Here is a 60,266-nt window from a genome sequence, read left to right on the forward strand (position 1 = left end):
AGGAAGGATTCAGGAAGGCTCTTCAATTTCTTAGGGTGGAGGAAAGGGAAGGTACAAACTTTGAAATTACTTTCAGGTCAATAAGGGTGAAAATACCTTTCCCTTGAGATTTCCAGTTATGTACAGCAAATTCCAGGTTTGGACGAGACTGTTGGGAACCACTAAAGTATTGTTACCTTTTTAAGAAACCATAGTAAAATGTTCCATCCTGCCATGGTTCATCCAGAACCAGAAAAGCACTTTAAATATATAAATCCTAGTAAAGGTCTTGTTTCTGGAGACTTGCTGATCTCCTCTGTTGGGATCTCAGCAATATTATAGTTTTTCCTTGGTCAGCCACTGCCTTAGCTCCATGCTCCTTGGCAACAGTCTGCTATCTCATCAAAGAAATTAGATATAGATATCTAACATGTTTGGCTGCTGCCACATATTTCCTTCCTCAAAAAATTAGTATAAATCTTCCAGTTTCACATATACCACTGATGCATAAATATACAAGTTGAAGGAACTTCATGGTAAGTGTGAGTTACCACCTCCTAGAACATGAGTACTTAACACAGACACTGCCAGATTTTCTATTCCATTCTGTAGATAACACCATGTATTTTCAAGAAAAAACCCCAACCCTACATTCATAATGTACTTCCTCCCTACACTAATATCAAGCTTAGAAAGACTCAGCTAAGCCCAGAGAAAGAAATTCAAGATCCACTCTCTCCCTTTCTAAGTATGGCTTCCCTTCCCAACACAGAGTGGTCTTTCATGCCTACTTTAGGACGCTTCTGCTTGTCTTTCCCTAAAACAACAAACAAAATACTACTTTATAAACTCTTTTTTCACTTTGTCAATTGATCTCTCAGTCAGCTTCACTCGATCACCCAAGACTTCTGCCAAACAGTGCTGTTTGTTTGACTCCATTTGAGCACAGACTTACTCCTTCATGTACCTCTGTGCACATCAGTATTTAATAGTACTCCATTTACCTTCTTCAAGAACTTAAATAGCAAGAGCTATTTCCAGCCAAGTCGGATGTCCACTTGACATATAGATTCTTATCTTGGATACATCAGCAGCATATGTTTACCAAAGATCACATAAGTAACTAAGCAGTCAGAGATACTTTCCCAGAATATGCACCCAGCAGTTTATAGCTTAGGGACTTTCAAAAGAAGAGGAAATGTCTTTGTACGTGATAGATGTGGATGGAGTAGCATTACCTTATGTCATGTCTTTCTAAACTTAGGCACGATTTGTTCTTGTCTTTATTATCCTGAATAACAGCAATTCAAGCAGACTACTGGCTCACTAAGTTTTTTAACATAGCACCGATACAAAGGCCAAGAAAGAAAAATAAGAAGTATATTCATAAAATCCACATTCACGATGGATTTTACAGCCTGTAGTGAATAATTTCTTGCTATTTAATGGAGCTTTCAGTCTATTGCAGGCTGCCCAAAATAACCTACTAAGCTTATGTCCAATCCAATAGACCTCGCTTCTGCAGCCAGTCAAAGCTGATACTGTACAAGAATGGTTTGCTCTTGGAGAGCAGAATTATTAACACACCACCAGGACTACAAACCCAGAAGTCCCCTGCTGCATTCTCAGTGTTCACCTTTCCATTATGCCCCTAATTATCTCCAAAGGAGTTTATTCCTTGTAAGCTTCTTGTTCAGACCGATAAACATTTCATTCTGAATCCTCTGCAGATGTCGGATTTACTTCTTGTGCTCTTAGCTGAGGAACTAAGCAACTGTCTCAATTTTTACAAGGCATATCTCTCATTCTCTCCAGCTTCCCTCTCAGTTCAGGATCCTTCTTTTTCTTAACAAGAGGCCTCCTCTTGAGATGCATACTCTCATCAGATCACCCAGGAGTCTTCTGTTCACTTGATCCTACAACATGGAGCTGCTAAATCCAGTCGTTATAACTGGTCAAGTCCTTCTCCTCCCCTAGGCTCAAGACAATCCCTTCAAACATATGAATTGCAGTCTCCGCAAAAATGGAGCTCTTTCCTGCTTAAAGCACAGTTTAGACTAAAGATCATAGAATGTATCACTTACTGAAAGGAGCTCTAGTTCTATATCCTGGTTTTCAGTGAAATGTGATGGACCCATGCTTTTTAGTTTAACAATGAGAAATTTTGATTCTACTCTTATTTATGAGTGGGGTGTCTAAACTCAATTGCTGGCAAATGCCAAAGCTATGTCCACTTTAAAACAGTGTAGTTTTTCATGCAATTTTTCATCATAATAATTACAACCTCAAAACCAGTATAAAATGTAAGAATTCCAGATATTTTCAATAATTTTATATTAATTGCTCCTCATCAGCTCACTTCATTATGATAGAGATCTGAGTAGATAAGAGTCTATAACACCTTTGGAAGCAAATAGAAGCGTATAGTATATTAATCAAGGCTAACCTTCATGTCATAACCACATGCTCCTTCACGTTCAAATAAAATGCTAATCCAGTAAATTATTTCTTAAGCCTTGATTGAAGGCAGTTAATATAAAAATAATATTCCAAAGTAATAAAATCCCAAATAAACATACACTGCAAAGGACATTTTCTCACATAAGAGACTTTCTCAAAGAGCAATGTTTTACACTGCTCCTTAGGCTACACTGAGGGCTATTTCAATGTACGTATTCCAAAAAGACAAACATAGTCACATGATTCACTTTTTCTCCTAAGAAACCCGTCCTGCTTCTACATTATGAATAACTGGAAATAAGACCGTGCTCTGCAAAAAAACCCAAAACCTCAGAATTTAACAGAAAGATTCTTTGAAAGTCCTCAGAGTGCAAGCTTCCTCTGGAAGAAGCTACTCTGATGTTGAGAATAAAATGGCTTCTCTACCCAAACACAGGCACGTTTCATTAGATTTTAAAGACACACAGTAAGCCACATGCTGACTTACCCTCTCTTTCCACAACTGTTCTGGATTGTGGAAAATTCATAGACTTTAAAGAATGGAGAAAGGATATTATGATGATATCCTAACCTGACCTTCCAGAGCTGGCAATGGTATAATTTCTGGATCACGTCTCTGAATTCCAGTTCAGCTAAACTGTAGGCTCTCTCAGCAATGGGCTTTGAGACTTGTTTCAGAAACCTCAAGAGATAAAGAGCCAAATAGCACTTCTAGGTAAAATAGTTCTGTAATTTAGTTTAAAATGTATCTAAATACTTTTGTTGAATTCAACATAATGTCACAAACAGGAAGACTTAGAGTATGGGTCTCATGAATGTTACAAAAGAAGGTTTGTGTCACATAAAATGGAACTAATAGCTCTGTACGTGCTCATCTGTGGCAAGACAGGTGGATTATCAGTGCAAGTGCACACATAAATATTTTATTCCTCTCTTGCAGGCAAATACTGAAGGAGACCGTCAGTTTTCTGGTGAGGTTATAAAAGCCTGAACCACATATCCTGTTTGTAAGAAAGCAGGTGAAAAAAAAGGCTGGAGACCTTTAAGACTGACAGCAACTCTAGAGATAGATTCATGCTGCCAGGTCCAAGACAAAAGAGCATCCAAGATCTGCCAACATAACTTGATTTCCTGTTGGATAAAGGGGCGGGGAGTATTCCTAGAAACAACAAAACCAGGTAAGAGTTAACTTTTCGGTATTATAAACTTGCAAACAAAGGAGTAGTAAAAACACACTATGGTAGATTATCAGTCTTCCAAGAAGGTTGCTCAGGGTTCTGAAGTCAAATTATTAATAGTAATCATGATGACTTGAGTCATCATCAACAACTTAAACCTTCATTAATTAAGGTTTGTTAATGAAGACTAAGTATTGGCATTAGTTTTGTGTTTAAAATATTTACTGTACTGAGGGCTTCTTTTTCTACAGTGCGCTGCTTCCCTTCTGAAGTATGAAGTTGATATCTTACAAAGCAATTAGTTGTGCACTAATTAATTGCAGTTTAAGGAATCCATTCTGGAGGATTAATCCTGTCTTAAAAACTCACACAGGTGGAAGCATCTTTAATGCTAATTTAACATTCATCAATTTCTTAATGGGTTTATTTTTCTAAGGGTCATTAGTACAGAATATTATTTATTTCACCATTGAAAATTGGAAAGGGGAGGGAAAGCTAATTTTATCTCATCTTTGACAAATTTGCAGACAGAAGCAACAGGAAACAAACCATTTTGTTCTCCAGATCATCATCTTAAATCTGGTAGAGCCCAAACTGATTAATTTGGTTCTATGAACGATGAGTTGATACCGTAGATGTCACGTCCAGCTAGACAGGTATCTATATTCCCCACCTCATGTGCCTTTTCTGTAGGAAAAACTGATAGAAGTATGATATCTTCCTGTTATGCTTTGTGATGGATTCTCTAAACAAAATACATTAGAACAAGAAGGAATGAAACTTAGTACTTCTGCTACCTATTCTCATGCTGTTAGGAGGACAAACACCTATTTCTGTCCCTGAAATCTTAAATCTGGCCCCTTTCCCAAAGGTAGGTGCATGATTATGACCACTTTGAGTTGCAATAACATTGAATTGCAGGAAAGATTAGAATGTTTTGGCGGCTTTTGTTTGTTTGGTTTTTTTTTTTTGTTTGTTTCCTTCTTCATTCTGTTCTGCTGTTCATTACAGAATAATGAACCCTGCAAAGAGAAACCTAAGAACGAGTGACCAAAAGTCTATTTATTCCCGTGTCCTGTCTCTGTTGGTGGAGAAAGTTGACAATAGATTTAAAAAGGAGAAAAAGCGTAATTAACTATGCCTTTAGAAAGTCTCGTTTGCCTGTATTTTGCTGTGTGAATATAGTACCTTTAGTTTATAGCAGTGTAAAATATACTAAGAGGAGGTGAGTAACCCCATCCCTGAAGTCAGAAAAGCAAAAACATCATCCAAATGGAGTAAATTACCTAAGGTAGATGTTCTACTCAGATGCAATTCCAAGTTTGACCGTGCTTCCAAACAGAAATGAAAGAACAGCAAAATAGGAATGTATAATTAATATTAGAGATATTCTGGTATTAGGTATTCAAAATACTGTCATCTTTATAATGATTAAATGTAGTACTTCCCCCACTCACACATTCCAGCTTCGTAAAACAAGAATTGTTGTCCTTCTCATGAAACCTTTGGCTATATGATGAACTCTTTTCTTTCAGAGTAGCACATTACTTTAAGAACAGCTTCAATGTGATTTCTAATGAACTACTATCACTCTTAGGTTTTTCCATCGCAGATAGACTGTCGTAGAAAACCCTGATGGAATTCGAGCTTATTTTATTAGAATCATAGTGCAATATTCCCAGGGGCCTAATTTTTCCTTAGGACCGTTTTTCAAAGATATAACAAATTTTTTTAAAATATTCAATTTATGGCAGTTGTGTGAGAATGCCCCTGAACCCAGTGCTACAGGTTCTTTGGAATAAATATGTCACATGTAAAAAATAATAGTCTGGTTTTGTTCCATTTGACAGTAGATGACTTGAATGAGAATTAAAAATAGAGAAAAGAAGAAAAGACACTATTTCAGAACAGACTATAATTAGCCTAGTAGACTTCTCATTCCATTTCTTTGTCACTCTCCATCCACGGTTACCTTATCTTTTTTTGTCATTAGCACAACTGTCACAGGTTGTATCTGCTCTTATATGTATAGGGACAGCAGTGTAGTTATTTGAGGAGGCAAATTGTTCTTCACTCAGGTATTCAGCTTTCCTTCTACAGCTGCTGTTGACAAAGTAGTAAATATTTAAATAATGCAGTTGCAAATAGCTATCATATTGACAACGACTATAAGGGTCGTACAAGAACACCTGGGAAAGAGCTGGGAGTTGTATATCTGTAAAGATAAGATGTAAAATCAAAATCTCTCATATTTCTTACTTGGAAAGTAAGATTAACTTGAAACTGATGTTAGAAAAACATAAAGCACTCAGAGCAGCACCAGCATGTCTCTGATCAAGGCCTTTACTATCGTTTTATGGGGTAAACAAAAACTGCTGTTGTTTCTGAAATATAGTGTTGTCTGACAAACAAATAGCTCACATTGCAATGACAAAAAGAATTTAAAAATAAGATACTGAAGTCACACATATGTTTGTATACATTCTACTGAAATACAAGCAGATGTTTAAGTCAGAGTTGTGAAAAATAAATTTAAAAATAAACTAAGTTGTCAACTAGAAATAAATTTAAATGTTGTTTTCCTAATCTCCCCACACCCATGCAGTTTTCTAAGTCATGTTTAAGAAAGAACTATAGATTGTGAGGTTTAAAACATTGGTACATTTTATCAGAAATCCATGTTTCATATATTTTTAAAGGCCTAGAGAAGTGGGATTGCTCAAATACTGTAGAAGTTAAACTTCAAACTGAAAAGGGAAACAACTTTTTTTCCCAATCTCTACTGTTTTCCAGATGATAATTCCTATTTAAATCAGAAGCTGAAGCATGAAATAATACTTGTCATCAAAAACTTGGTTTCCTCCTCCACTTCACTTAAGGGACGAAAACATTCAAATTGAAACTGAGTTCTCCTTCTGCTCTGGAAACAACAAGGAAAAATAGGATTACTAACTCAGAAAGATAAATGACAGCATTCAGTATCAAGAAAAATGTACATACTTAGGTTGGAACTGTATTTTAGGTATCTACTCACTCTTTTTAGTCTAATGAATCACAGGGTTGTAGTCTCTATCAGAGTTGCATGTGCTTCCCTTCTCTTAGGCCACAATACTGCTTTTGCTCCCTAGAATTAAAAAAGAGTTTGTAGGAAAAGAAATACAAAACAAACACAAGAAAAATGGAAAACAATTACTACAGAAAAGATAAAAGGACAGGAGAAGAAGGAAGAATTACTCTTATTATTTAGGCACTACACTGAGACTTAAAAGCTCTTGCCTTTGACATAGACTTCTTGTAGTTTTGGACAGGTTGCATAGGATGCAAATGTTGAGTGACCAATTGTAGAGTAGCCAGGTTCCAAACACTGGTGGTTCTGGATGTGGCTTGATAACATCTTCTCGAGGTAGGATCTCCCTTTCGTTTAATTCCTTCTCTGGAAAATTGGAATAACATATAGCTGCTTCATGGGGGTGTTGTCTCTCTTCATGAATGTCATTACAAAAAAGTGCCTTTCAACATGGAAAGTAGTATTGCAGTGATGGAGGAGCCTCAAACACCTTTGGGAGAACTCAAGCAGGAGAAAAGAAAGGGATGGAAATTGGATGTTCAGTATGAAAGGAAGGATGAACAGCCACTGGAAGTACCATGTGCAAAAACCAGTTACAAGTCTGTCAGAAAGTTATAGCTTATTTATTTGCTCTGTTTTGTTCCCTTTAAAAGAGAGTTCTGATGAGAAAGGAAACCTGCATCATAGAATCCCATGTGATTTGTGATTTTTTTACTACCAAGGATTATCTTATCTTGTTTCATCATCATCATCAAAACATCTGTGCCTTGGAATATAACAAAACTAAAAGAGCTTTTGCAACACCAGCATAATTAGGGAACAAAACCCATAAGGGGCAGTTCCTAAAATGAGCTGGAGCAGGTCAGCCAAGAACAAAGCTCTGTCTTCTCAGTGGGAACAAATGTATTGCCTGCCACCACCCCTGGCCAGCGACATCAGGAAGTGTATTCCTGTACTCTTTTACCTCGGCTTTCCTTTAAGAAGCAAATGAAATGTCAGCCTCCTGAAGGAATCCAGCTACATCAAAACCAAATAAGTATATTAAGGATCTGCTCAAATCTCACTCTGACACCATCATCCAGTCTCTCCCCTTGACTGCCTTGCTCCAGTTAGACTTTTTTGTACGGTATTAGTGGAGTGAATTAGTTTTTGGGACCAGGCTTTATTTCAAACACTCCAAATCTAGAAGAACATGAAACATGCCTTTGGGAAAAGTGAAAAATCTAGCTTCAAGCTCCTTTCACCCATGAATTTGGCTCAGCATTTCCTGTCAAGGAAGGGTTTTGCAGGCCATTTGCAGCAATGCTGATCATTTTGGCCGTTAGACTGTCACAGATAGGCTATTTTCTTCAGCATGGTTTGTGATGGAAAATTTATATGAGCTAGGTTAATTGAAGAATTAATTAAACGACAAAATATCTTTGGTGCAGAGGGGTTCCTTCCTGTGTTTCTAACAGGACTCCAAGGAGGGGCAAGTTCAGTGCAAAAGAAGGCATTGTGCAATTAAGTTGACCCACCTTTTATCAAGGGATTCTTTAGGAGCTGTTTGGGTTTTTCACTGCAGCAGTTCTGGGGGGTTCACTGGTTCCCATGCTTTGCCACTACATCCTCTGCTTTCTCAGGAAGGAGGGCGAAGATATGAGTACAAGTAAGTGGTTTTAATAGGAGATGCAAGAAAACACGTAACCAACCTTTGAAATCTGTTGCAGGGGTTAAAACCTGATGGTCTTAGCTATTATTCAGAGACATTTCCAGTGAGGCAAGATGACTTGACTGAATTAATCTTCAGAACTACATACATGAGCTCTAGAATGTAGCCAAAAATATCCTGCAAATAGTAAGTTAAAGACAGTTACAAAAATAATTTCAAAGGTATTCACTAAAATGACTTTTTTCTTTAGCAGTTTCTGATTTTTACTACATCTTACAGGCAACCCAATAGCCCAGCCTTTGCCTGAATTCCTATTTAACAGCAGTTCTGCTAAGAGTTTATTAATGTTGCTTTCTTATTATTTAGCATCTGGTTTTGATATTAATTATTTAGCTTATATAGCAATGGCTGTCACAGAGTAAACAACAAAATAGCCGTTTCAATTACAGAAAGCAAAAATCAACCAACCACAAAGAATACAGTAAAACTGTTAGACAACACAAACTATACAATTATTTTCTTTCAGTTACAGAAATGGACTGCCATTTTTCTGTCTGGGCAGTTTTGGCCTTTCTGAGCTTGTCTCTGGTTGTTTCGTTGATACTGAACATTTCACACTATATGAAAAAGAAGAAAGGTAAGTAATGTCTCTCTGTAAGAAATGGACTATGAGAGTTTAAAGTGTCTGTAGAGAAAGCCATCATTGCTGGGGGATTGCAAGACAACAAATTCATTCTTTTGAATCTTAAAGCTATCTTTTGGCAAGAATGATTCTAAGTAGAGAGGATGCAACTTTTAAAAATTTTGAGGAGAGTCAGGTATGATTACAGAGTGATTGCTAGCTGCCCAATCTGCTGCTAAAAATAGCTACCCAAAGCCATTCTCTGAAGACAAACCAACAGAACATGTACAAGGTGATGGATTTAGTTCTGGCTAAATCTTTATTTTTAAAGTATGTTTTTAACGCCTGTAATGTCCTTTTTTTAAGTGTACTTTTCATGTAACTGGTTATTATTTGTACTTTAATTTAAAAATTATTTTAAGTAGCTGCACTGATACAAAATACCTTTGAGAAAATTTTCCCCTCCTAAAATTTAAGAATGTTTATTTGAATTTCAGATTTCATACACATTTTATGCTTAATCAGTTTATTTTAGAAAAAATTTCTAACTGCTTTTCATCATGGGATCCTAATGTAGCTCTCAAACCAATGTGTGACCCACAATAAGTAACTGATTTGTTTAATTTATGTTAAAGGGTGACTACAGTCATACTGTGGTTTTGGTTAAAATTAACTATGACTTCTTTCACAGAATCGATTATGGCAGTGCAACCTCTCTCATGCATACAATTCTATAGTTATTAAGTTGTACAATCCTCGCCACTCACATTCAGGGAAAAACGCCTTTTACACAGGGAAAACTGCACCTGTGCTATATGCGCCTGGGTGGGCAGGCAAACACTGGTGGATTCAACCATGTTAAACACGCATACATACATAATCTACATAAACAGAGGGCCTATGTATGCTATGCTATTAAGCTGAACTCACCACGTAGAAGAGAATTAGATTATTACAGGATATTAAAAGAGCTGCTGGAGTGCTGCAGGATGGGTGGGTACCTTTTTGGTTTATTTTGTCTTTTAGTGCTACTAGGCAGATATTTTTATGATGAAAAAATCACAGTCATTTACAAAACTAACCTTGAGCAAGGTTTCAGTCAAGTTGGCATTGCTCATGGAATCAGAGCTTACTGCAGTAAATTCTGGAGTCCTGGAGCAGAGGATAGAAAGTCAGGCACTCCTGAGCTATTAATCAAGCTCTAGCAATAAATCTCTTTGCAGCCATTGCCTTTCTGCTTAAATTTCTTCATCTGTGTGAATCACGGGATATCTCTCTTTCAAAGAGACAAGAAACAGAACTAGTAAAATAAATAAACCCTTCACCTTGTAATATAAACACATGATGCACCTCCCTAGGCAGAGAAAAAGATGAGGTAGAAGCAGGAGGAAATAAGGAATTAATCGTATGTGTTACAATACATTTTTTGCGTCTTGTAAACTAATGTAGGTTTTGCAGCCACAGCCCAGCGTCAAAACACAAACATTTCCTGTATTAGTCTAAAGTATTTGAGAAAAGCAGGGGGACAACTGAAAGTCCTGAGAGCCAAGAGCTTTCAGTTTTACTCTCTACAGTGAAATCAAAAGCGTGTCAGTTGAGACAATTATCTCAAGTGTTCTAAGACAGCATGTTTCATTTTCTCTTATTTTTTTTTTTAACAAATTTTCCAGCTAAAATGTATAAAGACTATGAAGACAACAGTCCAAGGTAAGTTGAATAAAAAAGTTTCTTTCTGGCAAAGATGAAATAAGCAATAAATAATGACAGATATCTTTGGAGGGATGGTGTAGAGGAAACATCCAATATCTCAAGCAGCCTGCCTGGGAACATCAGAGAACAGGATGGTTGTGAAAAAAAGAGTTTTCCAAAGAAAAGAGGAAAAAAAAATAATGTGGGAGAGATGTACTCATCATTTTATCAATGAAATAATTGCGTGTTAATATGATAATTTTATATACTGAAGGAGGTGCAAGATGTCGAGCTAAACTCTATTTATTATGTCTCAAAGTCAATGAATCTATAATACTTCTAAAGAACACTCAGGAAACAATAATATATTATAACTCTATATATTATATTATTGTTTTCTGCTATTTAATACCTGTGGAGCAATAATTTACATGTATTTATGTTTCATACTCTTTGTTTACACATGGTGTTCAAAAGCAATAAAATAGAGTCTGTTTACAGCTGCTGGATATCTCATGATCTGTTACAAGTCTGTTTCTCTTGTTCCATATTAAAAAAAACCCAAACTTTAGAAAAGAGAGATGGGAAGTCTCATCTCAACCCAAATATAAAAGGCCCTTGAAGAAAAATACAAAGGCCTCCACCTGTTTCCCAAAACCAATCCTCAATTACAAATTTACTTGAAGTTGGGAAGTCTCTTTGTCTATTACTGCCTGTTTAGTTGAAAAATACCACTGAAAAAGTGATGTTAGATTGCACTACTTAATTCCCTTGATGAGGCACAGTATAGGGATGCAACAGGAACAAGGTTACACAGGGCTCACCACTAACAATTCCCATTTTACAAATGTGTTTAAAAACATTTTCAGGCAACACCAGGTAATGAAACAGAGAATACCATTAAAAATCCAAAGCTGAACTTTGCATTAGTCTAGTTGTGTCGAGATAAGTATTTTAGTTAAATCAAGAGTGGACCTTATAAGAACTTTGCTCCCAAAGACCCATTTAGTGCTATAGTTTGCACTGGAAAGTGGTCTCAGAGGACATGAACTGGATTCCTTTCAATGATCATTAATATTTCTAGAACTATGTCTATCAGTAGCTTAGTAGTCTTGAGATTAGCCTTATACTTAAGTAAGTTACAGAAAAGAAGAGTTCAATTCTTGGCTAGGTTAAAAATCTCTCTTCAGAATACAGATATTTCTGGCCCCCCTCCCATAATTTTGGTCTTGTTTCTTAGATCATATACAATCTGCTGTTGCTATATGTGTGTAAAATGTTTAGAGTAGAATAGTGGGGTCCTAAATAAAGCATGTTCTGTGATTTAAAGATATTTTTCCATTCTCTTTCTAGCTATGATGACTATTACACAGAAGATGACCCAGTTTATGGGAATCTCAATCAAGATATTTTAGGTAAGGTTGTAAGCAATCTCAGGATATTTTAGGTAGGAACATGTATCTGTTCAGAGGCTATAATAAATCACAGAATCACAGAATCATCTAGGTTGGAAAGGACCTTGAAGATCATCCAGTCCAACCATTAACCTAGCACTGACCGTTCCCAACTACACCATATCCCTCAGCGCTATGTCGACCCGACTCTTAAACACCTCCAGAGATGGGGACTCCACCACCTTCCTGGGCAGCCCATTCCAACGCCCAACAACCCGTTCTGTAAAGAAATGCTTCCTAATGTTCAGTCTAAACCTTCCCTGGAGCAACTTGAGGCCATTCCCTCTTGTCCTATCACTTGTTACTTGGTTAAAGAGCCTCATCCCCAGCTCTCTGCAACCTCCTTTCAGGTAGTTGTAGAGGGCGATGAGGTCTCCCTCAGCCTCCTCTTCTCCAGACCAAACACCCCCAGTTCCCTCAGCCGCTCCTCGTATGACATGTGCTCCAGACCCTTCACCAGCTTCGTTGCCCTTCTCTGGACACGCTCGAGTCATTCAATGTCCTTTTTGTAGTGAGGGGCCCAAAACTGAACACAGTCATCGAGGTGCGGCCTCACCAGTGCCGAGTACAGGGGTAAGATCCCTTCCCTGTCCCTGCTGGCCACGCTATTGCTGATGCAAGCCAGGATGCCATTGGCCTTCTTGGCCACCTGGGCACATTGCTGGCTCCTGTTCAGCCGGCTGTCAATCAACACCCCCAGGTCCCTCTCTGACTGGCAGCTCTCCAGCCACTCCTCCCCAAGCCTGTAGCGCTGCTGGGCGTTGTTGTGGCTGAAGTGCAGCACCCGGCATTTGGCCTTATTGAACCTCCTACAGTTGGCCTTAGCCCATCGCTCCAGCCTGTCCAGGTCTCTCTGCAGAGCCTCCCTACCCTCGAGCAGATCAACACTCCCACCCAACTTGGTGTCATCTGCAAACTTACTGAGGGTGCACTCGATCCCCTTGTCTAGATCATCAATAAAGATGTTAAACAGGAGTGGCCCCAAAACTGAGCCCTGGGGGACACCACTTGTGACCGGCCGCCAACTGGATTTAACTCCGTTCACCACAACTCTTTGGGCCCGGCCATCCAGCCAGTTTTTTACCCAGCAAAGCGTATATATGGTTATAAAGCAAAATGCATGGTTAAAGCAAAATGTATGGTTATAAGCTGACCTACCAACATTTTCTGTGTTTCTCAACTAGCAAACTTGAGAATCTACCCCTTTTTAGTTGCCGTATTAATACCTGCTTGGGATAGAACTGCAAGCCGTCATACTGCACATTATGCATAATACATACTCTCATTTGTAAGACCAGATCTCATACTGAATTTATGGTTAATGGTTGGACTAGATGATCTTCAAGGTCTTTTCCAACCTAGATGATTCTGTAATTCTGTGAATTTGATTTTTTACATCCAAATGATCCTGTTCAGCCAAATATCTCAAAACCAAGAGCTTTTCTACATGTAAAGCTGTACCGGTTGAAATAACAGCTTCATCCCCACATGTTAAAGCACTCTAAGACATGTATTACTCACTGCCCAAAGTCAGTGCTCCTACAGAAGTTGGCAGAAACAAACACATACCAGTTCTCTGCTGTAGCTGTCCACAGAGCATCAGTGACGTTGACAAATACGCTGAAACAGGCCCAGCAGGTGAATGGTGGGCAGACATAGCTTTTCTCTGTTTTACTGGGCTGAACTTAATAATCCTTGGCAGAGATATACCACATCATATGGCATCATACAACTGCAGCTAGAGCTAGATATGCTGAGGGTATGTCTCTCAAAGCTCTTCTGGTGTTAAAGCAGTATTTAAGTAACATGAACACAACTTTTTTGCTAGTCTTATTTAGGGTTAAACAAAACTAAAGTATTTGAACTGTGGGGAAAAAAACACAAACCCAACCTTTTCATACAGGGCTTGCATAAATTTAACTAAGTCAACACTCAAACGCATTGACACTACAAAAGTCTGAAAACTGTAATCTGTTTTACTGATGGCTAAAATGAGATACGGCATGAGAAAATAACCTGCACCAAATTTACAGAAAACTGAAAGTAGAGTCAGGAATGGAATTTAATCACCAGCTGATGCAACTCACAGCCTCTCTCTCAGCCAAAGAAAAGATTGCCTATGCTAAAAAATACATCGGTATGTGGTTACCCCTAACTGCAATATGTCTGCCTAGCAGTCTAAAATGATGCCCACTTAGTGAATAATGAGAAACTTCCCATCCATATGAACAGAAAATGATTTTCATTTTCACCACGTGTGTCTGAATTTCTAAGCTATTCAGCCCTCTATAAATAGAGGGAGAGATCTGTGTAATTTCAAAACAAAACAAACTTCTACCAATGTAAACTGGGGGGAGTTTGTTCTGTAACAGGGAGGATCTGTTGATCTGATCTTTTAAGACTTGATAGCATGTCTTAATAACTAAAACTTTTCTACTTTGAAAAATTATAGAGGAATGTTGTTACGAGCAGATGAAGTCCCAGCCTCAAAGGCCAGTTAACCAACTACAGGTATTTTTAATTTTACTTCTGGATTTCTGAATTAGGGTAGCGTGGTCTGTCTCAGAGTTCTTGTGTTTATCCCATAACAATAGATAACAATAATCTTCACACTGCTCATCACAAAAATTACCATGTGTTAGTGTCTCAGTTCATCAGGGAATTTAAGCATAGACTTGACCCTTCATTCAATCTGGGTCATTAACGAGGGAGCGGGATAATTATAGACAGCTCATTTTCATCCATATGGCATGATAAAACTCAGTCACAGGCATGCAGATCAGGCTGAATTAAGCCTGCATCTACTGCCATGACTTATGTAAAGAATTAATTTTATTTATTTTGGACATCAACCAAGTGAAAACACAAGCTGTATCACATGATAATCATGAGTTTGACTGGCTCTCTCCTGCCTAGCACAAAATCTATATGCCTTAACAGATGAAAGAAGACTGTCTATTGATTTGTATTTTGTTGAGATACCTGGCTGCCTGAAAGCATGCAAGCTTCAACTGAAATTTGTCTGTAATTGAAGCATTCGTAGCATCAATTTCCTGAGTTGTTTTCCAGGTATTTCATAAGGACTGATTTCCAGCATCTCTCTCAGAATACGTCCAGGGGGTAGAAATATTATTTTTTTTAATCTAGACATTTGCCTGCGTTAACTTCACAGAAAGAGAATAACCTTTGAAAATTCCAATGTCAAAAGTGGTTGACAATTTGTCTTGAAAGACACAAAGAGAAGCAGGGGAAAGACACACAAAGCATATATTTTGTACTAGAAACGAGATCCTATATACAGACAAGAATCACCCATCTTTGGTTTTCTGCACAAAGCCTGTGAAAAATGTTGTTGCTAACAATTGTATTCTAATTAAACAAAAAAAAAAAGTGGGAAGAAAAACAGATCAAATAATGTCTTGCATCCCAAAGAACTTGTACTGATTATATAAGCTACCCTCATTCCCCCAGAGATTCTTTCCAATAATACCTTGATGAATTTTTCCTTACTGCCACTACCCTAAGAACATGAGTCATTTACCATTAGTTACATTGGTCTGTTTTCTGTGCTGCCGCAGCTTAATAATTTCTACTTTTTACTTTTTCATTTACAGCTAGTTTGGGTAAACTTCAGCCACTGTTATGATTACAGTGTAGACATACTCAAAGTACTCTTAGACATAATTTCAAAGCAAGCATAACTACTGAATATTAAAGTGAATGTCCCTCTAGGTGGAGTCTGCCAGTCAGATGTGTTATGCCTCGCTTGATCACAGTGTCAAGGGAAAACGCAGAAAACCAAGGAGAAAGAAAAACCCTTCATTACAGGAGGATGGAGAAGAAAGATCATCTACCACCACCACGATGGCTTCCAAAGTCAGCATTTACCTCAACAGTGAGCAGCTGGCTGCTGAAAACACAGCAAATGTAGAAGCCATTCATGATGATCCCATCAGATTAATGGGTTTGATGCATACTACAGAAGGAGAGAACATTTGAAGTGGCTCCACAAACCAAATATGTAATTATAAAGTATCTGCTTGTTCATTCTGGAGGAACAGTGAATGATTAGAGATAATATCCTGGCAAACTGACATACCAAACCATGGTATAAAATGGGTAAGTGAATTGTTCCAAAGTGTCTTCCAACCATATTTATGGACTAAGCAAGAAATAAGTATAGATCCAGACTGCCACTTTGAAGGACCTGTCCTTCTGAAGATATTTTGAAAGGAAGTTGTAGAAGCTGGTATCTCAGCATTCACATGATATTAATTCCAGTCAAAATAAATCTTTTTTTTTTTAAAACAACCATCAACTTTCAAACAGTCCCAAAAGACTCACTCTGGTGTGTGTAGAGCTCTAGCAGAGTATAACTATTCTATATAGGTTTTAACATTACTTTTGGAAGGAAATCGGTTTCTTACTTGCACGCATAATGATTTAGTAGCTTTCCCAATTAAAAACTGATCTGCTGTTCAACATTGTGTACTTTCCCACTGTGACTGGTCTATGGTAATAACACAGTGTATCTAAAGCTAATTGGAGAATAATTTAACAGCTTGTTTAAAGTATAATTGTACATCTCGTAAGATTTAACAATATCCTTATATCTTTAGTATCCTTCTGTGAGTAATGCCAGAATGCATCTCAAATCTCGACTCCTCTACTAACATAATGTTGTATCCAGCTGTATTCAGGAGCCCACAAAGATATTAGCAAATGATCTGTAACAATAAATCTCCTAGGGAGGATTTTTTCCAGTATTCTATGTGATGCTTAAATTCTTATTGGGTTTTACATGGCCATTGTTACAAACTATTTGACAAAGTAGAAAAAGCTTTTTATTTCCCCAAATAATTCGCATACTGTGTGCACATTCATCTTAAGACTTTAAACTCATCAGATGATAAGCTTTTATAGACTGGGGATTTATTTTTCTATTCTTGGAGTTATTAAGTACTAGTAGGAAACAGTAAGGCATGTTGATGTAATATGCCTACCTCTAGGTGTCGGACAGTTCTGCCTTCTCAAAAGAGGATATTAGTGCCTTTAAAACCCATGCAGAGCACAGTGTCAAGGATTTAGAAACTCTCAAGCACATATAGACCCCTGCAAAGGTTTCAGGTCCTGAAGGAGATAGCCCTGAAAGCAGTTACAAGAAACAAACCAAACAAAAAGCCCACAGTACAAAGAGCCAACTCCTTTTCTAAAAGCAGAAGTGGATGGACATGTCCAGAGATGGGACAAATTTACAAAGAAAAAAAAATCTTTGTAAAAGAAACAGTTCTTTGACAGTGTGGTTCTTGTTCAGTTTAGTTCATAGTTAATGAGCCTCTTTAATGTGCCCTAGCTTCTATGCTAGACCAAAAGGAAGGGGCCAACCCCTGCAGCCAAAGCTGCCCAGTGTCACTGACTGTCTTGTGCTAGTACTTGCTTTTGTGTGCAGAAATCATATCAACATACTCTTGCTTAGACTTATGTATTGAAATTGTTTGAATAGCATTAACATGTAAAATATTTATATAAAATATTTCAATTTAGCTGGCATCAATCAAATGCAATACTCAGCCCTCTGAGATGATTAAAAGAGAAAGTTTTCTTAAACAATCTCTCAAGCAAATATGCACAGGCCCAAGAGTCCATTTGTCACTATTTGTCACTATGCAACAAGGGATGCTGTATTTTTGTTCAATACAATTTGTGCACTCTTTGTACAAAAGTTGCTATTTCCTAATTTTCTCAAAGCATTTGCACTCTTGATTATGCCTTTCCTCTAAAAATTCCAAAGTCAAAGAACTTCTATGACTTACCTAAATTCAACCTGTCTTTTCAGCCTAACCATTAATTTAATGGAAATAAAGTACACAATTTTTGCATTGAGTGTACACGTAACAGTAAGTCCACTTCATGGGATTTAGGTACCTCTAGTTTCCTCTGTATTCTTGGTCTTCATTGTTTAGTTGTTCAGCTATTTATTTATGCCAATTTCCAGCAGCTGCTTTCCCTTGCAACATAGCTTGCTAAAAGAGCCGGGCACTTCTGTAAATATTCTCCTTCAATATATACTTCCTTTCCACATTTAATCACTGCTTCCATTAAATTATTCACTGCTGCTCTCACAGACTCCACTTCAGGATCATCTTTAATGGCCTATCAACTGTTTCCAAGGCACAGTCCAGATTTAGCTTTATTCCTCCAGCTCTTTACCGTCTGTCTGCTTAAATAAGCAACTGAACGACCTATTTTTTAATGACCTTTTAGAATAGTTTTTAAATGACTACTGAATTCTTACATGAAAGAGTATATTCAATATTGCTCCATCTTCAAGCCATTAGAGAAAGACCTACATAAACTGTCATATATTAGTTAAATTCTTTATGTATAAAGAAAGTTTCATCTAATTACAACAAAATAAGGAGATGCTAGGTCTAGGTTTATACTGTCTCAGTAACCTAGCCTGTTTTTCTAGTGTTCTTTACAGAAATTTTGAAGCAGAGGGAAGCAGTGTGAAGCTGTTTTTATTAACAGTAACCTTAGCATTCAAGTATCAGTTCAATGGAACGGTGAAGAAAGAGTAAACAAGAGGAAATATGGTGGAAGAAGAAAGGCTGTTTCAAAGGGAAGAAGAACAGAGCTCAAAACAGAAGAGAGATCGAGTAGCACCATGAAACTTTTGTCGGTCTAGGACAGGAATACTCCAGTAGCCACTATAGCATCTGACAATCACTGCAGATGCATCTGCTTAAACAGTATTGTTTGGAAAAACAACACAGACTTCTGTTTATATCATACTTTTAAGAGTCTGCTGACTCAAGTGGATATTGGAGGATCAAACTATAAATAATTGGGTAACTTTCTCCCATTTTTTGCTACAGCTAGCATCAAAGAAGTGGCACTAGGATGAGCTTATCTTCCAACACCTCAAGGTTTTCCAAGAACTACCTCTTAAAATTCTTTTGAAGTAATTTTCATAGAGAAAATGAACTATTGCTATGTTGTTTAAATAAACTTACCCTCCTACCTGGGTAAACCTGCATTCAGGTTGCTGTGTAGAAGTCATATCTAGAGTCAGAACATGTCCAAAACCCAACTCCAGTTTACCTTTAAGATAATGTAGAACAGAAAACTTTAATGGAATTACGTGATCTCTCAGTACTGCTGTATCAAGAAGTACTGGGAAATGATTACCTCCACAAATCCAAGGGGGAAGGTAGTTCATAAAGCATATTCTCCACAGTTCATCCATGTCTAGAACAGGAAGAAAAATGAGCCACAAAAGCATTTTTAAAAGATAACCTTTTGTTGCTGTTGTTGAAGGAAACACAATATACAAATTATGAGGGAGAGAACATGTGTGTGTGTGTATTGCAGAAGTTCCTGTTGCAGTGTAAACCTCATTGAAGCTGGCTGCTTCTTCCATTCAAGAACAATATTTAAGATTGCAAGATCTTGGTTTTAAGAGCTAAAATTACATAAAAAACACCCGTATGCCCAGGAATGAAGTAAAGACAAAGAAAAATGATTGCTCCCTTTTCTGGAGCTCAAAAAGCTGACAAAGGGCAATGCCAATAAAACAAAGTGTACTTGACCTGACACCACTAAAACAATCTCCTTGCCAAGAAAGAATTCAGTAATGAAAACCTGTGGGACCCTGACACATCATTCTCATGTATTTGCTGTAGGTATATGTCGTGGTTTAAGCCCAGAGGGAAACTGAGCACCACACAGTTGTGTACTCACCCCTTCCCCCTCAGGGATGAGGAGAAAATAAAACAAAAGGCTGGGGAATCAAGAAAAGGACAGGGAGGGATGACTCACCTATTATGGTCACACGCAAGAACATCAATTTAATTTGAACACCACCTCCACCACCTAATTCTCCAGTCAAACAGAGGACAGCAAGAAATACAACCAACCCCTCCCTTCTTCCCAGGCTCAACTTTGCTCCCACTTTCTCTAACTCCTTGCCCCCAATAGCGATGGGGGATGGGGAATAGGGGTTGTAGTCAGTTCATCAGCTGTTGTTTCTGCTGCTTCTTCTTCCTCAGCAGGAGGACTCCTCACACTCCTCCCCTGCTTCAGCGTGGGATCCCTCCCATGGGAGACAGACCTCCACAAACTTTCTCAGACACGAGTCCTTCCTATGGGCTGCAGCTCTTCACAAACTGCTCCAGTGTGGGTCACCCCGACGTGTTGCAGTCCTTCCAGCACTGAACTGCAACAGTGGGGGGTTCTTCCCTCAGAGTCCTGGCCTTCTTCGGGTGCAGCCCCCTGCTCCGGCGTGGGGTCCTCCACGGGCTGAGGGGGGTCTCTGCTCCACCGGTGACCTCCACGGGCTGCAGGGGCACAGCCGGCCCTCTCGCCACGGACTGAGGGGGGTCTCTGCTCTGGCACACCTCCCCCCCACCCCTTTCTTCCACTGACCTCAGTGTTTGCATAGGTGTCCTCCTCACAACTCCTCCTCCTCCCACATTCCCTTTTTTAAATATATTATTGCAGAGGTGCAGCTAATCGGCCCAGCCTTGGTGCAAAGGAGAGTCCAACTTGGAGCGGGGAGAGCTTTGAGAAGCTTCTCAAAAGGGGCCACTGCTGTAGCCCCCTCCCCTGCTACCAAAACCCCCCACCACTCAAACGCAACAGAGTACACAAAAACTGCTCCTGAGAACTCATGTACCCAAAATAAAATGTTGAAAGCAGGTTTTGTTCAGAATATGTTTTTATTTAGAATATATATTGTGTCAGGTAGAATTTTGACAAAACACAATAGAACTATCAAACCCACTAAAAATTATAACATTTTATTGAACAATCACTTTTGGTGAACTAAGAAAATTTAACATTACAATTACATAGCAGGGATATTACAAGTCATAGCATATAACACCACATTTGTATCATCCAGCCTAATTTAGTACTATACTCATCTAGTACTGATATCTATGAAGCATGAAAGAGCTTGTTACTTATTTTATTACTGAGAAGCAAAGCTTATTAGCAGAGAGCACATTCTGTTATTATAAACACTACTAAATAGCTGATTTAAGCTCAGCCATAGAAAGGAAGCCCAATTCACTGCAATACACCTCATGAAAGCAAAGGAGTAAGAAGTGCCCTGTCAGAAGGGACGAACCAGTTCCTCAAGATTTACATTACAGGGAAGTATAAATCAGGAATAATTTATGCTTGATTTTTGGAAGAAGAAAGAACAAAACAAACTCAAACTTCATAAAACAACCTTTTCTCTGCAGCAGTCCATGAATGTTCCTAGGTGAGTTTTGGCCAGGAAGTCATCCTTGCTGTGATTTTGGTCCTTCCCATCAGTGTAGTGTAGTTTTCTGGATGTCCTATAGAAAATAATTGTTTAGATGATGAAGTAAATTACACAAAAGTACTATACTTGCTGAAACTCCGATGAACAGAATGAAGTTGAAACAAACTGCCAAACCAAGATATCTGAATGTCTTGACTGTGAGCAGCAGTGGGACTCCTTGTGTGCATTCCTGTGTGTTTTCAGCTGGGGAGGAAACTTTTCATCCTATGTCATTTTAATGTCTCAGTAATGCTACCACACTAAATAGCTATTTACGTAATTTAGGTTAAACTTCAAGATGTAATCTTTGAATATATTCACAGATAACTAAAAATGAATGATACAAGTGAAAATACAATTATTTCCTTGTATATTACTTAAGAAATGACATAACTTTTTTAACACCTATTTTAAACTATTTTGGTTTACATCTGACAATTAAGTATAGCCATATAGCTGTAGGACAGCATTCACACAGAGATGAAGATAAGTTTATTAGTTATAAACATTTCCTTTTCTGAAATATCTCTTTCATAATCATGTTCTAGATAAAGGCAATCAAGTTCCAGACAGGAAGACAATATTCCTTTTCTTTCCACAACCATTCATTACAACATACAGCATTTTGCCACATGGCTTAGGCATAAAACTTCTGAAGGGCTCTGAAGCCATTAAAGAAGAGCTTCACTCCTGGGAACCATAGAAGACTAAGAATATCACACCACAGGCCTAAGGAAGCTTGCCAGCTGACAGTCCTTTTTGGTTACAAATCATCAAACATGGATTTGTGAAATTAAGGAACAAAGAAATAGATTTTATTCCATATGGCTTGGCAAGAAAGTACTCCATGAAAGCCTGATTTCCAGCTCTTCCTCAAACTTCTCTAGTTACAACGCATTAAGGAAAGGAAAACCTTTTCCTTCAGAACAATTCCTAATCTCATATGGAGGGCTATTTTGTATGGAGTCAGGATTTTTCTGACTGAAGTGAGAAAAAAAAAAAGAGGGAATCCAAGAACTGAACAAAAATTTACTCAGCTAAGTGGGCATACTCAACATCACAGAAACATCCTTGTATACTCATCAGTTTGCCTCCTATCTTCCATTACATCAAAAATAATCCAAATAAATAACAATACTGATAAAGATTGTAATACAAGCCTCTAAGTTTTAATTCTATCTTTACTTAAACGGAAACTTTTTTCTTTAAATCATGCGGCCTCTTTCCTGGTTAAGCTCTCCGTATGAGTAGTTTAAAAATGCATTCAGGCTTCCTTTGAAGTTTTAATTTGAACATTGTTGGAAAATGTTGATATCAGCTGTATGATCATCTCAAGCATAGTGAAGATATTTCTTGACTGAGTTTGGGAAGGCAGCTTATCTTGTGGTGCCAAATTAGACTTTTTGGCAAAGAGGCATGTAAAAAACATTTTGGAAATAAAATGAGAAACTTTTTTGAGAACTTTTAATGCTTTTTAATCCTTCTGCCTATTAGTTTGTAATTAAAAATCCAAGAGATTTGAAACTTGAGAATCCTTTAAAAGTCACACATTTTCTAAGAAAAGCAGATGTAGTAGGCCAGTATCCAGGGTGCTGGAAAGAGTGCTCTCCTTCCAGAGATCTAAATACACTGCCAATAGTGGTAACAGCAGGAGGAGAGGATCTCATATCTTCCAGAGCCACTGCCTGTTTACACAGAGCCAAAATCCAGATAACTATGCCCAACTGCAGAGAAGCTAACTTCTGAAAGTCCTTTTAAATGGCAACATACTGACCTCTCCACAGCCGAAGAATGAGAGGCCTTGTCAGCTCTAACACACAGCCAGAATCAAACCAATTCTACAGTTTTATTTAAAATAATAAATGCCTCTATAATAAGCATAAAATAAGGATTAGAGTAGCTATTCATTTAGGCTATCTTACTAACTTGTGTTCACTAGCCATCCATGCTGGAGCCTGGCTAGTTTTGTCCACAGGCACTCGCTTCCCAGTGTTCAATTCTGCAGGTTTGTTTAGCTTGGGCTCTCCCAAGCATCCATGCTGATTTTCATTCCCGAGCTATGCATGTAAGCAACAACCTCCATACGCTTAATACAGATGTAAAGCAGCAAGAATCTCTTCTGAATTGTCTTCTCTCAAAAGAAACTTACCTTTGGTGACACGTCTGTGCATTTCCAGGACAGCTGTAATTCTTCATTGCCCTTGGCCAACCAGAGTGGGCATCTGCAATCCCAGATTCTGGTGATGAAAAACAGGAGTATGAAAAAGGCAAGAACAATGCTGAGTAGCATGGACACTACAGTATGTTGTTAAAATATTACCCTATTAAGACATTGTTAATACTCAATTGGCATACTTCAACGTGCAAATTTCCTTATGAAAATATTCTAATGCAAAAGGTTGTGGCAAAACTTAATTTCAAATACATTTTATACACAATATATGTAAGTATAAGATAGGTTTCTTCAAAATGTTTATAATTTATCAACATTAGAACAAGGTAGAAATAGAAGAAACTGTTGATACCAGAAAAAAATGGAATAAGTGTGAGTAAAAATTGCAGGAAGGCAAAATAAGACAGATGGGATAAGTCCACCTCAACTGATCAAATTCTTTACAATCAATCAGTAATGAAAATGCAACAAGGCAAGAACCATGCAAACAAGAGTTTCTTCTGTCATTTTCTTCTTGTATACAAGTTGACAATATTTCAAGTCACCTTCTTCAGTATTTTCCTTTACATGTTAGTTACTTATCTTGATGACAAGCTTCATTAAAATAAAATATGGAAAACAAACATTGGTGATTTTACTTAGCAGGAAAATGTTCAGGTTATGTTATAAATATGCTTTATCTGAAATCAGTTAAACAGAAATTAAAATATTAGCATCTAAAATCTTAAACTAATGTAGTTTTAGGGCTGTTTTTCTTTAATTGTCAAAAGTCTTTTTATCCAGATTAATAATCTAATTCACCTAAGCAAGTGAGGTTGTTTCTTCAGTATGAGGGTGGTGAGACACTGGCACAGGTTGCCCAGAGAAGCTGTGGCTGCCCCCTCCCTGGCAGTGTTCAAGGCCAGGTTGGACGGGGCTTCGAGCAACCTGGTCAAAGGTTGTCCTGCCCATGGCAGGGGGGTGGGACTAGATGGTCTTTAAGGTCCCTTCCAATCCAAACCATTCTATGATTCTAAGTGACAGTAGCCATGCAACAGCTCAATTGCAACTTTTTGTAAAGCTGAAGAATCCAAACCAAGGCATTTGGTTATTCAAGTGTAGGAATAATAAACTATGCATTTCCTGCTGAACATTTAGATACAAGAAGTAAAAGCAACAGCAAACTTCAAATAAAATAAAATTTAAAAAGGATGAGAGAAAACCAGCAGATAATAAACAACACTTCAGTAGGAAAAGTCCTAAAGAACTTAAAGAACAGCTTCTTAAATAGCTGTTAACAGGAGATTAGAGGAAACCCTTTTCTGCATAGATTCCTTAAAGGCACATTTAAACATACCCAATTATTATGATGTAAAAGAGCTGTCACCTAGACAGTGGTCTATCGAGATCTGTAGATCTACTCTTTGAAGCAGTGCTTGCAATTTCTAAAGCAGCAATTCATAAAGTCTCTGAAACTAACCTTGTATGGAAGTACCAGGAATATCAAGAGAAGTTTTATCTGAAGAAGGATGAAATCCAGCGTCCTGAAAATAAATCAACAGATTACATTGATGGAAAACCTCACGTATTATTTCGCAGCTTGCCTCAGAGGAAATGACTGGGAACCTGGAAATAAGGGCCTGATTTAGTACTTAAATCAACAAGTCTAACAATTCCAATGAAACCCAGAAAAGCTTAATTTGTCTCACTTTGTCCATCTATACAATGACTAAAATGCTGTAATTTCAGAAGGACAACACCTTAATTGACAGGGTCACTGTTTGAGATTATTTTAACCAGTGACACAGTCTATTAAAAGGTAACAAAAGCATTTTATAACCATGAATGTTATTAAATACAGTGGGCTTCCTCACATGATCCAGGAGACCTCATACAACTTATATTTTACCAAATAAAAATTCCCCAAACCTGTAAAACAACCCTACTGACCAAATAGCACCAGAAGTATGCTGTCACTAGTATAAACAGCTTCCAGCTCCAAATCATTTTTTAAGCCCTTCTACAAGTATCAGCAAAGAGTACACAATAATTTTTTTTTACAAGGTCCTTAAGTACCTGACTTTGACAGTTGTGACTGTCAAAAAAGCCGGGGCTACTGCCTTTGTATATGCTCAAAAAATCCATTTCAACTGTCTGAAGATTAAAGTTTTTTCTTTGAGAAATCTGTTGACATTTTGTTGAAGGAAAATAACGTTCCGGTATATTTCTCAGTCGCTTTACTGGTGAACAAAGAAGATCATTTTGAAAATTTCCTTGTCTTTTAACTCTGGGAATCGCAGATAAAGTTTGAACAGGTGAGTTAACAAGAGCATTTACAGTTTGAGACATCTGTATTCCTTCGTATTTCCTTAAATTTAAAGATCTCCGAAACCCAGGAAGTTCTGGAACAGCCTCACTACACAATTGCTCATAGATTCTGTCAAATTCTCTATCACACTGTGTACTGGACCTCACAGAATCAATTAAATTACTCTTCACCAATCTTCCTTTCTCTTCAAGGTTCTGTGAATTTGAAAGAAGTCTTGTCAATATCAAAGGCTTTTGGATTTCTTCAGAACACAGTTTGTCATAGACTTTTTCAAATGCATCTTTGTATTTCGGGGTCATCTTTGAAGGACTCTGCTTCATAGACAATGAGGAAAATGAGTGTTTGCGCTGGAAAGAAAGTCCTCTTTCAGAAATTATTTTTTCGGGATTTATGAGCAAAGTGTTTGATGCTCTTGCAAGAGAAGAGTTTGCAACCGGTGTAAGAGTGTTACTATTGCCATAGGAACTGCAAGTACATGAACGCAACTCTGAGGTATCACCACAAGGAAAGTCAATTTTTTGAGTTTTACTCTCTTTTACCAGCTGAGGAGCTGTTGACCCTGAACTGCCAGTAGATATTATAGAACAGTATTCTAGGGAACATTTGTAATCCGATTTTTCACTTTCTTTGCATTTTGAATTCTTCAGTGAGACAGTACTCTGTAACTCATCTTCAACTAGAAGTGTCTTTCCCATTCTAGCCATGACATTAGGGAAAACAGTCTGTTCGGAGACTTTCTGACCTTTTCGAGATACCAAGTGATGTTCTAAACTTGCGTCAGAGTAGTCCATTTTGTTTTCATTTGTATCAATGTAAGAATAAGGTACCAGACCAGAGAAATCATTAACGGAACACTCGTCATCAGAAAGTTCTCTGATCTCATTTCCAAAAGTTTGATTCTGGATGTTTTCACTTCTTCTGCTATATATGCTGGATAGTAATTGCTTCAGTTTAAGAGGTCTGAACCCTCTGATTTTGTGTACAGTGACACAGAGCTTTGGTCTTCCAGAACACCATCTTTTGTGCCTTAAGTGTCCAAACATGCATTTTAAGTATCTTCTCTGAGACTGCTTTGTCATGAGCCTTGTAAGTGTTCCTACCATTGCTGGATACAAGTCTGCAAGAGTTACATTGCTCCAGGAGCATTCCTCATCTGCAGACTGGTATTCTTCCAAGATACTATCACAGCAATTTTTATTCTGTTCTGGAGAAGGTTGATGCTGGGGTATGGTTATTGTATCTGGTGAAATAGGAACATCAGAAAATTGTAACTGTAGATGTCTAGATCTTGACAACTCTTTCTTTCTGCAAACACTGGCTCGGTTGCCTATTCAAGAAAACAAATGAATCACAAAACAAAGCCAAAAGAAAAAAAAAAAAACCCAAACCAGTTAGGGAACTCCCAGTAATGTATTACATGACTTAGAAATAATTGTATACGGTACAGATAGTCTTACTGTAATAGCATATTTCATTAAGCATTTTGCCAGGCTAAATGGATGATTAACATACAATCCATTAAGAAAAAATTAAAAGGTTTTTCCTAACCATATTGAATTAATAGACTATAGAAGACAGAAGTGAAATGTGTTGGAAAAAACCCTATTTTAATATAGCTTAGTATATAGATATAAAATATTTTCATTGTAGAGGCAGACTGCTTTGCTCTCTGTGATTTCTGACCAGGAGGAACAGCCTTATCCTACAGGTTTAGTTACTCAATTTCATATTACTTGAAAGCTTTGTACTTGGTTAGTACCAGTGCACCTTTTCTTGCTGTAAAGCACGATGAAGATAATTCTTTTTGTAGTTGTTAGGCTTGAAATATTTACACCAAAATTCTATCTCAGGTTTGTATCAAGTCTGGAGAGCTTCTGAAGAAAGAAATCTTACTAGCAAAGTACCACTTTGAGTACCCATTACCAGCAGACCCAAAGCAATTCCTTACATTCCTTGAATTTAAAATAAGCAGAACAAAAGAGATATGCTTTCATTTAATTTAGCTTAATGCTGCTGAATTTTTTAACTATGCATTTTTTTCCTGGGGCTATTTAAGAAAAGCTGGTTTTATGTATACAGGTTATTTATTTTCTATTTTTCAAATACATTTTGCCATAAGCAAAATGTCTAACTTTTCTTCAAGAATCCAGCCTGTTGAACTTCTCTGTTGGAAGTGCCTCTGTGTTTTCAATACATTAAATATTTATTTCTAATAAATTTTAATAAAAACACATTTTGTAACTAACATATTTGACCAACACCCAAAGGATTTAGTTATACCAATCAGTTCTTGCGCTGGTGAAGCTAAATGAAGACCTTTTGACAAACCTTGAGGTGCTACCTGAAAAAGAAAGGAAAAAAGGACACAGTCTAATATCCTGAATTTTTTGCACATTAAAGGTAATATCAAAACCTTATTTGTAACTCCTCCTACTCTCTCCTTACTATACTAGCTCCTGTACAGAGTTATGGTCCTAAGGGGCTTACTAAATTTCAGATAAGGATGAAGAAGTCTGGTCTAAAACTTCAGCAAGAATTTCTAAGAGTTACCAGTTTAATCTTAGAAAGCTATTTATCATCTTTGCGACTTCTACATTATATATCATATTTTAATGCCTTTCCCAAATATGAGAATTTATACATGGATATATATAACTGGATAATCTATACATCTCTGGCAACTCCAGTAGAAAACTGAAACCATAACATGTAACATAACACTTCGTCCTCAGCCACCCTCACTCCTGAAATCAAAATAAAGCTAAAACTCCTTTTTTCTCTACAACTCTCAAATTAAGGCTTTCCAGAAAACTTACTGAAGTGAAAATCAACTCACACATCAGGGTTCAAAGAACAAAGTATAAAAATAAAAGAAATATTTGGATATTGTCTGCTCTGTTTCCTACAAATCATTGCTGTCAGAGACCCGAGACGCTGTGATGTTTACATGGAGAGTAAGCAGGAGAGGAACAATGATGGAACAGCAGAGAAGTTGTACTAGAATTCATTGTGCTGCACCGTTAGAGAGTTCTTATTTCATTCTAATTAGCTAATAACTTAGAACAGAACAGGAGAAATATGTTACCGTAATCCACTTGGGAATATTTCTAGTATAATCTTGTACTATCACATCCACTTTAAGTTTTCCTTTCTTTTGAATGTTCTTATTATCTATACATAGATTCTTAGAGGGGAGAAAAAAAAGTAATTAGAACACATAGAGTTTATTGACACTGACAAACCGAAACATATTACTTAGATTTGTTTCAAGCTAGTGTTATTCAGATAAGGATATCCAACTAGCATAAAGTTATTTTAATGAATACATTTTACATTAAAAAAAATGAGAAGGAACTGTAATTGAAGACACATAAAAAGAGATAACTAGCTAGTTTATTGATGCAGGAAAGCACACACTGTCTCAGAAGAGCCACTGATAAAAACAGAAACCATCCAGATGAAGAGTCCTAGTCTTAGGTTACAGAGCATTGGTAATTAATTACAGCTGCAAATCTTTACACATATTATTAATATCCCATGAATTCATATACACATTGAGGTCTACTCTGTAACACACCTCTACGTAAAAATCTAAAAGCATTTGGTGATAAATAGCAAAAGTTTTTCATCAGTGCAACTCTTGCTTTCTGAAGTAGTTTGTATTAGCTGTTGTTGAAGACATGACAATGCCTAGCACTATGCTAAACAAATAAGCAAAGTAAATAAATTTTCAGTAATTGTATTTCAGCAAGCAGAACACAGGATTACAGTGGCTGCACACACAAAGTATGTGTTGTACTTTTCTTGTGTAACTACTCTGGGTAGTCCTGACACCCATAGTCTAGTTTGGAAAACAACTGTAGAAGACTCCAGTCTGCTTTTGTTATGGTAGCCATTATTTCAGATTTACTTTTTTTTTTTTTTTAAATCATGTTACCTGTTCATGCTAGACTCTCAGGTGAATGACCATGGTTTTATAAGTGTTTTCACTTTGTGATTCATCTGGTTATTCTTTTTCCATACCTGTAACAGCCCTTCTGAGGGTTACCTGTTCTATGCAATATATTGTATGACTTTCTCTGGTATACTGATAATATGAATACATAATATTACTTCATATTGGTCTTCACGACATTATTTATTGAACCTCTCATTTGCTATGCTTACTAAAAATGTGCATTAAGATGCAGACTACATAGAGTCTTCTGCTGACTGAATCAACTCAGACATGTGTAATAATTTCTATTGAACACAAAATTATTCCATTAGACACCCAAAATTTTTACCTGGACGTGAACATCTTCAAATTTTCTTCTTAAAGAAACTATATCACCATCACTTTCTTCATCTACAATTTGAAGATAAATACTAAGTAAAATCTAGTAGAACTCTAAAATAGAAATGTTTTTAAACACACTGTATAACTCACTGACTGAACTGGTTTCATTTTAGAAAATGGTTTTCTACACCAAAGCTTTTTATCTATATTCAAGTCCAATTGAAAAGCATGGTTTATAGGTTCATAAATGACTTGAGGGCAACAAAGAAGATAACTTGTTTGTAACCAGTTTTTCAAGATTTATGCTAACCATTTCAGAAAGTAGAATATTTTCAAAGCACTGCTCTGCAAGATTCACTGTACATTAATGAATCGTTCCCACTTATTTCCCACTACAGTCCTAAATATCCCAACAAAGATAGTAAGGACCTTCTACCACACTTCACTTAGTTTGTTATTGTCAAGACTGCCTTGGAACTGCCATGGTGAGAAGACAGACTTGAAAATATTAAAAAGCAAGTCCAAATCTTCCAACTCAATTTTTAGGTATCCTACGGGTATTTTTGTGAATGAAACGCAACAAACCAATTTTTTTTTTTTTTGCTAGATGTAGCCAGACATTCCAATTCATCATTAGCTAAAGCCTCAGTCTTTCACGATTATAAAACATGACTGCATTGTAAGCCCTGATTTTTGAGTTTCCCTGGCTGTTATATCTTTGTCCCATGATTGTGTTCACTGCAGGGAGGGAAAGAGGAGGAGAATAACCCTGAAAAAGGAAACAATGAGTGAAAAAAATCTTGGTTATGACATCTACCACATCACTGTCTCTTCATACTATTCTTAAATTACTAAAACCAGAATGAAAATCTTTTCCAGCTAATCCCATCTTCCTTTTTTGTTCCCCATCAGTGCAATCATCACCTACAGCTCTGTGGACAGCTGCTGCCGTAGAGCTAGGATAAAGATGCATATGAAAAAAATGCTATTTTTGTAGGAGACAACTTTGTATCTTCTGGTGAAAATGTTATGCAATCAGAGCTTTGGCTTTGACAGTATACCTGACCCCAGTAGAGTTATTTTATTAGAACTGAAACCCATACCTGTCAGATTATCAAAGTTTCTTCCCACATGACTAACAGAAGACAAAGTTGTAGTCACTTTAGCCACAGGAAATCAGTTACTAAGCATCAGTGGCAGAGGAAGCAGTAAGAATGTTAGTGTTTTAAACTGGAAAAGTTTCAGCCTCCAATTTCTGTTTTAACAGCTAATACTCTCCGTCTGCCATACAGTCGTCTTCTTCCAGTAGCATTGGGCAGAAAACTGGCAGACTGCTCCCAAAATGGTCACTGAGATGACCAGAATAGACTGCTATAAAAATGGAAGGTTCTTGAGATAAAGGTAACAACTCCAGTGTCCAGGAATGGTCAACTCCATCATGCTAATCACAAATTATTAAAAATAGTTTGTATCATAGAATGATTTGATCTATATACAAGTTGAACACTCTTCTAGGTCTGAAACCTCACAAAAGCATAATTTTAGTATGTCTTCAATGTATTGTCAATCATACTCAAATCACTGGAACACTAATTGTTAGCAGAGGACCATGGCACAGCACTGAACAGGAAAAAGTGAAGTATCTTCTCTAGGGAACTTAGAGTGTTTCTAAGGGCGAAAAGGGAAATTTGGAAAACCTCTGCTCTTCGAGTACAGAAGAGAGAGGAAAAATGAAAACTCCCATCTTTCTCCCTGGAAAATTTGACTTATAATACAGGAAGTTATTTCACTGGAAATGCACTCAATACGCTACCATTACCTAAAAGATATATGTTACTTAAAAGATGAACATGTTAGTAAGGGGTTACTGTAAATTTTAAGTTTTGACTTTGATGTCATCCTCTAAAATTAAATACACTTAAATAAATGTACAATTCAGATTGAACTTTCCCCTTTCTCTCCAAATAAATTCATTTTTTCTGTGATACTGTCCTAATAGATACAAGAAATTGCACATGGAAAAGGAGGTGATTGCTGACAGCCAACATGGGTTAACTACAGGAAAATCGTGAATGACAAATTCGGTGGCCTTCTACAATGGGGTGACAGTGCTGGTGGACAAGGGAAATCATCTACCTGGATTTGTGCAAAGCATTTGACACCGTCCCACACAACATCCTTGTCTCTAAATTGCAGAGACATGGATTGCACAGATGGACCACTCGGTGGGTAAGGGATTGGCTGAATGGTCTCAAAGGGTTGTTCAGCCTGGAGAAGGCTGTGGGGAGACCTTACAGCAGCCTTCCAGTCCCTAAAGGTACAGGAAAGTAAAAGTACAGCAAAGGTGGGGAGGGACTCTTTATCAGGGAGTATACGGATAGGACAAGGGGTAACAGTTTTAAACTGAAAGAGAATAGATTAGATTAGATGTAAGGAAGAAATTCTTTCCTGTGAGGGTGGTGAGACACTGGCACAGGTTGCCCAGAGAAGCTGTGGCTGCCCCCTCCCTGGCAGTGTTCAAGGCCAGGTTGGACGGGGCTTTGAGCAACCTGGTCGAGTGGAAGGTGTCCCTGCCCATGGCAGGGGGGTTGGAACTAGATGGTCTTTAAGGTCCCTTCCAACCCAATACATTCTATGATTCTATGAAATTGTTCAGACATCACTATACTTTGCCATGCTACTTCCTGTGAAACCAAAGGCAGACCCAATAATTTTCCCTATTAAGGGCAGACCAATACTTGCAGGTACAGGTGACGGCTGTTTCACTTTATTTGTACCTGTTGATAGGCTTTGCCTACTTTTAGAACAAAAATACAATGTAATTGTGAAGGCAATGTTTCTTTCAGGTAAGAAACGTGAAGCATTCTGTAGGAATACTAAAGATGAAAAAAAACCCTACCAAAGCTGAAGTTTTAGCTAAAGCAGCTGAAGATACATGTTTTTCTTAACAGTTAGCTATTGCTAACCTTCTATATAACACAAAAAAATAAAAAAACCAAAAAGCCAAACACCTAGGTGAATTCCATTCTTAAGTGAGAAATCCAGTCTCAAGTCTCTAAGAAGCTACTTTCTAGGTCTTACTGTATTTGGAGATAGCTGGGACTCACCGAGGCTGCTATAAATACTCTCCAGTCTCTTCCTAGAACATTCACAACAGGAGGAGTGGATAATCATATTACTGTGTGCTGCTGTGAAGATACCCAGGTCTGAACGGCATCATTTATTTATCCCATGAGTGCAAAAGACACAAAGGACACGTACAGAAGCTAAGCTACAGATGCCCCTGAAATTTGTTTCCTATGTTTCATTGCGCAGGTTGAGAAAAATCAAAGTTATATTTTCTGAATTTGCAGAAATTATTTTATCATTCAGACAGATACTTGAAGTTATCCTCTCAAATCACAGGAGGACAGATTTCAGATTGCTGTATCTTATTTTCCCAGCAACAGAGAAGTAATCATCTGCCTTGGAGAGAGCTATGTGTATGAAGCACCTAATTTATACCACAGAATTTAAAAACCAGCTAACCATATTTTGCTGCAACTGCTCTTTTAACCATTAAATGCTGGTTACCACCTAGCCATAGTTTAATTTACATAAAATAATTAGTTTTTATATGCACAAGAATCAAAAGATCTTCAGTAATACAAGTTTTAAATATTTTAAAAAGTCATTCCAAGATTGTTATCACTAATTAATACAATCAAATAATTATTTAGGTATACAAGGTCAAAACCACCCAAAACTTTGCAGAAGGTTACAAGACTGATGCTGAAACTGGTACAAACACTACTGAAGACTTACTGTTGCAGCTGAATGCAATTTCCATGTTTACCAGACTGCTAGAAATTAATGTATATATTGTAATTATTAATAAAACTTATATGGCCACTTACACCAAAGTTTTGATTTCACTGTTCCTTTCTTTGTTAAGAAAAGGCAATTGAACATATTCCATATTGACTTTCCCGTGCATCAGGGATTCAGGACCGACATTTTAAAGAGGAATGTGGATATTGATTTCCTAGTACTACCAGTACCTCAGTCTCCTGTTTTCCTATTCTCTACTTGCTGAAAGGGTATAGAACACTGTTTTATAGGCTTATTTTTCCTATATTAGAATTATTTTTCCTATATTAGAAAAATTACAAAAAAGTTATTAGCAATTTTTTTTTCAAAAAGTTAAAAGAAAAGGTAGTTAAAAAGTAAATTAAAAAACCCACCTACGTCAGATGTATCCACACAAGAGCTCTCAGGAGATTCCTTAAAAGCACATGAAAGGAATTAAGACCTGGTAGCATAAACTATGTTAACTAGTCTGTAGAATTTTCTGCTCTCACTATTTGCTCAATTTTTTGGGGTGGTAGTGAAACAAACCCAGTTGTATTCCACAAACTATGTCCAAATGACACCATCTTTATTAACAAATATGTACACAAATTTTTCTTGATTCACATCTCGCTACTCAATGGGGAAAACTGTTTTCTTCCCAGCCCTTCTGTATTTGGACAAATAACAGAAGGAGAAGTCATCATGCAATAAGAGCAAAAAACAGTTGACAGATGAACTCTAATCACCAAATCTTTATCAGTGTGTTCTGGGGATTTTCTCTGTGTTCCCATGTATAAGGAAAGCTTCTTAACTGCCCTCTTTAAACAATTCTTATATATAATAGAGCAAAAACCCTATCTGAAATATTTTGTAGAAGTCTTGATAGTTGCATAAAAAGCTCATTTTTAGGGATAAGGACCCTTTTCTAAATGTTTACAATCTACATCTGACATCACGTTCTTTAGAATTTCTTTTAAAAAAGTCTAAATCCAGTCTAACTAGTTCAATCATAAAATTAGTGTATTGTGGGTTAAAATGACATCAATAAGACAATTCTACCATCTATGTAGAACAAATAACTAGGAGTGACCAGTGAGATGGCCCATATCACTCTTCAAATGCTGAATGTTTTCTTCTTAAAAAGATAAGGAGTCAAGAGATGTTACTCTAGACACCCATAGATTTTACAAATAATACTTGTTTTAAAGTTAGACACACATATTGCCTAACTAAAAAGATACTTGATTGTTTAAAGCCTATACCCAACTGCTCTTTCTCCTTTTAAATAAACTTAAGAGTAGAATTCAGCTGAAATCCATGGCTGGTATCATGGCTGCTATTTGATACCCCAAATATCACAATGGGAGGGAGGATATGTAATTATATGAAACATATGTAAACATATACCACATAAACAACATGAATAGGGTCATTGTAAAATTTTTTTTTAAAACGCATGAATCCACCATCACAAAATGTATGAGACCACCACATATAGAAGTCCAGAACTTGAATTTTTCACCACCTCAAAGCACAGAACCTATTGGGGGAGGAAACGATCAGGGGAAGTATACTAGATGAGCAACATCAACCAGAACCTGAAGATTTTAATTTTACACAAACATGCACTTGGTAAGTAAAGAGACATCTTTCCTAAAATAATGCAACGACATGAAGGGAACAACATGAAGGGAGATATAAAGCAATTGTTTAATAAGGTATCTAAAGTTTGACAAACTGCAGAGAAAGAACTGCAGCAAAATACCTCAAGCCCTCAATTTTTTCAGAAGTCCTTATTTAAGGAGAATAAAGTGATTCAATTCAGCAATTAATAGATCTTTAAAAATCTAGCTTTATAGCTATGGTACAGGACCATCTGCTCATAATTAATTTCTTACGTTTAACTACATAAATATGTTTTCCCAAAGAGGCTTTATAACAGTAAATGCAGTGTGGTGCCCATACCTGATGTGCTCTTGAATATCCATTTTCAAAATCACTGGTCTGTTGCTTTGACATTTCTTAGCATGTATGGAAGGAAAAAAAAGAATTCTATGTTGGTTTGATAGGCCACAGATCAATGTTGTACAATGTTGTTGTTATACACTATTTTGAATATTTTATATTTATTTATATTTTATATTATATTTATTTATATTTTGAAAATTTTTTAACACCAGCATTTAACAAAGGGAGACTGAAACAAAGAATAGACAAGTGATGGAACAAGATTCTAGTCAAATACAGCAGACTAACTCTGATCAGAGGTGTACATCTACCATATTACATGTTTTCTTCTTAACCCATAAAGCACCACAGAAAATAAAAAAAAATTGCCCCTTTATCAGGTGGTATCACTTGTAGAAAAGGAAGCCAACTGCAAACTTTTTGTGCATATTTCCTGGCATATGTTGAAAATGATAGGAAAAAGACTAACTGCTCCTGAAGCCTGAGGGTAGAGCCCCAAACCTCTATTGCATCTTTTTAATGATTTTTGGCAAGGGAGCTTTCTAGAACTGCCAGGCCCATCTCCCTTCACAAATAGACCCACCCACAATCTTTGTGGGTTGGTTTCCCCCCTCCCCATTTATTTAATAAGAAGCAGAAGAAATATAAAGAGTGTAAGAGCTGTCTAATGTAGCAGAGATCTCCTCTTTTTACATTTCAACCTATATTTTGTTCTTCACTAGCTATCACAACTCAAGATTTAAATAAAATCCAAAACATTAGACCCACAAAGAAGCTACCTTCGAATAAATGTGACTTCCACGTAAGCTTATTTCACAGTCTCTAAGACAGATATTGTAGCTATTAAAATCACACAGATTGAAAACTGTTTTGATATCGCTGAAAAAAGTTACGTTTCTAACCATTGTCTTGTTAGATTTAAAAAAAGTATCTGTTAGAAGCTACAACCTCTCAAGTCTGCATACAGTGCATATGGTTACGATATGCATATAAAAATTATTGCCTAAATCTATTGTTAATGCTGCATAAATTACAGAAATTTAATCTTTCCCAAAAGAGAAGATCTACATCTCCAAACAAATGACTCTGCTGGTACTAAAGTTGGAGTGGGACTTCTCATGATTGGATACATGTGATAGACTAAATAATAAAAATAATACGTATGCTTTGGCAGATACGTTTACCATACTCAAGACTGTCATTAAACAAGTTTCTGCTTAATGCAGAATTTGTTCTATTTGCTTTTTTCTGCATTTCTGTTTCCAGATAAATTGATGTCAAGTATCACAAGCAATATACTTTTTTTCATTAAATGGTGAGAAAACCTCTCAAACCTACCTCAGGCACATAGGTATTATTTACTCCCATAAACACTTCATATTATTTAATAGCGCCAAGCAGACATCTAAAGGTTTCCAGTTTTCTAGGGGCTTAAAGCATATGGAAAGGAACCTAAAGACGTCATCTATTTCTGCTTTCATTTTAATGGAGGAACAACTATACTTAACTCACCTCTAGAAGTCTAACCCATTCTTACGAGCAACTCCACAATCTCTAAGAAACGTATTTCAGGACTTCCTTATGTTTACGTTTGGAAAGCTTTTCCAATATTTAACCTAGAGGCTGTCTTTTTTTCTCCCCACCCCCAATTTAAGTCCTATCACGAGGGGCTCTAGTAACTATTTTTTTTTCTGACTCACTCCAGCTAGTCAAGCTACTGTCAAATACAAACCAAAGTACTCCACCACAAGTTTTATCACTGTTGAACAGTACAGAAAACCTGTTCTGTGTGCTTTACACACTAGGCACCTGCGCATATTTTCTAGCAGTGTGCACTATTTTCCCAACAGAGTGGTATTCTTGGTTGGCTCAACCAGCCTTCAATACTGCCTCTTCCTACATTTCACTATTCCTACATAAATCTATTACTTTGAACTTCTCTGCATGAAAGTACATGTAGTTTACTTTGAGTTTTAGCCCCAGTTTGTCAGACCATATTTCACAGTGGTCATCCCTACTTGGTATCATCTGTGAGTATCCCCCCTTCCACTATTTACTTAAATGAAGTATAAGATAGCAATTTGCTCAAGACAAGTCCTGGAAAAAAAACCCCTCATTTCCTTTCAGTCTGTACACAGACCACTGATAACTACTCTATAAAACTATTGATAACTACTCTATAAAACCAGTCCCTCACATAAAGTTAATGAAGCATATTATATAACCAGAAGGCTCTGGCTTCAGCTTGTAGCCTTCTCAGGAAATTTATGTTCACTATTTTGCAAAAAACTACAGTAATTCTTCCTTTAGAATATATTAGCAATGCATTTTTTTAGAAAGCTAAGTAAAACGTTTTCCAAACATTTCTGGATTGGGAACACAGGAAATCAGAATAACGTGGTAATGTCCCATTGAAATCCCTTACTGAGCAAGATCTGTGAAACACCACAGAGGGTGTTTCATTTGAAAAAAACTTCTCAAGAAAGAATTTTAAGTGGCTAATATATGATAGAAATACTGCTCCTCTTGGAGGTTGAAATTTAACATACTTGGTGCTCCCATACTCAAAACTGCCATATATAAAAGAAACCCCAAACACTCAAATGTCATTTTACCCAGTAAAATTTCATGGGCATACTGGACATTCTATCCTAATAGTAAATTAGATTCTAGCAAAATTCAGAATTGCGAGTTGGAAAAAATAACAAGACACCCCATATTCTAGGAGAAGGGGTTCATTAATAAGTATTTGGGTCTCAAAGATATTTTAAATGTTCACACTTAATAGAACAGAACTTTATGTATCCTAATTGAAAACACATATCAGACCCACCAAAGAATATAGAACAAGAATAGGTAAAATCTGCACATTAGCTTTAATAATCCATAGCCAGAAGGTGGGTTTTTTTAGTTGTTGTGTTGGGGTTTTTTAGGGGGCCTTTTTGTTTTGTGGGTTTTTTTGTTTGGTTGGTGGTTTTTTTGTTGGTTTTTTTTTTTTTTTTTTTTTTTTTTTTTTTTTTTTTTAAAGGGTAACACCAACCACAACCTGTCAGTTCAAATGCTTATTCCACGTACTTTTGTGTTTCATATAAGAAAGTGCAAGATATGATTTTCTTAAATTGAACAAAATCCATGAGATTCTTTTATAGCATATATAAATATATACATATAAATACCAATCTGTAAAAGCGGGTTTGTCCTTATATCAAAAGCTGTTAACACTAGTGTTATTCCCCCACCTTCAACGTTTAGTTAATATTTCTTCCCTAGGATAACTTATAACTCAAGTCTTTGGTCAAGTTGTATTAAAAGTTGGAAAAAATATGTAAAATATCAATTTCTCTGCTTTTCTATCTTATTTGTAATGTAGCACACTAAATTTAAAATTAATTAGATCAAGTCTTTGTAGCATTAAAGAAACTCCAAGTAAATTCCTTCAATAAGAACTTCTAAGGCATTCCAACCTTAGGTCAAAACACAAAGGTTAACAAAAAATTACTTCTAAGAATTCAAGTACTGTATCTTTTAAAAACCTAATTGCTAGATGCTCTTTCTTTCCAAGTTCTACTGCAGATTGTAGCCAGTCATTTTTTGCACTTTTCAGACTCATCTGCATATATTTTCCAAAAATCAGAGGCAAAGTCTGGACCATCTGAATCTTTTTGTATCAGACCCTTATTTCCCAGCTGAACACTTTAATTTCACAGACTGATTCAAATCCTATACCTGAATCCTGTATGGACAAAATTTTTGGTAGGATGTAGAGGGAGAGACACACTAGGTTGTGTTTTGTCCTCATATGTTCAGCATAAAAGTTTCTCAGATTAATGTCATAAAATAAGCACTAAAGAAATCACTTCAAAACCTTAAGAAAATAAGCCCAACATACCTTTGCTGTAATAAACATCATAGCTTCCCCCAATCATTTATCCCAGCAGAAACATATTTTATTAGAACATACAGCTCCCTTTCAGAACAATGAAAAGATCTTCAGATGTATGACATCTCCCTGAGTAGTATCAGAATTACATTTTTCTGTGCAGTCTTGATTTGACTTCCATCATGGTACTTGATCTCTAATGAAATAACCGTACATTACTTTTTCCTGCGGGCAGCCTGAATCATTCAGTACACAGAATAATCTGCTAAATTTTTTGATAGCTCATCATGCAACTTCATGAGATTCTTCCAACACACTTTTTTTATATGCCTATTAATCTAGTTATTTTCAAGAAGCCAGCAATTTCCAAATTTCTCCACTTGTACACCCACATATAAACATAAGCATAGGAGGTTTTTTTGAGTGGTTCCCCCCACATGAAGCAGTGAGTATCCTACAGAGTTTGGCATAAAAGCAGGATACCTTCTATTAAGTCAATTCTTTGAATAAGATCATTTACAACACTTCTTTTAAACACTTTACCTTCATTCCTTTGAATTCCTCTATTATGCTGCAAGTAGAAATAGGAAAAAAAAAAAAGTCAGAAGAATCTTAGAATAGTGAAGTTATTTTAACAGATGCCTTTATTTTATTTGGTGTATTTCACAACCAGGCACTTCATAAATAACCATTCAGTTTCCTTCAGGTTTCCCATGGCCTGATCAGAAAAGCCACAAATGCATGATAAAACTTACCTGATCATTCACTTCTTGCCATATCGTTGCTGCTGAAATCACTGCAAGAACATAAGCTATAGCTACCTTGGCCCACATAAGAGGCTAAGACAGAGAATTCCTCTTACAGCCCTTAATTGATTTAGTCTGCAAAGTTGTGCAGCAATGCTTAGTAGATGATGCACAAGGTATTACCAGGAGCGGAAAACAAAAGGGGAGATACAACACCTTTTCTGTCTCCATTAAATCTAACACTCTTGCTCCCCAAGAGTGAAATTCAGTATTTCACTCCTCATTCCCTCACTCTTTGGGGTTCAGAACTGCTTCTGTGTTAACTACCATGGGACACTACACAACTTAGCTTTTTAGACAGATATTAGGAATGTAGCAGCAAGGTGACATCTGATAGTTATGTGAAAAACACTAAGATTTTTATGAAATTCACTGTTGAATTCTTATGGGGGAGTTTAGGAAATAGAAGAGGAAGTGACTGCTTGTTTAATGTTAATACTGACAATAAAAAAAAATACAGATCATATGCCCACAACAGTAATGGCTTTAGCCTGAAGCAGACAGCGAGTGCTGAGACTGCAAAGATACTTTAAATACTCTAGCACTATTTTACACACACACACACCAAAAAAAAAATCTAAAGATGGAACCAGGAAGCCCTTTGGAATTAAAAAGCTGAGTACCTGAACCAAGATAAATTGATTCAATGCATGTTAACTTCAGTAACAATATTCTGATGGGATCCAAAAGTACATGTCCCCATCAGACAGCATGTAAAAAAATAATAATTTTCCAGGTTTACCAGTGGTGCTAGCCACTGGTAAATGGTCATCTATTTTAGTCTCTCTCATCTAACAGGCTTAACCAACCTATCCTAAAACCTTATTTTAAAGCTATGTTGACTTCATTGATTAATATGTCTTGCAAATATTATATAGTACAGCAAGATTAGAATGTATTCCTATAGACATTATATATATATAAAAAAGAAATATTGCTACATTTTGACTGCATAGTAGGACTATATTATTAGATACCTCAATTACTTCCTTCTTCGATTTTTTACACTTCTTGGTTGACGCTTCCCCCCATTGTTTTTCTCCTAGAAATAACAAGAGATATCAATATAAACATAGATTTTCTTATAATAGTATCTATACCAAGTATCATTCTAACAGACATAAACATTTAGGAAGAAATTACTACATCATAACAAAACATTACCAAATCTGAACAGCCTCCAGTACAATTGCTGAAACAAACTTATAGAAAAACAAGAGAATATTGTAATTTCTAGTTAACTAAGAAGTCAGGCCAAAATAAAAAAAAAAAAAAAACAACAAACCATATGCTGAGTCTAACGACATTGAGCTAAAATCCAAAGAGCATTACAGCTCTAGATGCTATGAAGAGGGGAAAAAAAGCAAATTATTTTACTTTTTAAATTTCACTTAATGCATGCAGACTACATGGTACCTGAGTTTAGTTAAAGCCATAATTAAGGCTTTACAGGACTGAGATCCACATTCATTCCGTATTGAATAGAGGTTACTAAACCAAAACCATAACCGAGCCTTTACAAATCCAAGACTGTGGATTACAGTGCTGTACGCATGTTTCCTCCCCCTCTCTTGATGGGCAATGCATATAAAACACTATAAAATGCAAGCTTCCCAGTCTGTAAAAGCCTTTGAAAAGGAAATCACATTTGGTGCAACGATTACATTGGGTTTGACACTGTGGTAGTACTTCATGTGTACGTCCAGTAAGTTCTACTTTACAAGAATTGATACGGCAATTTACGTATCATAATCTTCACTTACAGCGATAATAAAAACTGGCAGAACATTTCATTTCCCAGTAAAGCCACCAAGCTACTAAGTCACATGTCCCACTAAAACCCTGAGCAATGTATTTTAAAACAAAAGGTTTTTTTCCACAAGAAGCACTCCATAAGCATTATCAACTTTATAAGGGATCAACAGTTATAATGAAACACTGGAAAAATATGACATAGCACAATGTGGTATAGATTTACACTAACCACATGAAATGAAAAGTTAAAGAGACTATTTACCCAGTCAACCCTGACATCTGACATAACAGAAATTTATCAGAGCAACCTACAGAATACTACTAACGAGATGAACTACACAATCCATTCACGCGTTATCAACTTCCTGCTAAAACCTCTATTCCTTTGTTTCAGTTCAGTTTTCTCCATTTTGATTCTTCTTCATACAAGTCATCCGAATATTAACCATTGTTATCCTGAACTTTGCTAGTAACTCTTTTGTATTGTCTAAAATAGAGCATACAATGGACTAAAATGTTGCGTATAAATAAATTCTCCAGGTATTATATGCATGTACCAAAGGCTACATATGAAATGCCATACCTAGGTGGACAAAATTCAGTATCTGTTGCAACTAAATGTTATATAACTGCCAACAGTTACATGCATTATTAAGTTGAAATATACAGCATGTAAAGTTTTAAGAAGTTCTTACCTTCAGGTGTATTGTAAGTGAGAGTTGCCATGGAAATAAGTAAATCATCTTCGAAAGGATGATTATACTAAAAGGACCATTAAAGATTACAATAAATTATTACAGCAATGTTTTTAACATGCATTTTAAGTATTGTTTTTAAACCATTTTCCTTTGACCAAAATGTGACATTATCTGTACATTGTTTTATTCATTGAAGTTAGAAGTCAGCAATCTGGAAATATTAATTCCTAGAGGAAACATATATATTTTAAGCATGTACATAAGTCATTCAATTTCAAAGCATAAGCCAATCACTGACAAAATGGGGCTTCTGAGAGTTTTCAAAGTGGTTATGTTACTCTGTTACAGTTTCCTCTAAAATTCCTCTGTAGTTACTGGAAGTAGCCACTTCGCATAGATCTACAGCTCATGACATATAAGAATACCCAATCTAATGCTAGATAAGAAAAACGTTCTAGAACCAGACTTAGCCTTATGCCAGCACCTAGACATTAGCACAAAACATTTCCCTAAACAGCAAAGTTGACATCCCAGAATAAATACATGCATCTCTGGACAAAGGTGCGTGGCTCCCACAGCTTTAACACAAAATGGGTCTAAAGGAAGGAGTATTTGTGGAGGGAGTCTCCCACTTCTTTTTGTAGTTTTATTGAAAATACCACATCTGATGCTTGCTATTTGGGTTAAGGGCACTATAAAGACAACTTGAACTTAGAATTAAGCCACTTATTTGGTACTGGCAATCCCGGATGTAAGTTTTATGGATGTATTCAAGGAGCTGGCTCTTTACTAGCTTAGTCAGTCCAAGTCCCAGGAGTGCATGGCTCAGCACTACTGCAAAACTGCCTGAGGCCCTGGGTGACAGCTGCTTTTGGCAGCCAGGAGAAATAGGAGCTTGCGATACCACAAGTAATTGATTGACGAAGAGCATTCAGCCGCAGTTACTGCAAATTAATGTCCACAAAGAAAAGCGCACGCGTCAGCACCGAGACCCCAGGCCTTAGAGGTGACGAGGAAGAAGAGGAGCCGAAGGCTCTGCCACTGCCTAAAGGCGAGGTGGGCAGGGGGCCGTGCTGCCTCACACCCTCCCAGAGGCGCTCAGAGGGTCGCCGAAAGGGCGGCCAGGCCCGGCCGAGCCACGCCACGCCATTTCGGCACGGGAAACCGTAAGCAGACCGCCTTCCTGAGACGGGCGGCAGCAGCCCGGAGGCCCCGCAGCTGACAGAGCTGCCCCACCCCGCCGTCCCCGCCCCGGGAGGGTGAGGGGAGCCTCTGACAAAGGCCCCTGCCCAACGGGGGCGACCGCGGCCCTCACCCGCTCCACGATGCGGTTCAAAGAAACAACGAAACGAATGTTGCTCCGCCGCAGTCGCTCCTCCACGTCGGAGTCCATGGCGGGCCGGCTGCTCCCCTCTTCTTCGTCCTCCTCCATGGCGCCAGCGGCCAAGCGGGCGCCCGCACACCCAGGCTAAGGCCCCGGTACCGACCGCTACTACTACCAGGCGCTTCTGCCCCCCCCACGCCAATTCAAACAGCGCGCCAACGCCCACCGCATCCGCCCATTTCCCACCTTGATTGGGTCTTGCTCACGTCAGTTCAGGCACCGCAGCCCATCCGAGCACGCGGTGGGGGGCCTTCTCATTCTGATTGGCTACTAAGAGCTGCCGAGTGCCCACCCCCTCATCACAGTCAACCCGTCTCGAAGCCCTCCCATTGGGCACGGTGCTCGCAGCGGGTTGGGAGTTGACGCGGTGGAAAGTCGCTGTTCTACCTAGCAACGGGGGCCCACCGCGAGCTCCCATTGGCCGCGGGGTCAGCGACCACCGCAGCCCGCTGAGAGACGCGCTGTGGGGGCCGATGGCGGCCGCGACCGTTGTGCTGCTTCCCGGCCGCCGGCTCTTCCCCGCTGCCGCTTTCTGGCCGTGGGCAGCGTCGGGTGGGGCGCTCAGAAGAGAGCTCCCTCAGCGGTAGTCGCTGCGGAGGGGAACATGGCAGCCCAGGGGCCCCGCGAGTGCCGGGACCGGGGAAGTTCTGCTTGCCCACAGGGTGCTGCCCTGGCCTCGGCGAAAAGCCAGCATTTAAAAAATCAGTACGAGCCACCTCCTGTAAAATAGACAGGGCTTTGGCAGGGCTCCCTGGGGCCAGGGCTCCTTGGGGCCGCAGACCCTGCCACCCCCCCGCCGGGGAGCAGTGCAGGCCGGGCAGCTCCAGGCAAAGCTGTACAGAATATAACCCTTCTGCTGGACTTGGCAGAAGCGGTCAGAGGAATAAGGACTGGAAAATTTGATGCTAAATGGGTGCCCTAAGTCATGCCCTTTCCAGTCATTTTCCAACCGGTCTTAGGGGCTGCAGGCCTGAGGCCACTGAGGGGGGAGGGCTGGAAGTGGCACCGCCGAAAGCGTTACCTGCCCACCGGCACTGATATTTTGGATGTCATCCCATTCCTCTGCAATATTCTTCAAGCACCTATTCCTTTTCTATAAATAAAGATTTTTAAAAATGAATGCTATCAGCACATCAAGTTCCCTGGAACCTGCCATTGTAAAAACATTTGCCATTTTGCCAATGTAAAGACATAGACGCATTTTTCATAATGGCTTACTGTCTAAAGCTGATTTGTATTTATCTATTTACTGTTTATTAGTTCGGTTGTAATAAATTTTATATTTTAAACACAGAACTAAAGAAAAAGACATCGTTTCATGCATTTTTAAGCATTCTTACTATTACGTGGTTGCGAATTTTCCACAGCTGACAAGTTCTGCATTAAGGCCTTACCTTGTTTCTGGGAGGTCTTACCCTTTTCCTGCTTCTGCATTAAGGCCTTACCCTTTTTCAAGGTATTATTTTTCTGCCACCACTGCATGAACCCCAGTGCTCAGCAGTTATATGTGTGTGGTGAGCAACCCAGTTACAAGAGTAGCAAAGTGTTGATTTCGGTTAGCAGGGAGAGAGAGGACGAGTGTGGTAGTTCAAAGCTGACAAACTAGATCCCACTCCTAGATTTGTGACTGTCCTCCCACTGGGATGAATGCAGGACAAATCATCTAAAAACCAGAATCTCACTGATGATCACCTAACTGCATATTCTTTATTTCCTTGATACCTGGAAGTGTATTAGCAGAAGCTCTGAGCACTTTCTCTTGCTGTTCACGTTGATGGAAGCTATGCTTTGAATATATAAAAGCTTATATAAACTTCCTAACATTAAAAAAAAGAAAAAGTGTGAATACCCTGAACTAATCAGATTCTGTGTATCTCAGACTGAATTGACAAAATTGGTGGGCACTCAGTACTTTGAGCCAAGTCCCTATAATCTTTCATTTCCCATGGGTAAAAAAGGAATAATACTACTACTTTTACTCCCCTGAATACTGGAAAAATAAATTCTGTGATACTTCCAACAGGGTCAAATAGTGGAATAGGTCAGAATATTAGTAGGAAGTGTATTAGTAGACAAGTAAGACTGTATATGTTCAGGGTAAGCTTTAGATGATGTGTAGTAAAAAAAATTCGAAGCCCCATGCTTACAGAAGCGAGTCCTGGCTAACTGTTTGGTTCTTTCAACAAAGTGCTATTCCCATGGAAAAAAATGCATCATAAAGTTACTGTCAGAAAAGAAAAGTCTTGTTTTTCACTCTAGGGTTTGGGGTCATCATCGCCTTCATTGTGGGGTTCTGTGATCCCCTTGCAGTGCTTTGATAATTAAAGATTGCAATACAGTGCACACATAAGATGAGATTAATTACTTTCCTCTGATATTCCCTAGCTTAGGAGTCACTTACTTTACAACCTTAATGTCTTCTAATTTTTTGATATGTAATTTTATACTAGAAATAACAGAAGTAGCTCGGGGCTGATTATATATTTGAGGTAATCACCAACCTAGGAGAATAAGGGTATGTTCCTGTTATTTCAGTCTTACTGATATAAGATCAGTCTTTCAGCCAATCTATCCAGTAGTCACTTTTGGCTGTTTTGAATTGATGTTACACTTCACTAGAATGACAGGAGCACTCAATTGCAAAGAATTTCTTAATACCACCCCTGTGAGAAAATGAGAGTGGCATTCAGCCACTGTACATGAAAACTATCCTACAGCAGTAGTAACTGGTTATAACCAAAAACTTCAAACTCCATGACCTTAGGAATTACAAAGTCAACAAATGTAAGCTAATGCTTTTGCCCAGAGGATGCATTTATGCAGACTGCAAAGCAAGGTAGTGCATCAAACTGTAAACAAAAGGAAACAAGGAAAAACCATAATGTTAAAACCTTTGTGTTAAGGTCCCGATAGGAAACAGCAGCTGTCATTTGTTTTGTGTGACCAGAGAATGGCCCGTCTTTTCTTAGTGCTCCTCTGTACTTATTTTTGTGTCTGCTGCTTGCTGTCCCTTGCTTAATTATTGAGATTGTAAATTAACAGGGACTACCCATTTGTCTTGTGTTTATGCAGCATGTAGTGTAACAAAGTCCTTGTCTTAGGTTCTACTCCAATAAAGATCATTATTAAATCATTAAAATTATTTCTGAAGTCGCTAATAAAGTGAGTAGCGGAAGTGTGGTTCGCAGTCCTCACTTGAGTGGGGGTGGCTGGGCTGTAAAGGTGTAATTGTGCTGTGTGCCAAGAGGAAGCATGGTCATGGACAGTACCAGCAGAGATGAAAGTGCCCTGGTCCTGCAGTCAGTACACAGCCAGACTTCTGAGGCTTTGCTCTTAGATAGGTTCTCACTCTTGCTCTGCAACTGGGAAAGGGTATACTGATGTCAGCAGAAAATTTCCTATGGTATGAAGACAGCCAACACCTTTTTAATCTTATGATCATGAAAACATAGAATCATAGAATCATTTATGTTGGAAAGGACCTCTAAGATCATCGAGTCCAACTGTTAAGCTAACACTGCCAAGTCCACCACTAAACCATGTCCCTCAGCGCCAAGGTCTACACATCTTTTAAAGACCTCCAGGGATGGTGACTCAACCACTTCCCTGGACAGCCTGTTCCAGTGCTTGACAACCCATTTGGGGAAGAATTTTTTCCAATTTATCCAATCTAAACCTCCCCTGGTGCAACTTGCGGCAACTCTCATCCTATTGCTTGTTATCTGGGAGAAGAGACCAACACCCACCTCGCTATAACCTCCTTTCAGGTAATTGTAGAGGGTGATGAGGTCTCCCCTCAGCCTCCTTTTCTCCAGACCAAACAACCCCAGTTCCCTCAGCCGCTCCTCCTAGGAGTTGTTCTCTAGATCCTTCACCAGCTTCCTTGCTCTTCTTTGGACGCACTCCAACACCTCAGTGACTTTCTTGTAGTGAGGGGCCCAAAACTGAACACAGTCATCGAGGTGCAGCCTCACCAGTGCTGAGGACAGGGGTAAGATCCCTTCCCTGTTCCTGCTGGCCACGCTCTTTCTGATACAAGCCAGGATGCCATTGGCCTTCTTGACCACCTGGGCACACTGCTGGCTCATGTTCAGCCGGCTGTTGACCAACACCCCCAGGTCCTTTTCTGCTGGGCAGTTTTCCAGCCATTCCTCCCCAAGCCTGTAGCATTGCCTGGCATTGTTAACAATGAATATTGTGCCATTTTTTGTTATAAAAGAGAATATTGTTAATTAATATGCTGCAGAAACACAGATATTTCAAGAAGAAAGCTTCTTTGGTGCCGTATAGTGCTTGAAGCTCGTCCTCTGTTCTGTCCAAGCTCCACATCTTCTGCAATTCTGTTGAGTAGGTTTGTGCAGAAATGTTTGACAGAAGATTTAACGTCAACTTCTCTTTGATTAGTTTGTCTTACAGAAGAATAATTTGTGGGACTGAGTTGTGTGTGCCATTGCTTACCCTGTGGTACACTGCCATATGTAATTGTTTTATTCATGGTCTTTATTCATATTTGGAGAGAGCTGTGTCCTCTCCAACTCATCGGTTAGCCCAGCCTCAAGCTGTATTTTATCCCTTTAATCTTTTTATCACTTGCTTATAAATCAAAATGTCTGCACCAAGTGATCATTTTTACTATTCTGCTCTGAACTCTCTCCAGTCAGTCAATATCTTTGAGTGTGTAGGCATCTGGAATAGTAAATAATTTTCTGAAAGCAACCTCTGAAGAACCATATAAAAAGCGATTTACACATCTATTCTCTGTAAATGTTGATCTTCAGATACAGCCAAAACATCACATTGACTATTGAAATGACAAACTCATCTCTCTTCAATATATTTCTTCCAGATTGCATGCTGCTCTCACTCTTTGTACAAGGGAGTATGAAAGCATAAAATAACTGCTCTTTTCCAGAAACCCTTGCACGGCTCAGCTTGTGTCAAGTCAGTGAATATAACTGTAGATTCAGAGTCTGTGAAAAACCACAGAGAAGTGTGGAGGGGGGAGTAGCTGTAGGCATGCCAAAGAGCTGGCTGCCTGTGGAAAAGGCAGTGTGAGCATCCTGGGGAAACACCACAGTAAGTTAGTCAGCACTGTGTGCCATCACCGCTGTGAGGAGCCCTGCCTTCCCTGCTCTCCTAGAAGTGGGACAGAAAATGGCATTTTACTCCTCCTTACTCACAACTCTATCCAAAGTCACAAGTTAGTTCCTTCTCATAAGGCAGTCCCTGCATGAGTGTCTCTATTAAAACAGACAGCTGTTTCCAAACCTTATCATAATTAAACACACCCAACCATTCCCAAACTCCAGAACTTATATAAAACATAAAAGAAAACAAAACAAAAAACCCCACAGTTGGCCATCAGGAAGCCATCAAAAATCTTGCCTGTCAAGCCAAGCTGAGCTCCCAAACATGATACTGGGTTGAGTAACATTATTTAGCTCCCTACTTCTGAACGTTGTGTGCAGGCCTGCTGGAAGGGAATCAGCTGCCCTTGCTGGGTCGGTCGTTCTCTGAAGGTTGTTTACTGCCCTCGGTTGTTCAAGAGCATATTTAGTTTTGTGGGGGAGTAATTTAATCAGTTCCAGTCTAATCAGTCCTCTACCAGAATGGGACTTTTTGCTACTTTCATTTCTTTTTCGGTGTACTGGGTCTGGCTGGGATGAAGCTAACTGTCTTCATAGCAGCTCTGTGGTGCTGTGTTTTGGATTTGTGGCTAAAACAGTGTTGGTAAACCATTAATTATGTGGCTATTGCTGAACAGTGCTTGCAAGTGTGAGACTTTCTCTTTTTTCCCACTCTGTCCCCACCTTCCCCAGTGAGCATGGGTAGGCTGGGGCTGTGCCAGAATTTGGGAGGGGACACAGCAGGGCAACTGACCCAAATTCACCAAAGGGGTACTCAATGCCATGTAACATCACGCTGGGGTAGAGCAAGAAGAAGGTGAGGTTTTTTTCCTTCCATGTTGGCCATTGCTTGGAGACCTTTGCTTGTGGGAGGTATGAGCCTTTGCATCAGTTGGCTTTTGTAGGGATTTTTTTCCCCTCTTTTCACCTTTTTCACCTGCTCAATTATCTTTATCTTGATTCATGAGTTTTCTTGCATTTGCTCTCTCTGTTCTCTCCCCTGTCCCACTGGGGTGCACAGCACCTGATTACTTCTAAAGCCTTCTGGTCACTGAAATATATCTGACTGTAAGCTCATTTATAAAGGCAGGTCCCAAGTTCAACCAGCACGTCTGTGAATAGAGGGACAAGCAGTTACTAGGACAGCCATTACCTTAAAATAGTCAATCCTGTTTTTTATCACATGTGGAAATGGAGAAGTGAGAACAAAAGTCACTTTTTATCATTGAGGACTTGGGACACAAAGCTCGGGAATCAGACCTAGTAAGATTGTACTACTATTGAATCAAAGAATGAGCATTTCTTCAAAAAGGAATGAGCGATTCTTGCCCCTTTCATTACTCACTACTTTCCCCAATTTCTCAACATCAGCTGAAATTGTCTGGATTGACTTTTGCTCCAAACCCTTCACTCTGTCTGGCATCTTGTAGAAGTAGCTCTTGCCTGGATTGGCAAAGAGCTGAGTGTCACCAGTGTTCTGAACGAGTGCCACGACTCAACAGTCACATCACACCTCTCTTACATAGATGTCAAACCGTTTCACAAAACATAGTAAGAATTATTAACCTTGTTTGATAGCTAGAAAACCCAAGGCACAGAGCTAAGTGATTTGCCGAAGGTTATGCACATGCTGTTGACAGATTGGTGAATAGGCTGTAGGCATATTCTAAATTCTAGACTAGCATCCCTCTGCTTGACAGTATTAACATCTAAATAATCATAGCCATTTCCCCTGAGTGCTTTCACACACAGCAGGATGGAAGGCTCAGGGTCTATCCCCAATACGCTGGTCCTCCTGAAGAGCGCATGACTGCCTGTCGTGTCCCTTTAGGTCTTCCTTTGAAGGAAAGGAAGCAACCATTCTGCATGACCCCATCCGTTCCTGCCAGCTTGCACAAATGAACGATCGCAGTCAGATGTATTGGAGGTGATATCAAAGCATATTCATCTGTAACAGGCCACTAAAAGATGTGCTGTAATCAGCAGCGCTACCTAACCTCTGTCCTGCATGAGCAGATTAAATTGTTTTAAAATGTTTGAACACAGCGCTCATTGTGATCAATGTCATTCTGTTGATCAGATCAGCGGGAGTGAAAAATAAAACCACATTTACTCAACAACAAATATTGGCAGTGCTTCTGAAACAGGCCAAGGGCTTATTGAAAAGAATATTGATTGAGCCAAGAAAACATCAAGCAGTTATAAAAGTTTAATCATATTCTCATTCAAGCCTGCCTTCAGTGCCAGGAATTAAAATTCTCCCATCTCCTGAGGACGGAAGATACATTTCCATAATGTTCTGTAACTTCCAATGCTTTGCATCTGTACCGAATGGTGGAATTATTCATTGCAAATGATTTAGCTGCAATACATAGCCCTTTCTACTGTGAGCGTACAAATTATGCATAAACAAGCTGTGATTTTTTGAATGTTTCTCATTTGCAATTGTTTAACAAAGAGCTGGGCAAACCAGAGTTAGACTGCAAGGTATTTTTGAAGTGGTCAAAATAAATATTTGGTGTACATGATTCAGCAACATATGCCTGGTCATTCGAACCAGATGAAATTATAACGGTTCCTCAGCTAGAAAAGATCTGTTTCATTAAAAGGATGTCTCCATGTCCTTAAACTGCTCATAAACATTTGCAGTTGCCCGAGAGAACCACTGTATGCAGAGAGTGAAAGGCCATTTTCAGAATGGCCTGTTTTGGCACAAGTGCTGTGGCAGTGTCTGGTTATAGAAGCTGTATGTGGTTTAAAAGCACAGAAGTTAGTGCTCACCAGGAGAAAACAGGAAACGTTTTTTCAGGGTTGCAGTTGTAAAGATTCACACCTTTCTAAGCTAGACTTGCTGCTGTGGAGAACAAAAAGAAAACAGAGCCATGCCTGAGCTATTCTTTCCTCTCCTCTTTCAACCTTCTCCTTCTCTTACGTCTGTGGCAAGCTTTATGGAAGCCAAGTGTTGCTGGGTCTGTCCTGCAAAGGGAGATGTGAATGCAGCAGGGGCAGTGGTACCTCAGGTGGCTTCCAGACAGCCGGGACTGTAGCGTTAGCACGGGCTCTAGGGTTGTGCAGGGCATGGACACCCACTGCACACACCTGGGACCCCTCAAATATGCTGCTGTATTCTCAAGGTTTTTAGTATAGCAGGTACCTGGCTAAATCAGAATTATGTGTCATGTACTCCCATGTGTTGTAAAATTGACTTAGGTAGGATATACCCAAAATAAGGTGTGCTGGGCATCCTTCCCCTATTGCAAAGCTCATAAGAATTCGTGGCAACAAACAGGGTCAGTAGGCAGCATAGCTTTCCAGGCACATCCTGCTTGTCTCAGACTTCTGACCACTGTGGACTGCAAAGCGAGGAGTTAAACCCATCTGGACATGTAGGCTTCAGTTTTCGTTGACTGGCTTATCACTTCTGAGGTGCAAAAACCAGTTGCATTGGTGCATGAAGTTCTGAATTTCTGACCTTCCTCTTTCTTATCCCCCACCCCTCAGTTGCCTTCTTCTGTGGGGTCTCTTCAAGGAATTGGGAAGAAATTTCATACGTGAAGGTGGCTTTAAAATTAAGACAGGGTCTGTGTGAAGTTGGCTGAAGGATTGGGTTGCAGAAAAAAAAAATCAAAGGGGATGGATAAAGACCTGGTAGCAAGTGCTAGGGTAGAAAATAAAAAAATTGTGATGCATTGGTAGGAGTAGCTTAGGTGGGGATGGATACAAATAGGAGCAGGGCCAAAAGGAACAGGGAAAGCCTCGAAAATTTCTTGAACCATAACAGATGCACATAATGTGGATGCTTGGAGGCCCTTTTGTCAAGGCAGTGAGGAAACACTACATCCCCCTACTTGAAAAAAAGATACAACGGGAAGATTTTGATCAATTCCTCTGCCAATTTATCTGGGAAGGAAACAGTCAAAGTGAGAAGTCCAGAGCACAGGGCTCTGCAGAGCTGTTGTATGTTGAGGCACCTTGCCTACATCCACTTGTCCAATCTGGCATCTAATACTCACAGATTCATAGTGGAGTACCCCTAGCTCCAGCTGTACACCTGCTACACAAGCCAGGAAGGTGCTTCCTAATGGCACCTCTGCTTAAAAATGCCCAATTTGAGGACATATTCCCAGTCTACACTGTTATACCCTGGTCCTTCACACATCATGCAGCACCCCTAGCTACCTGTGCTTATCGTGTGACCCTGAGCTGTATGTGTGTTCGTCACGCTGCTTTGACAAGCTGAATGCTGTGCTCCCCATCGCTTAACCCAATATTTAGAGAGTCACACATCACCATGCTCAGTTAAACTGAAAGATTCAGTTTGCTTTTTGGCACAATACACCCAAATGATTTAGAAAGAAAAAGAAAGTATTGCTTTGCCCTTTTTTTCTGCCTTACTCTCATGATGCACAAGGTTAACATTTATTTCTTAGACATTTCTCTGTGTTTAGAGATGGTCTGGTAAGGTGGACACAGACTTATACTGTGATGTAGGAGGTAAGATCATTCAACAATAAGGTGGGTGCTGGGAGGGAGCAAAGGAGCTGCTAGTCAAGGGTTGTATCTCTTGCTTATATATTTTAAAGGCAATACCATACATAGATTAACAGCACGTGTGAAAACAAAAAATGATCAGGAATCATTTACAAATACAGATTAGGATTACTTCTAGAGTGGAAGTTGGAGCTGGATTTATATCGCTCGCTGTATTTGGTCACCATACTACTACAGAGCTTATAGTGAAATTGATTCTCAACGAAACCTCCTTTAAGAAAAAATTGTGTATATTCAGGCTTCTTTATCTCTGCACTCTTTTTGGTATCACAGAAACATATGAAGATAGATCTGTAGCCAAATACTAATCTCATAAACTCCACAAACACTAACTAACACCATCTGTGGCAATTTTTACTGCAAATTACCACAACATATAAAGTGCTTCTTTCAGTCTGATAAGCAGACCCTTGTCATGGGAATAGTGTCACAAGGCCTCCTTGCACCATGGCTCTCATTTCCAGATGTCTCTGGTTTAGATACACAGGAAAAAATGCTTTGTTATATCTCTCCAGTAAATAGGAAAGATCATCTTCTCAGTGCGCCTTGAATGTCAATACAAAGCAGAAATGAAAGAAATCAAAATAAGCAGCAGGAGTAGCACATCTGTGAGTAAACAGTTTTCTCCAGCACAAAGCTACTCCCCAGATGCCAGAAAGCCATTTTTATCTGTCCTCTCCTCCTTGTTCTCAGGGTCTGATTCCCTCTCCCTTGAGCTTCTGGTAGTACTTTGCACAAGCAGAAGAAAGCAGAAAGAATTTGGAGGGGGAAAAAAAGCCTTCAGCCACAAGCAGACCAAAACAGTGGGAACAGGGAAAAAAACCATGGGCAAACAACCGATCATACTCCATTCATGTATGATTTGCTTGCTCATCACATAAAATATTCCCTCCTGCCTGCAGCAGACTGTGTTGCCACAAATATACTTCTCCATTACCACTTTCGATAGAAATTGGGCAGGGGGGGCTAGAAGGATTTTGCTTTGAGGATTTGTCTTCCATCTAAAACAACAATATAGTTTATTTGTTGAACCATTTCCCCCTAACTTTTGTACCTGCAGTACAGTCATTTCTTATGTGTCCATCCTCAGTTAGGGCTGTGTTAGGAACATTGGTCAGCACTTCCCTTTAGTCCTGGGAATAGCTTCTTGCCTGTTGTGCACATCTGGCTTCTCTTCAGAGACCTGGCAGCATTTGGCACTTTTCTGGCCAGGAGGCAGAGAAGGTGACAGCAGAACACATCCTGTATCTGAGCAGGCACAAATGTGCTTTCTGCAACAATCAAAACCATCAGAAAGTACCAAGTTAAGATTTATAATTGTGTTCTCCAGAGGCACTTACTAACCCTGGCAGGCAGAATGTATCATTTTGGGAGATTCCCTTTTTGGGGAGCAGGACTACAACTTTATTTTGCTTGATTATTCATATCAGCCTCTTTAGATGTGTCTGATGCGCTGACCTACCACTACAAGAGCTTCCTCTTTCCACTGGCTGTCTAAGGAAAGTGAGCTCCTAACTTGGGTGCTTGGGATTCTCACCAGCTTAGATACTTAGAAAATTTTGACTACTGATAATTAAAAAGCTTGGATTTCTTGTGTGTTTGTTTTCCCTGTGCACTTTGAAGTTCTAGGGAACAGTCCAAACTTTCTTGGAAAATTGAAAAAGTATTCTGCTTGGAGGTAGTTCTGGTCATAAGTTATAGTTTGTGTTTTGCAAGCTGTTTGATGTTCACTATTTATGGAATGTTACTGGAAGTCATTGTATTACTTTGAAGATGACTAAATTATTGTGATCTTCACCAGAAGTTGATTGCTAGCTGACACTGCCATTAGAGGCAGATCTGGTGAACAGGATATCAAAGGAAAGACTGACCTAATTAAAAAATAAATGAGGGCAAGGGAATAAAGATCCTCTTTCGATACAAGCACCTTTAGTATAATAAAGGAACAAAGAAAGAACAATAAAAACCTGTTTGATTGCAGATGTTCAACTTTTTCGTCTAAGTGTTGGCAGCTCTTTAAAAGTGAGTTGTGTTTTAAATCTGAGGGGATTTGAAATCCTCCAGGATAGCAGCAGTTTGTCAAATATTTGTCTTTTAAATGAAAAGAGGAGAGAAAGTGCAAACTCTTCCCATATTGTCCAGAACCATGAAAGTTATGTGCCAGAGGTATGCTGCCAGTGTAAAATAACCACATCATTTTTATTGCTTTGGGGACAGGGATGGAAGGAACATGTGAATGGATGCTAAGAATGAAAAGCTGTGCCTGAAGCCTGATGGGAGTTTAGTTTCTTTTGATACACTCAAAACTGTGTCAACCATTTCCCTGAATATTTTGCTGGTTTTTAAAAGGAACATCATGATGTCTCTAATACATAACTTCTTTTTTTTTTTTTAATGTTTTCAAAATACTTATTTCATTCCTTCCATACACCCTTCTGCTAATCTGATTCTTTCTGAATGCTAGACAATCTCAGAAGGCAGTTTTGGTTTGTACCTTTGTGCAGGAGATAGGCATATACAGGGTAGTGTGTGACCTCTTTTGGGCTCTTCCTTCAACAGTGCATTGTTGGAAAAGTTTTGCAATTCAATTAGGGCAGAAAGGAAAGCCAAATCTCAGACAGAATCTCAGATTAAATACTATATACTTTCTGTTTAAGGTTTCATTGAGCACTTGAAGCAACAGAGTTGTCAAATATCATCTGAGGCACAGAACAAGCACAACATGAACATGCCTCTTTATAGCCTTAGTCTCTTCTCCTTTTCCTCTTTTCCTTTTGACATCTGGACTTTCCTCTAGCGCATGTCCTTTAGGGCCAGAGGTTGTCACACCATGATGTCCTTTTCATGGGGCCTGATCTCTACCTCCTCTGCCCCTTCAGACCTCTTCCTCTGCTTCTTTTTCCCTATGGTCTTTTTGGGTGTTCTGTGACTCCCTCCCAATTCTCTCCAGTATTCTGCATGGGACGTGGGTTCATCTATGGTTTTTGTAAACAGTGAAGCTTTAAATGAGACAAGAAGTTCAGGCCTTACTAAAAGGAGCTAGACATTAAAAACAGAGCCAGTAGTATTTGATGCTTTAGCAACTTGAAAGCTAGTATTTCATTACAGTGTTTGTAAACACAGTAGCAGCTGCGTAGCAAGCTTTCTGAAATTCTCTTGCAGTTCTACTGCAGAGGAGGTAGAAATAAAAATTAAGTAGTGATACAAGAAAACTTTTAGAACAACTGACTTTGACAGTTAAGTTACCTTTGATGGCTGAACCTCCTCTCACATGGCTGCTGTAAGGCAAAAATCAGTGAAGGTCTAAGCTTAAGACACCACTTTTCAATTCAGTCCATCTGCCTTTAGAGTCGTTCAAAGCCAGAGCTTTGTTTTCTGCTCTGTGTCCCAGTCAGGCTGTAGAAGTAAAATGTTCCCTGCCTGCTACATGTACCAGCTGAGCGGGAGCTCCTTTCCTAATCTTTAGGTCAGAAGTTGTCAGGTCACTGGACAATAAAGCAAGGGTTCACCGTAGCCTGGTTACTAGTGTAGAGATACCAGTGATGCAAACAGTTTGGGCAGAGACTGGAGAAAAGAGCCTGTTCCAGCCAGTCATTATTTCAGCTTGCTATTTCAGACAGAGCTCATACAATCTAGAGTCAGTTAGATTTTGCCATGTTAAAATCATACACTTAAGCTCTTTTCTGCCTCAGCTTTCTAATAAGGGCAGGTCAAAAAGTACCATGTAAAACTACTTACATTTCCTCCTTTCAGCAATTTCTATAATTATGCAAGATCTCTAGAAATTTTTCCATGTGGACAGTCTTTATCAAGTAAATGGATATATGTCCTTGCACACAGGGAACTTGACGTTTGAATATTTAGCTGTTATGGTCTGTATGGTACAGCTAATCTTACATAAGGGCAAAAATTAAATGCAGCCTTGAGATCTTTCCCATACCACAGCAAGCTATCCGCCTACTTTCTCAGGGAAGCATAACTATAGCATAAGGTTTAATCATGCTTGTTAATGCTTAAGCAATTTCCCATCTACAAGAAAATGCAGTTTGCTTGTGGCTTTGAATTCCCAGATTCTCAGAAGAAAAAGTACCTATTTATTTTCTTAGCATATTGAGCTACCAGAAAAGGAGATAATTTTAGAACAATTAATAATTGTTTGAAAAAGGGGACTGTCACACTAATTACCTTCAACTGTTTGGGTGCAGTAAAAAGAACATAAAGTCATAAGGACTTCTTAAGAGTAAAAGAGTTTATATTAGAAGAGAAACTACCAATTACCCTGTTGATTGGCAAAGCTCACCCAGCTGCACAGAGTGAATTTGAAACCTGTGATTCTTTCCAAGGTGAATATGGTGACAGAATGATTAAGCCATTCTCAGTACACATCTATCTTAATTAAAGCCTATTCCCCTGTGATGAGGGTATAGGCAGCCCAGCTTCTCCAGACACACAGCTGGCATCTGCATCAATCTTCTTGACAAAGACACTTCTTGAGAGCATGTGCTATAACGTTTTTTCTCTCCTGTGTAGGGCTTTGAAGCGAAAGCATTCCTGTGGACTCTAGCAGCCCTTAGGATAAGTGGCTCAGCACTACCCCTTAACCGCTTAAGTATTTGCTAAGGTGTGTATGTAACCTGAACTAACACTGGGCTTTCTTTTGCCTTTTCTGCTGTCTATTAAACAAGCAATAAACATTCCAATAGTCAGGGCAACTTAACAATATACCATCATGACTACAAGGCACCTCCACCATAACAAGTTGCAGCTCCATGTTGTTTCAGAACAAGACTGGAGGGTTGACAGGATTTTGACGTGCCACCTGATTTCACTGATACACTTGATGAGCAGCTGACAAATTTAGAAGAATGAGACCAACAGAAAATTGTGGCCATAATGCATTTATCTCAAGCAGCTGTGTATCAAATTGTGTTTACATAGTTAAAGGACATTTATGTTAATAAACTTAAAAAAAAATAGAATCTTATGAATAGTCCCAAACACATGTGGAGTTAGTGTAGGTAAATATTTTTGGAAATGATGTGCCAGAGTGTTTACATTAAACAGCAAAGATACTTCTTAATTACATAGGTTTCTGCTTAATGATTTTAGATGGAAGTGTGAAAAATTAGCATGTCAGCTACACCTTTAAATTTTAGTCTAACAAAAAATGGCTAAGAATTTCCTTACCTACATCATGTTTTAATACAACACTCCTCCTGAATTGGTGATTCACTTCATATAATTGTAGTTACACAGAAAAAAAAGACATATTTAAATGGAAATATCTTTAAAATCCCTTTATAAAAAAAAAGTCAGTGTACATAGATAGTAGTAATTTTTCAAAGTCTGTAACTTCATTAGTTTAAAAGCAAAAATCCAAGCTGTTCCAATACACCCAAGTTGCTAAGATTGGACAATTTTATTTTAAATACTGTAAAGCCATTTCTGAAGGACACCACCCTTATAGGATCTAAATACGAAAGCAGTAGATTAAGAAAAGTGGCTTTTTGAAGTCTGGGTGTGAGAAAACTGATACTGACTGACATATTAATGTGCCAATGATGAATAAATACAAGAACTTAAAATTCGAACCGCCAGCAATCTCATACATCATTCTTTTTTTTTTTTTGAAACGATGTAAAAGATTCAAATGTCAGAACTATAATGTCAGAACTGTTTATAATGTCAAGTGAGGCACATTGCATACATCTAGTATATTCCATTGATCAAACCAGAACCTGGGATAATAATTGCAGATGATGGAGGACATTTCATGTGCAAATGGACATGGATTTGAAATGAATTTGGAAGAAAAATATTTTCATATTGAAGTGTTAATAATTGTTTCATTCAACCTGCACCAATCTGTGCACAAATTATTTTGCATAAAGCTGATGCTTCTAACAATAACTGATACTAGCATGATGCCTGCAGGGCACTGTCAGCCAAGGAGAACTTATGATATGATGTAGTAATTTGATAAAACTTGTTGCAGACTTGAGAGAGAATCAATCCCAACAGAACCACAGAGAACTAGAATTTTCCCTTTGCAGACAGTTCATGAAGTTTCGTTTCAGCTCATAGAATTAATCTT

The 60,266-nt window shown here is 38.4% G+C and overlaps 2 protein-coding genes across 4 annotated transcripts; one reads left to right on the forward strand and one right to left on the reverse strand.

Annotated features, from left to right (window-relative positions):
* Positions 1–3,467: 3,467 nt before the first annotated feature.
* On the forward strand, positions 3,468–19,143 carry TRAT1 (T cell receptor associated transmembrane adaptor 1). Its single transcript, XM_074811853.1, has 6 exons — positions 3,468–3,617; positions 8,862–8,972; positions 10,628–10,664; positions 12,000–12,061; positions 14,553–14,611; positions 15,833–19,143. The coding sequence occupies exons 2-6, from the start codon at positions 8,870–8,872 to the stop codon at positions 16,097–16,099; spliced, it is 528 nt and encodes a 175-aa protein (XP_074667954.1). The 5' UTR covers positions 3,468–3,617; positions 8,862–8,869; the 3' UTR covers positions 16,100–19,143.
* A 1,737-nt stretch (positions 19,144–20,880) lies between these two features.
* HJURP (Holliday junction recognition protein) lies at positions 20,881–44,779 on the reverse strand. 3 transcript variants are annotated; one of them, XM_074811877.1, is made up of 13 exons: positions 44,682–44,779; positions 43,109–43,175; positions 41,636–41,700; positions 40,396–40,423; positions 35,970–36,025; positions 34,397–34,436; positions 30,181–30,242; positions 28,980–29,078; positions 28,175–28,235; positions 25,642–27,221; positions 25,046–25,109; positions 23,563–23,650; positions 20,881–21,447 (listed from the first exon to the last, which is right to left on the reverse strand). In XM_074811877.1, exons 2-13 carry the CDS (start codon positions 43,137–43,139, stop codon positions 21,327–21,329), a joined length of 2,295 nt encoding a protein of 764 aa, XP_074667978.1. In that variant the 5' UTR covers positions 43,140–43,175; positions 44,682–44,779; the 3' UTR covers positions 20,881–21,326. The 3 variants fall into 3 exon arrangements, with proteins under 3 accessions (XP_074667978.1, XP_074667968.1, XP_074667989.1); XM_074811867.1 differs by lacking the exon at positions 44,682–44,779 and adding an exon at positions 44,427–44,585; XM_074811888.1 differs by lacking the exon at positions 43,109–43,175 and having other exon boundaries at positions 44,682–44,772.
* Between the last annotated feature and the right edge of the window lie 15,487 nt (positions 44,780–60,266).

Source organism: Strix aluco, chromosome 2 (genome assembly GCF_031877795.1).
Source record: "Strix aluco isolate bStrAlu1 chromosome 2, bStrAlu1.hap1, whole genome shotgun sequence".
Lineage (NCBI taxonomy): Eukaryota > Metazoa > Chordata > Aves > Strigiformes > Strigidae > Strix > Strix aluco.

Bases quoted from the DNA above. Each gene is read 5' to 3' on its own strand.
- TRAT1 (XM_074811853.1), top strand. From the start codon at position 8,870: ATGGACTGCCATTTTTCTGTCTGGGCAGTTTTGGCCTTTCTGAGCTTG. The intron at 10,665-11,999 runs GTAAGTTGAATA...TTCTCTTTCTAG, and splicing joins TATGAAGACAACAGTCCAAG to CTATGATGACTATTACACAG. The intron at 14,612-15,832 runs GTATTTTTAATT...ATGTCCCTCTAG, and splicing joins GGCCAGTTAACCAACTACAG to GTGGAGTCTGCCAGTCAGAT.
- HJURP (XM_074811867.1), bottom strand. From the start codon at position 44,543: ATGGAGGAGGACGAAGAAGAGGGGAGCAGCCGGCCCGCCATGGACTCC. The intron at 36,026-40,395 runs GTAAAGTGTTTA...ATACATGCTAAG, and splicing joins AGGAATTCAAAGGAATGAAG to AAATGTCAAAGCAACAGACC. The intron at 23,651-25,045 runs GTTAGTTTCAGA...TTTCATCACCAG, and splicing joins TCCTGGTACTTCCATACAAG to AATCTGGGATTGCAGATGCC.